Here is a 72,089-nt window from a genome sequence, read left to right as displayed (position 1 = left end):
CTTAATACTTTTACTTGAAGTAATAACTAACCTTTTATATACAAGCAGTATGGCATTCACTTTAACTTCAGAGCAGTAACTGTATTCTGAAAAATATTTTTTTTTGTCAAGATACTTTGTTTTTGGCAAGCTCAAAAGAGTTATATTTACAAAGTTTCATAATTTTTAAATTTACTCGTCTGTACAAAATGAGACTGTTTTTAATTTTTTTTTGTTTATAAAAAGAATCAAAATACTTTAAAATGCGCATCTATGCAATACTGTTATTTAACATCGCATAACACAAAGAAAACTATATTAAAATGTTTTGTTGTTTTTTTATATATCTTTTAAAAGCTATTTTTAGTAGTTCTTTGTAAGTCGAATGTATTGGTTAGCAGCCTATTATGAAAAATAAGGCAATCCAAAATTTAAAAAAGTCATTTACGGGTCTGATTTAATAATTATAAACTAATATATAGATATTTAAATTCTTAGAAACAGCAGTTATGTATTGAAATAAACAGGTCGGCTGCAAATAATGAAATTTTAAAACTTTTTCTTTTAAAAAGCTATGCAAATAGGGTAAATCGATAATACACTGTTACATAAATACCATCTAAACCTTAATTCCTAACCCTTTTAACTAAGTTTTAAATTTAAGCTCTTACGTACCTCTAACCTACCTTACCTAGCATAAAGCAAATAAATACAATAGTTTTGTTAGTACAAAAATAAATAGGAAGGAATTGATACCAGAAGAGACTATAATTTAAAGCTGAAATGAAGTAAGCATAAAACAGGTAGCATAGTTTATGATTATTTTGTAATTTTACATGCTATATGAACATAAACTTTTTTTACATTGTTTAATTATTAATCTTTTAATTAGAAAATAAAAACTGTACTTTATGCTTTTAGCTTTAAACATGGCAACACAGCAAAAACTCGCCTATTTAATTAAAATTTACTAGTTTTAACACTTTTAAAACCATAGATCTATAAAATTACTTCAAACAAATTAAAATGAACAAAATAAAATATTTTGCTATTAATAAAAACACAAACTAAATAGTTAAATAAAAGTTAAATACTTTTTCTTTTCAAATCCTAAAACTTTGTAAATAGAACACGTAACTTTAGTGAAGTAATATTTAAAGTAAGTAACCTTTAGTTGTGTTAAAATCCAATACAGTTAAACTGCTATGATGTGTTTGTTTTAAGTTTAAGTCTTCAATAATTTTATTCTTTACTTCAACAATAGGCATGCTTAAACCATCTAAAGTAATAGAATGCTTTGTATTGTCACCAGCAAACTTGTATTCAATTGTGTTAGACATTTTATTTATTTTAACTATAGCTGAAAAAAATAATATTTTTAAATAATTTATTTAACCTATATTTAACGTTAGAAAGTAAAAGTTGATTAGGAATATTGAATAATAAGTGTATTATATTTTACAAAAAAAAATTATAAAGCATGAAAAAATGTTTGTATTAAATATTAAGTTGTAATCGAAAAGTCTAGAAAGTTTAACCAAAAAGTAAAGCATTATGTTTTTCAATAATTTTATTCTTTACTTCAGCAATAAGCGTGCTTCGACTAAGTAATAAAGTGCTTTCTATTGCCACTAACAAACTAATATTCAATTGTGTTAAACATCAATATTTAGTTTCAATTTAAAAGAAAAAGTTCTTCAGCAAACCTTAATTATAATAGTATTACATTTTACAAACAAAAAAAAAATTAAATCTAGCACGAAGAAAATGTTTGTATTAAATACTGAATTGTTATCGAAAAATCTACAGTACTAAACGTAAAAATTAAGCTTTAAAATGGCCCCTACATTTCAGTTTTGACTGAAAGAGCGCTACTTGACTCATTTTAGAAAACTTTTCAGAGACAGAAGAAAGCCTTGGTTTACTTTTTTATGTTCCATTAATAATTCGATAAAAAGAATTATATTAAAACTTCTTTAAAACATAACAATTTTTGTGTATTTTAAATTAAAAATATTTGTTAAAATAATTGTAGTAGTTTAAAATTAGTTACTAGATTGTAAAAATATTTATTTTTGAAAATGCTAATTAAAAACTCTAAATTTTAAGACCTTTATTTTAATTACTGATATTAAAACCAACATTTATTTATTTTTTACTTTGCTGATTAAATTTTTAGGCAAGCAATTTATAAGTTGTAATGAAGAAAGAGCTTTATTATTTCGAAAACAAACAGCACATAATAATGCCTTGTTATCATAGCTTTTATTATAATCTAATAAAATACACATAGTTTTTTATTTAACTATGAAATTATAAAAGACCAAAATTTATAGCTATAAAAATATAATGATATCTTAAAAAATACTTTAAATAAGTAATGACATAAAATTATTATGTCAATCACTTAGCTGCGAAAAATAAAAGTTCTTTATACAATAGGATGTATTAAGAAAACTATTCCTATGATGGCGTACTTTGCAAATTTTAAACCTTTTCAACTACTATACTAACTTCTAGTGTCTTAAAGCCATATAAATTAGACAATATTGTTGTAAACCCTCTTTTTTCGATTATGTTTTTATGCCTGAAAATATTATTTTGTGTTTACCATTAAAACCTAATAAGCCTGACAAACTATCATAATAAAAATAGTTGAAAAAATTTCTTAAAACTGTGTAGAAACTCACGACCCTTTGAATAGAGATAAGTTGTTCATCCCTCGACAGAGCAAAACACCTACTGAAGATGTCATTTTTAGTTCTTTATTTTATAATAAAATAATAATATGATTAACAAATATGTACTTATTAAATAGTTCAGAGTATTAGTTATAATCAAATTATATATCTTACTTTTTTTATAATTAGATTAATGACCGTAGTTTGATACTACTTTAGGTCACTAACATGACAATTTTTAAGTGCATGTCAACAAATACAAAAGTATTAAAAATAAATAGGCTTAAATAATACTTTAATTAGATTAACACTAGTATTATTAAGAAATAAAGCACTGAGAAGTTTTCCACCAAAACCTACCGCGCAAAAGAGCTTAGTTTTTGAACTGATTAAGTGAAATTAAATAAGTAAAGTTTTACTAAAAAACAAGTAACTTCAAATATCGGTAAATATAACATTAAAATGAAAAACTTACAATTTTAAAAACTTCAAGTAAAATAGATAGTACTTTATAGTTTTTATTAGTCAATTGTTTGCTAAATCAGGGGTCGGTAAACTGCGGCCAATTGCGGTCCTCAAAGTCAAAATTCTCGGCCCGCGAGCTCCTATACAGCCAAAAATGTACATTTTAAAAAGAATACAAAATTTATACTTTTTATTAAAAACTCACAGCTAGGCTCTTAACTCAATAAATACTCTTTACTAGTGCTCTATTGTTACTTAATTTGACATATTTCGGTCTAAAATAATGTTTATCTGATTACTAAAAATTCATTTAAACAAATGCGGCTATCAAATATTTTTTTTCTAAATTATTAGGTCCGAGATTAAATTCACCAAAGAAAGCCCGCGAGCTACAACAGGCTGCCAATCCCTGGGCTAATTAAATATTATTAGAAAATTTATTTATTTAAGCTTATTTCTTACACGTAAGAAACAAGTTTTTCCTTTATTAAAACTAAGTGTTATCTTCTTTGATCTAATAAACATTTATAATTTGGTTTGAATTTTGATTTATATTTTATTCTGTTAAATACTATCTCAAAAATTTTTGGGCCTTTTTATTTTTTTTTGTAACCCTACAAACGACCATATTGTTATTAGTTTATATATAGACTGTTTCAAGTAATATTCATTTGTTTTGTTTGAATTAAAATATTTTAGCAGATAGCTAATAAACAGTTTATATTATTAATTTTGAAATAAATATGTGTGTTAGCTTGAGTATTAAACAAATTATTTTAAATTCAATAAATTTCTTTACTTAAGATTTTTTGTATAACTTATATAAATGTACTCAATTATGAACAAATAAGCAGTTTAGGATAAAAACTATTAACTAACCTTTTGCTTGAAGTTTTCAGAAAAATTTCTGTTAATGATTTGTTTTCTTTATAACGTGTATCTTAACTTCCTTCACATCTTAAATGAGATTCTTCATTATCTGATAAAAAAAAAACATTTAGGTAAATAAATTCTAGACTTCTTTGTTATTGATGAACTTTAATACAATACAGTTTTGTTTGTGCATTTATTTAGTACAATGCGACTTTGTCAATTTATATTATGTTTTAGCTACCTTTAAACATATTTCAAATTTAAAAATATTTTTAATATTTGGGTTAATTATACATAATTTTTTAATAAAGGTCAAACTTTCAAGTAAGATTTACTGTAGAAGGCTGTAAAATGAGTACTAAACTTGGTTTATTTATTAAAAACCACAGCTATAAACGCTTTCAAAAACTTAGGTATTTATGAAATAGTAAATGTGTTTAAGAAACCTTTAAACCTAAAAAAAATTTGTAACTTTTTTTTTACTTTTATAGCTCTATAAAGACTGATCAGGTTAGTTTTCAAAATCATTTTTTTTAAGTACTACTGTGACAAGTTATTTATATAACAGAATGTATTGAGAAAAATAATCGTACGATGACATATTTCACATACTTGAAACCTTTTGATATCATATTTTCTTTAAGAAGGACGAAGAAATATCTATAATCCCTCTAAGAACTTTTATATTATACACACTTGTATTGAATTGAATAAATTTTGTAATACGTAAATTGAATTTTTAAACTCTAACAAAATCAGCAAAAAAATACATACGTCTAATGTTTCAGTTTTATTAAAAAATAAAATTTGGATTTAATAGAATTTAAATCTAAAAAAAAAATCTTACACTAAACAAAAAATGTATTTAACGTAAAAATAAACAAAATATAAGTTTGTTTTAACTTAAATGAACATTAGTTTAGTTTGATTATATAAAATGTTATATAACTGATTCATTTACACAATTTCGCTAAAAAATTATTTGATAAAAATAAAGCCTAACTTTAAAAACAGGAAAATTAAAATAGTTATTAAACTAAATATTCATTTTGCTGTTTTGGAAATAAAACAAAAACTCAACATTAAGTTACTTAAATATTAAACTGTTATTAACAGTTTTTCTCCTTATGTATAATACAAAATGTATATTTTTAATTATAAAAAAACTAAAATTAAAGAAGACCTTTGTATTATAATGTTGTAATGATACAACTAACATCTTTTTTAAATACTTGCTCTAAAATTTGTTCAAAACATAAAATTATTAGCTAAACTTTTTCAATTCTGTGGATGGTTGTTTATATACAAAAATTAATATATTTTGTTATTTTTATTTTAATTACTATATCTAGTTTTTTTGGTTTAATATATTACTTAATATATAGTTTTTGAGATAAAAATTGTCTTATATGTTTAGTTTTTATTCAGTTTAAATTTTAGAAATAAATTCAGTTAATTAATTTTAATATTTGATTTATTTAGTTCGAACAAATAAATAAAATATAAGGTTTAATTAAAAAAAGTTTAACATAAGTTATATATACAATATCACAAACCTTACAACGGAGATAGTCCATTTTCACTCAGAAGTGCAAAACATCAACCTGAGCATTTATATTGTCAATTAAAAATTTAACTTTACATTTCTAATAAACTAAAAGTTAACTTTTACAATTATATAGTAATCAGTAGTTGCCATTTAATTACCAAAACTAGAATTAGAAATCGCTTCTTTTGAAAACAAAATAATTAGAAAGCTTCAAATCGCTATACACTAAATAAATTTTTATAACAGGTTTTACTAAGTAAATTTAATTCAATTAATTGTAGTTGTTTAATACAATATTTTGATTTTGTTAAATATATGACAAAAACTTAAACAAAATAAAATTGTAACACATGAACATTTTAGATCTACAACATAATAAATACAATGCAAGTATTAAAAAAAATAAGGCGATTTTAATAAATGCAGTTAGTATAAGTAAAAACGGTTACTATAAATATAATTGACTTTTTAGTTATTTCTATTGTCTTATAACTATCAGTATAAACTTTTTTTTATCTGTATAAAGAATTATCTATAACTTATTTAAAAGTTTTTTATAATAAACATTCATTTAAACTTTTGTTTACTAGTGTATCTACGCTTATTTAACTATCATTGAAGTCGAATATATCTTTTTAGTTCTAACAAACATGACTTAAACTTGGACTTCAAATGACAATTTATGTAAATAATTAATGCTTCTACACTCTTTAGAAAAACATTTTAAAACTTACACACTAGCTTTTAAAGAAAATTTTTACTATATAATAACTATTTATTTATGCTTTTTACTATATTAAAACATACTAAACGTATACTAAATATTTTCTTTTAATAATACATTTTATAGTTCACGCAAATGAAAGTGTAGGTAATACTATTCAAATTGAAAATTTTTAATCTTTTTGTATTGAAAATTTTCTAGTGACTTAAAGCCATATAAATTAGACAATACTGTTGTAAACCCTCTTATTTTTGAGTATGTTTTTATATCTGAAAATATTATTCTGTGGTTACCATTAAAATATAATAAGTCTAACAAACTTTCATAATAAAAATAGTTGAAAAAATTACTTAAAACTGTGTAGAAACTCACGACCCTTTGAATAGAGATAAGTTGTCCACCCCTCGACAGTGCAAAACACCTACTGAAGATGTCATTTTTAGTTCTTTATTTTATAATAAAATAATAATATGATTAACAAATATGTACTTATTAAATAGTTCAGAGTATTAGTTATAATCAAATTATATATCTTACTTTTTTTGTAATTAGATTAATGACCGTAATTTGATACTACTTTAGGTCACTAACATGACAATTTTTAAGTGCGTGTCAACAAATACAAAAGTATTAAAAATAAATAGGCTTAAATAATACTTTAATTTGGTTAACGCTAGTACTATCAAGAAATAAAGCAATGAGAAGTTATCCACCAAAACCTACCGTGCAAAAGATCTTAGTGTTTAATCTGATTAAGTGAAATTAAATAAGTCAAGTTTTAGTAAAAAACAAGTAACTTTAAATGTCGGTATACATTATATTAATATCAAATACTTATAGTTTTGAAAATTTCAATTTAAAAAGATAGTACATTATAGTTTTATTAGTCAATTGTTACTGTTTTATTCGCTAAATTAGGGGTCGGTAAACTGCGGCTCGCGGGCCAAATTCAGCCCTTAAAGTCCAAATTCTCGGCCCGCGAGCTACTTTACAGCCAAAAATGTACATTTTTAAAAGATTACAAAATTTATATTTTCTATTAAAAACTCACAGTTAGGCTCTTAACTCAATAAATACTCTTTACAAGTGCTCTATTGTTGTTTAATTTGACATATTTTGGTCTAAAGTAATATTTATCTACGGATTACTAAAACTTCATTTAAACAAATGCGGCCCTAAAATATTTTTTTTTAAATTATTAGGCCTGCTAGTGATTTTACCCAAGAAAATAGGGCCCACGAGCTACAACAGGCTGCCGACCCCTGGGCTAATTATATATTATTAGAAAATCTATCCCTTAAGCTTATTTCATAAACGTAAGAATTAAGTTTTTCCTTTGTTGAAACTAAGTGTTATCTTCTTTGATATAATAAATATTTATAATTTGGTTTGAATTTTGATTAATATTTTTTCTGTTAAATAGCAACTCAAAAATGTTAAGCTTTTTTTTTTTTTGTAACCCTACAAATGACCATGCTGTTATTATTTTATATATAACTGTTTCAAGTAATATTCATTTGTTTTGTAATTAAAACACTTTAGCAGGTGGCTAGTAAAACAGTTTGTATTATTAGCTTTAAAATAAATACAAGTGTTAGCCTGAGTGTTAAACAACTTATTATAAATTCAATAAATTTCTTTACTAAACATTTTTTGTATAACTTATAAAAATGTAATCAGTTATGAACAAATAAGCAGTTTAGGATAAAATTTAAAAACTAACATTTTGATTAAAGTTTTCAGAAGATTTTTGTATTGATGATTTGTTTTCTTTTTTACATGAATCTGAACTTCCTTCACATCTTGATTGAGATTCTTCATTATCTGATTAAAAAAAAAAACACATTTAGGTAAATAAATTCTAGACTTCTTTGTTATTGATTAATATTACTTACAAGACAGTTTTATTTGTGCATTTATATAGTACAATGCGACTTTGTCAAACTGTATTATGTTTTAGCTACTTTTAAACATGTTTCAAATTTAAAACTCTTTTTAATATTTGGGTGAATTATAAATAATTTTTTAATAAAGGTCAAACTTTCAAGTAAGATTTACTGTAGAAGGCTGTAAAATGACTACTCAACTTGGTTTATTTATTAAAAACCACAGCTATAAACACAATAAAAAACTTAGGTCTTCATGAAATAGTAAATGTGTTTAAGAAACCTTTAAACCTAAAAAAAATTTTAACTTTTTTTTACTTTTATAGCTCTATAAAGACTGATCAGGTTAATTTTCAAAATCTTTTTTTTTAAGTACTAATGTGACAAGTTATTTATATAACAGAATGTATTGAGAAAAATAATCGTACGATGACATATTTCACATACTTGAAACCTTTTGATATCATATTTTCTTTAAGAAGGACGAAGAAATATCTATAATCCCTCTAAGAACTTTTATATTATACACAGTTGTAGTGAATTGAATAAATTTTGTAATACGTAAATTGAATTTTTAAACTCTAACAAAATCAGCGAAAAAATACATACGTCTTATGTTTCAGTTTTATTAAAAAGAAAAACTTTATTTTAAAAGAATTTAAATCTAAAAAAAAATCTTACACTAAACAAAATATGTATTTAAGGTAAAAATAAACAAAATATAAGTTTTTTTTAACTTAAATGAAGATTAATTTAGTTCGATTATATAAAATGTTATATAACTGATTCATTTACACAATTTCGCGAAAAATATTTTTGATAAAAATAAAGCCTAACTTTAAAAACAGGAAATTAAAATAGTTAATAAACTAAATATCCATTTTGCTGTTTTGGAAATAAAATAAAAATTCAACATTAAGTTACTTAAATATTAAACTGTTATTAACAGTTTTTCTTCTTATGTATAATACAAAATATATATTTTTAATTATAAAAAAACTAGAATTAAACAAGACACTTGTATTATAATGTTGTAATGATACAACTAACTTCTTTTTTAAATACTTGCTCTTAAATTTGTTAAAAACATAAAATTATTAGCTAAACACTTTTCAATTCTGTGTATTGTTGTTTATATAAAAAATAATATATTTTGTTATTTTCAATTTAATTACTATATCTATTTTTTTGGTTTAATACAGGGGTCGGCAGGCAGTTGGTGCTCGCGGGCCAAAATTCAAGTTTTCAAAATCTTCGCGGGCCACAGTTTTAGTTTAAGTGATATTTGAGTAATCTTTTGGCTTTAGTTTTGGTCACACCAGAGATAGTTTTACTTTTATTAACTTTATTACTTTAAATTACTTTTAGCTTCACATAAAATGACTAATTAATATATAAATATCTCTTGGAATAGAATTTAAATTTATTAATATACTAAAGTCTTAATAAATTATGTACTTTCTTAAATACTTAGTAAGTTAAACTTAATAAAATATTTTATTATTCTACTTAAAACTTAAATCTCTATAAAAACAGAGCTTGAAAAACATTTATGGGTCACTTTTATATATTTTTTATATTATGGACCACCTTTTTATATTTAAAAAAAATGTAAACTTTTGAAAATAGTTTTTGCGTCTTAAATAGTTTTCATTTTTTAGAAAAATTATTAATTAGTTAATTAAATAAAATTAATACCTATTTATACTGTAGATAAGCTAAATCAAATTTTTTAATGCTGGAATACTTTAATAAAATACTTTATTACTAATTGATTAGTTTTTTACACTAGTGCCACTTTAAAAGCAAAAATGTTTGAGTTATTTAATAAGTTTATTAAAATTTAAATTAGCTAAAAACTTTCTGTTACTCAAGCTTAAATACATAACTAAAATATCGTTATTATAAAAAAAAACAATATGTAAATAGAAAAAAAATACAATTATTAAACTTCATTACAGTCATAAAAACTATTCTGAGAATTCGAAGATTTCTTCAAAGTTTTTGAAATAAAAGTTTCAGATACACCTGAGTTTTATAAAAAGTTCCTAAACAGCCTTAACCTAGTCTGAATTTAAAAAATAAAACTAGCCTGTTTGTTTTGCAACTCTGTTTAAAATAAAGTTCATACCGAAGTTTATAAACAGTGAATTAGTTATATAAGTAAAAAAATTACTATAATTCAGCTTGAATTGACAATTAAGTTTTTAAACATTTTTAACAAATTTATAGAAATTTATTAAGCTATTAATGAATTAGAAAAACCAATTTTTTATTTAGCATTATAGCAATCCTTTATCTGCAATAAAAATATTGCATATAAATAGAGCAAATGTGAACTATAAGAGGATCTATAAGAACTATATTACGTTAGTTTGGAGTTATTGAGAGAAACAAAAAAAAAACAAATCGCTTAAGTCAGTTTAAACAACGCACATGATTATTTTCAGTAACTACTGAGTGATCAGAAAAAACTGTTAAGGCAAGTTATAAAATGGCAAAAGTAAAAACTAAAAAATGATACCGTTAAGAGTTAAAGACTTATTCAAATAACTTGTGTTTGGGTTAGTAAAAAAAATTGTTTGTTTCTTAAATATAAACAAGAAGTCGTGTTTAAGAAATGTCTGAAGATTATAAAGCCGACTAAAACAAATTAGGACTTAAATCAGTCTGTCAAGATGTGAAAACTGATACGACAGATATTTCTCATTTTAGAATTTTTATTACAGGTGGTATTACTAATTTAGACATTTTACAAGAATTTGTAAGTTTAGTTCCAATGCAAATCACAACAATAGGTAAACACATTTTTAAAAGCAAAAGTGCAATGCACCAATATAAAGTTTTTAAAAGTACAATATTTTGCTTCTATTTTCAGTATAAAGTTAAGTTAAATTAAAAAAAACTGTGTTAGATAATATAAAAAAAATCAAAATATACTGTTAAGCTACTTTAAATGTGTTTTTTAATTAAGAATATTTATATGGTAGCGTTTTGGTGTCAAATCGAAGTTTCATTATAATACATGTATAAATTAATTAAAATTCCTGGTTTTATCGATAATTTTTAATTTTAAGGCTTTTACAGATTTTATAAGTATAAAATGTCAAATTCAAAGCTTTTCCGGGATTTTTTGGCAACTTTAATTGTTCACACTTATATGTATACATTTACTACAAATAATAATTCAAATTGTATCAGCTGCAAGACTTAAAAATTAAAATATATATTTTAATTCAAACCAACACTGTGCATTGAACAAAACATTGATCATAAATTTAATTTACCACTCTTTAAAGCAAAAAAGTCAGTCCGAGTGACCAAAACTAGCCTGATATTTTAGCATACAAAAAGCAATTCAAGCCAAAAACTAAAAAATTACTAAATTGGCCTGAGATTTGAAGTCTTCAAATAGTCTTAGTCTAAGTGTGGGAATTTTTATTTTTTTATTAGGTCGAATTTAAATTAAAAATGTACAAACTTAAGAAATTACCGTTTTTCAATCTAGTTTGTATTGAATAGGTAGTTCCAAAAAACAGAAACTGTTTATATTAGTATGCAACGTAAAAAAATTAACGTAATTTGCCAAAAAACATGGTTTGAAAAATCGAAAAGTATATCTAACAAAAACTTCTTTTAATTTATGTCATATATATTGCTTTAAATTTGTCTGTACACATTTAGATGTTACATGTAGAAACAAAATGTTAAAAAATTATGCATAAACTAAATTTTATCTAGTTAAGTATTAAATGAAAAGTGGTTTAAAATATGAGTATCTTTGTTCTTTGGTGTACATAGGAATTAATTTAAAACGCAAAGTAAACTTCTAAAAAATCAAAAGTGTCAAAACCAAAATAAAATTAACCTTATTTATTTTTCTTCTTTTATTTATTATTATAATTATTATTATAACTATCATCATGACTACTATTATTAATATTTTTTTCTTTATTATTATATGTTATTTTATATTATATTTTATAATATAACATTTAGTAATAGAACATCTTTAATAGAAACTTAGGTATAAAAAACGTGTGAAAAAAAAGTGAAAAAATGATATTTTAGTTAATTACCGTGCATTACTTTTGTACAAAATGGAAAACATTTGCATTTTGTTTTTCCCAAATAGGTGTTATATAACAATCTTACTAATTCAAAGCCCTATTACACTCTTTTTTCAGAAAATATTTTGCTGTTGTATGAAGAAAGTTATTATGGAATTGAGAAAAAAAAAACTTGTGGAATGCTAACCTGTCTTTTCCACATTTTTAAGCTAAATCAGTAGAGTTTTTTAATTGTTTAAAAATGTTATACAGGAACTTAAAACTATAATAATCAAACAAACTTAAGTTAAATTATATTTTTGCTCAGCGGGCCACATTTACATGCTCGCGGGCCGCAAAATTTTCTTTCGCGGGCCGCATTCCATTTAAAAAAATAACATGCTCGCGGGCCGCAGATTTAACCTTCGCGGGCCGCATTTGGCCCGCGGGCCGCAGTTTGCCGACCCCTGGTCTAGTGTAAGCTTCAAATTATGGCTCCTTAACTGCACGTGACCCCTCCATGCCCCCTTGGCTTACTTTGGGAAACCCTGATTTAAACTCAAAAGTTTAACAAACTGTTTTATTAAACTTCAATTGGTAATTACTTTCCACCAAAGATTTACATAAATTTTTTACTGATAAAAAAAAATTTTCGTTTACTTTTTTATTTAACAGTTAGTTCTACTTTTTTGTTTTTGTAGTTTTGTAAGTAAGTATTCTATCAAAGCTGGCTTAAGTTTAGATTTAAATTCACTACTCTTAAGTTTTAAGCTTAGATACAGAATGATTCTTTTAATAACAAACTTACTCAATTTAATCTTTAACAAGTTTAAATCTTTGATAATTGCTACTTAGTTTCAATATTTGTCTTAAAAATGCTTTCAAAATATTTTTAAAAGCAGCAAGTAAATATACTTTTTTTTTAAAACATTTTCATCTTTTGTTTAACAAATGAAATAATTTTTAAATATATCGTTTATTGAACGACAAAAAATAAGCTCAAAAGGTTTGTTCCAAGGAACTGGTGTACAAAGAACCTTTCGGTTATCGAGTCATACACCAAAACAGTTTAACGTCATGCCCAGAACAATTAAAATAGTTTACATTAAAAGATACTACTTATGGTTTTAGGTAAAGTACAAGTCAAGTAAAAACTTCTGGCGTGCGACAAAATCTTTACTCTGAAAAAAAGAACTTGCACAAAAAAAAATTTTCAGCTTTTTTTATTACTTAAAAATGTTCTTTTAATTTTTTCATGGCAAGGTAGATTACTTACCAAGTCTTTTATACTGCAATTCAGCTTTTATTTTAACCTCTTAAAGTAAACCTTTATAAATTGCGCAACCTGCAAAGACCTCTTTTTGACAAGTTCGGTCAAACGAAAAGCTTATCTATTAAATCTGCCACACCAAAAAACTCCACTTTAATTCGTGCTACAAGTAACTGAACAAAAAGCATGAAAATTAAGGACCATATTTTACAATTTTTTTTAATTTTAATAATCATTATAACAAATTGTGCATAAGAAAATTTTGTACTTTAAAGTATGTTTTTGTACAATCAGAATAAAATTTACTTCAGGTTAATATAAAGAAAATAAAAAGTAATTCGCGGTTTTTGTATAAATGTGTTATTAAATGTTGTTGCTATAATCTTTTAGAAAATTAATATATAAAAGAGTTTAGCCTACTTCTTTACACAAATTTAATTTAAAGGTTCATTAATAAAAGAATTCAAATAACGGTTTTTTTTTAATTGTTCCAATAACAAAACATAATATTAACATTAACATAAAAAACAATAAACTAATTAGAAAGTAAAGATTTAGTACAAAATCAAAAAAATAACAATTTTCGTAACAAACAAAATTGAAAACTTGTAGAACGTAAATAAATATACTAACTCCTATAAGTCAAAAGTTTCTATGGATGGTTTGTACACTCTATGTATAGAAAAAAATTAAAACCTAACTCGTTTAGAATTTCAAAATTACATAATAAAACTAAATATAACAAGTAATATACAAGTTACTTTAAAGCATATACTGTAATAGTTTCATATGAGTAAAAAGAGTATGAAATTCTTAAGCACACCATTAATTGAAACTAACTGTTAATTATATCAAAGTTACTTCCTAAAAGCTAACAAAACATTTATAGTTAAACTTTATTATAAAAACAGTTTTATTTTGTCAGTAATAGGTTTTAAAGTGTTGTAATCTATAATAAGAGCTTTGGTTGAGTTTTATTAACGCTGATAATTATTACGGAACTTTTTAGAAGATAAAAAATAATTAATAGATTTTTTCGTATTAGTTATTGTTTTACCCAAAGTTCTGTTGAAGAGGCTTTACTCTTTAAATTCTTGATAACTACTATGGGAAAAACACTTAAACATTTAAATAAGGTTCATATTTTCAATAATATTATATTTAATAATTAACACATAATAATTAAGAAATAATTACAATAATTAATAGTACTAATTTAATTATGGTTGCTAGTGTAAATTTTTTATAAAAGATACTATAACAAGCTAGCTTATAATTAACTTAGAAAGAAAATTAAAACCTTAGCTACCATAACAAAATTGTTTAGTATTGGATCAGTAAAATTGAAAAATAAATGGAGAGACTTTAACTTATATTCTCTTTGAAAATGATATCAATATAATAAACTATTTGATCTAATTAGAAATATAATCTCTTAATATATGCACAAAAGCAGTTCAACTAACTTATAAATGGTATAAACTTTAACTCAATGGTTTTTAACATTGTGAAAATCATTTGTATCGTTTGTAAACTTTCTCACATAACATTTAAATTAAATGTTGATAGAATTCTTTTGCTTAACATAAGTTATTTTGAATATCAAACAAATAAAACATTGACAATTTATATTATACAGTAAAGTATAACTTTGAGAATAGCTTATTATAAATTTTAGTATTCGGTTTAGTTAACAAGTTTTCAACAAATGAACTCATTAACAAACTTAATAACTAATAAACTTTTGTAAAGTGATTTTTTTATATTCGTATTTATGCATATTTAAAAAGGAACCCTAAAATCTATATTATTATAAAAGAAAAAATATTTTGTCATCACGATAAAATTTAACAAAAACTAAAAGTTTTTTTTCTAAGCTGGAGTAATGTTATTAGAATGTAAAAACATTTTATTTAAAAATAAGTTTGTAATCAATTGTTTTCTGAAACAATTTTGTAACTACATAACTGTTCAAAAATATAGGTTTAATCGTTTGCTAACAAAAGATCCTTGTGAAAAAACTTCCCTGGAATATAAATAAAAACAAATTTTACAGTAATCTTCCTTACAGACTTTTTACAGTACCAACATATGTTTCTGTGGGTTAACGAATCAACACACTTCAACTGGGTTCTTTACTCTATGATTCTATTCTTTCATTACAGTAATTATTTTTTCACAGAACCCAGTTGAAGTGTGTTGATTCGTTAATACACAGAAACATATGTTGGTACAATAAAGGAAGATTACTGTACAATTTGTTTTTAGTAACTACATAACTAAATCTTATCATTGATATATTTTTTTCATTTCAACATTACGTTATATTTTCATTTGGTTTTAACTTGAATTACTTAATCAAGTGAAAACTTTGATGTATAACTTGTTTTTGTAAAAGTTAAAAATAATGCAAAAAGTAACTTCTATAAAGGCTTGAGAAATACTTGGTATAAAAGTTCAATAAAGTAAAAAGTACTAAGTAAGTTGTTTTTAACATTATGTTTTTTTTTTTACTTTTACAAAAATAGTTCAAGTGATTATTATAATACATATTTCAATCTAAGTTTTATTTTAATTTTATTAATGTATTCAACTCTTTTCATTTTTATATGTATTGTTAAAATAACTTTATGGTAGAGATTAAGTTATCATTTAGTTAAACTTATCAGATAGTTAAATAATATAGTTATAAGATAGAGTAGAAACAGATTAAATTGATTTAAATTAGAGAGTAGTTTTTTTTTTCAAAAATTTTAATAATCTATATGTAAATTCATAACACCTAAATAAAAACAGCATTAAAAAACATAATTTATTATAAAAGACAAATAAAGATATTTTATTTTGTACAAATACTGAAGAAAACAGTCAAAAAATAGAAAAAATACAAAAAAAAATATTTAATATAAACTTCCATATGCAACTAAACGATTTTAAATAGAAAATTCCCTTTTAGTGAGAGAATATTTTTTTATAAACAGGAATGAATTTTTAAAGGCAACCACTGGAAAAAGTATTAAAACTTTAAAATATAAATTTAACTGAAGATTAAATTAACTTAAAAATATAGTTCAACAAAAATATTTTCGACTTTTTCAACTTTGCTAGAAGTTTTTTTTATGAAAACAGAACTTTATCAAAGTTATTAAATAAATGGAATAATAATTTCCACCATAAATTCATTTTGTTCATTTTTATAAAACACTTTTTTATAGTTTTTTAACTCATTTTAAACACATCTAATTTTTCTATTTATATTCAAATTTTACCTACGGAAAACGTCGCGTTGAAATCTTCACAGGAACTTTTGTATTTTCACAGGAAATAGTCTGGAAGTGGCTTCTTCACGGGAACACCGCGACTCTCCTGGGGCGCTGCTTCGAATATTATGAACTCGTGTTTCAGGTTTTCGTCTAATTCGAATATAGCAGCTACGTTGCCACATCTGAAGAAATTGTATTGTTAAGTACCAAATTTTATAGAATTAGATTGTAATTTATATGATTAGATACTAGGCTCTAGCATAATAGCTTAAAAGCATAATATTTAATTAACACAATTATAACACAAATTTTATAGAATTAGGTTTCATATGATTGTAAGGTAAAAAACTGTAAATTTATTTGTAAAATAGGTTAAGTATCATGGACTAAAGCGGAGTTTCCCAATTTTTTTTCAAAAGGCCTCTTTTAAAGAATTTAAAAAAGCTATGGCCCCTCCAACAAGATTACTCAAAAAACTACCATCTTGTTTAAAGAACCTCCTTGTTTTTAATCACTTATACCTCGAAATGCTTAAAAATACTTAAAAACCTTTAAATAATATAATTAAAATTGAAATGCCACTTATATTTAAGTAAAAAATAATTAATTAAATATAAATACCTGTAACAGTAGTTAGGTGCGGACCACACGGTCAGAACAGTGTCGTTGAAATGCCACTTGTAGCCTTCCATGACCAGCTGGTGGGCCCTGCAGATTGACGATATGGAGTTGTTCTGATTGAATCTGTTTACGACGTCCGAGCCGAACAGAAAGCCCGCCCCTCGTGGCGAAACGCCCCATCCAACTGTGTCTAATTTCGCTATTTTGTTTAAAAAAAGAAAATGGTAAGTTTTTTTGTTCAAATATTTGTTCTATATACAAATTATGCAGCTACTTAGCTAGACTGTTTCTCTATAGTCTTTTAATTTTTTTGTTTAAAAAAGAAAAATTAAATAAACTGTTTACAAAAAGAAACTAAGTTGTTTATTATTTTCTGGATCTGACCACACTAAATCGCATATTATAATATAAATATTTATATATTATTTTATTACATTAAACGTCTGACAATTTGATCGCAGATTTATACTCAATAATATTTTTTTATAACCTTCAGGGTCAGACCACAATAAATTGCACACTTAATAAAATTATCAATAGTAAATATTAACTAAACCTTAAGGATCAGACCATAATTAATCGCACATTTATTAATATTTATAGAAATTAAGTATTAAATTATACCTTCAGGATCTGACCACAATAAATCGCACATTTTATGTTTATTTATTTAATTTTTTATTACCTTCAGGATCAGACCACAATAAATCGCACATATTATGTTTATTTATTTAATTTTTTTATACACCTTCAGGATCAGACCACAATAATCACACAGTATATTATATAATAGAATAATAATTTTATACTAATTACTTTTATTATTACCTTCAGGATCAGACCACAATAAATCATATATTTTATAATATTGCATTTATTTATTTTTATTTACCTTCAGGATCTGACCACAATAAATCGCACATTGCTCCATCGTGCGGAACTTCTTGTTTCCTATCGATAGTGCGAATCTGTTAAATAAATATATAATAAATAAATTTACTAATAAATTCTTATTTTCTGTCAGTTCTCTTATTTGTTAACTACGACTATTATTACAAACAGTTATACAAAAATCTATTGTTGTAAAACGATGAAGCTGTTTTTTGAATAAATATAAGTTATTAAACAAAACTGGTAACTTATCATACTTTAAATGATTTTTTAAATAACTGATGATTGAAAAAGTTAATACAACTATGCTGATTTGCAAACTTATAAAAGTCATTTTGTACAAACATGTTGATTTGATATTCTCAAATCATGTATTTACTTTTATTTAATAAACTTTTTTGTTGGTAAGTTATCAATGATCCTATATTAACAGCCAATAGTATATCTCTAAAATTGTATAACAACGTTTTATAAGATTTAAAAAGTAATCGTATGTGAATAATGTGAGATAAATATAACATTTAGGATTACAAATATTAACCAGAGTTGCCACTTGGTTTTTAGAAATTTCTTCCAGGTTTTCTGAATTTCTTTAAAATTTTTGAAAGTATACATTATTAGGTCTATTTTAAGTTTGAAAATAAGCTTAAGTAAATAACTGTGTTAAATAGTGTAAAAACATTTAAAAAATACTGTAAAGCTGCTTTTAATGATTTTTTTATATAAAAAACTGATGATGCCAAAAAGAAAATTATTTTTATGATAGACTTTTCATGTAAAATCTAAATTTTACTACTTATCATGTAAAAATTGTTTAAAATTCCAGGTTTTTCTAGTTTTTTTTTACAAAATTTCTCAAACTCCAGGTTTTTCCAGGACTCCAGGTTTTGTTGCAACACTGATTAATTTTTTTTCTTTTGCATAAAATATTTGTTTGATAAAAATCTTAAACAACTATGAGTATGTTTAACAATTAAAACATAGTTATTAAATACAACTTTACATATATTAGCTAAACTAGTGTTTTTAATTTATATTGTGAATTTGTAAAATTTTCACACCAATTACAATGTTTCTTAGCTTTGACTATATAAAAACATACAAAACTTTTACAAAATAACTCCACAACAATAACATTAATGTTTTTTATTTTATTTATTAAATATAAAGATAATAATTAACGAACTAATAATGATTACATATTTTAAACAACTCGACTTATATTTTACAGCATTTAATTGTTCTAACTTCTCAAACGTTTTTAGAAACTTAGGCTATTTCCTTACTATATGCATTTTAAAACCACAGAAATAATAAATTCATATTTTTAATGAATCAAATGTTACTTCTATTATTTATAAGAAATTTAAAATATATAGGTAAATAAGAATATCAATTTTTTAAAGCATTAAAATTTTATACGTATACAAAATATTCGTGAGTACGCTTGAGATTTAAATATTTTTGCATAAACAAACGAAAACCTAATTTGAATATAATAATAACTGAGTTAAAGGTCATTTCTTGAAAATAAAATTCATTATGTTTATTAAAAAAAAACTTTGCAGTTCTATGAGCAAAAATTGTGCCCAAATATAAAAGCAAGTTAAATATCATGCACATTTTAATTTATTTTTATAAGGAAAAATCTTTAAAGTAAAACATTCAACCACTTTATTTTTTACTATCTAAAAGTGTTGAATATTTTTTCAAATTGCATTGTGTTGTGCAAGTTTAAAAAAGTTATTAAATTTTAATTTTTCAAAACAAACAAAAATAAAACTGAAAAAACATTCAAAGTGTAAAGATAAATCATTTTCAGGAAAAAACTTTCAAAACTTAATTAAAAATACATTTGTATAAGTAAAAGTTGTTAAAACACGTAAAAAGGTTATATTTGTTTGTTTAGTGTAAAAATTAATCCTTTAGTGTTTTATTTGTTCAAAATTTATGTTTGCACTTTTAAAAGCAAACATCATATTAAGTTATTCAGTATTTTTAATTGAATTAAAAAAATTAATCTTCTAATGTTTTTAAGTAAAACAGGTTTCAAAATAATTTAAAACTAACTATTTTTTAAACTATCTTTATAAAAATTCAAACGTTATGGTTACAATAAAGTGTACAACAACTAAAGGTCAATATAAGCGATACTAAAGTATTTAGCATTTCAATCACAATTTCGTGTTTTTGTGATTTCAAACAATAAAATTAAAACAAAGAAAAAACTAAGAATTCATTACATACTTACATACACAACTTATAGACACTAAATTTTGAACATTCATACAAAATCCTAATGTTTCTAACGTACTAATTACAATAAACTTTGACCTATATCACTGCATTGTTAGATAACATTGTTAATTGAAACATGTAGTACTACTATGTAGTAAACCACAAATATTTTATACAAACATGTAGTAAATATTCAATACAAACTTGTACAAAATTTTATGCAATGGTGTAGTACATGTTTTATGCATTCATGTAGTAAATATTTTATAACTCAAAACAAATGTTTTTATGTGCGTTTTTTACTTAAAGCAAAATAATAAAAACTTTTTTTAAATTTAATATTAAACTTTTCCATTATGGTGTAGCTCAAATCTTTTTAAAAAGAAAGTTCAGAAAAATACAATAAACATTGAATATTGTGTTGTAATTTACATGATTAAACTGAATACTTGGTTGCAATTTAGTGTTTGTTTAAAAAATTAATTTTATATATTAAACTTAAAGCTTATGAGCTCAATAGATATTTTATCGAAAAAACATGTATTACATTGAACATTGAAAAACATTCCTCAAGTTTTCTCAGAAATCTTTAATTTTTTTTTTTTACTAATGTTTTTCAGTTTAAAACATTTTCTGAATTTATTCTTAAACAAAAAAAGTTGGGTAATAAAGCTTTAATAAGCCTTTTGAATGTGTAGTAAACCACAAACATTTTATGCAAACATGTTTTATGAGATTGTGTAGTAAATATTTATGCAAATTTGTAGTAAATATTTTATGCCTTAATGTAGTAAATATTTTATTCATTCATGTGATAAAATTTTATGCAATCATGTAGTAAATATTTTATGCATTCATGTAGTAAATATTTTATTCATTCATGTGATAAAATTTTATGCAATCATGTAGTAAATATTTTATGCAATTAGAAAATATTCTACATTTCAAAACAAATGTGTTAGTGCGTTTTTACCATTGCGACATAAAAAATAATTTACTACTTTTTTTACTTAATAATTAGTAAATCAAAACTTATAAGTAAAAGTTTAACTGATTTGTTACATAGGACTATAATAATTATATAAATAATGCTATAGTAAATAGTGTTTTTTTGTTTGTTTACAAATAAAAACATGTTGTACAAAGTTTTCAAGTTTGCCAACTATACGGTACATGCGTGAAAATTTTCTTTAAATTTTCAGATTTTAGTAAACTTACTTTTAACAGCAAAATATTTGTATGGTTTTTTATACTTAATATCTTTAAATTTACGTGTAGGAACGTTTTTTTAAATAATTTGTGAACTTAAAAGTTGCAATTTTTTCTTATTTACAAGAAAATTTCACCCAAAAGTTTAATCATACAGTATTTATCAGAAATTATAACTAATGATGCTATACCTCTTAAATTAAATACAAATGTTCTTTTTAACCAAGTTATTATTCCTAAACGACTACCATATAGAAGTGACTTTATTTCAAAAGCTAATAAGAGTAGATAAGAAACTTATATGACAGCAACTAGTAATTTTTTTTAATTCAGACATTTTTAATTTTTTAACTGATTTTGTTCTTTAACTGATCTATCAAGGTAATAGTTCTCTCAGGAAATGTGCAAAAATATAAACTTCCAACATAAATTTAAGAAATAATATAAAAGTATATATTGTTTATATAAGCCTACAGTTTTATTTAATTTATTACCTAACCTTAAGAAGAAAAAAAATAGGTTGAAACAGCCCATCACAAAATCAAATACTTAGGTTGGAATGTAGGTTGAAGAATATTTATATGGTAATTAAATTAATTTAAGTTTTAAGTTTATCTAATAAGCATAAAAATTAAAACACCCTACCATGGACAGTGGACAAAAAACTACCTAGTTAAATTTTTAACAATAAATAATTTAAGTTTAAACCTGATCTTACAAAGGATTAGATGAAGAAAGCCTACCGTGAACACAAAATTTGTAAAAATTTATACTTTAACCTGACCTAATGATGATAAAATTTAAACTTCCTTCCCTAATTAAAAGACTTGATATAAAAAGAGATGGTCCACCATAAACACAGAATAACTTAAGGGCATAGGGGGGTCTACCTTGATTTTTACGAGTTGATCTTATTTTATAGTTTTATCTGAGCTATCAGACAAATTTTAACCGCTTGAAAAAAGTATTTTTTGAGATATGAGCAGTCAAAGTCGGTGACCTCAATAGGTTCCTAATGGATGGCGCAAACTAAAAACGCCAAAAAACCTTATTTCATTAAAAATCTATCTCCTCCTTCATTTTTTAAGCAATCTTCTGGAAATTTTCTCAGAAAGTGTATTATTAAATTTTAAAAAAATTGAATGCATAATTTTGTTTAATTTTGAAAAATAAAAATTTTATTAAAAAAAAACACCTTTTTTTTTGTTTTTTTATCTAAAACTTTTATTTTTTAATATTTTTAATATTCCAACATTCAAAGTCTTTTAAACTATAAAAGGAACGTTTCCTGAAAACTTGAGGTCTTAAGTTCAAAAAATGAAGGAGGAGATAGATTTTTAGTGATATTTTAAATTTCCAATAAAATTGACCCCAAAAAAATTGTGGTCCATACGTTTGTATCGGAAACTTTTTATAAAAATTACAATACCTCAAAAGTTAAATAATGTTTTTTAATTCTATAAAAACTAGCTTGTAGTTTGTACTTAAAGCTTTTATATAAGATCCAATGTTATTTTTAGTAAAAAAAATGTCAGATTCCCCCTATGCCCTTAACTAAATATATCAATAATTTATTATAATTCAAACTTTATCAAGAAATAACTATATATATGACAAATATTTAAGTATAAACTATTTAAATTCAAACATAATCGAGACTTGATATTAATAGTTATTGTGAAAACAAATTACTAAATTTAACTATATAATATAATCTATTAAATAATTTAATTAATTTAAACCTGATCAAGGGATGAAATAGATGGAGAAAGTCCACCGTGAACGCAGAATATTTTGCCGTCGATGATCGCTGATAAGCTCAAATAATCGAATATTTCCGTGCAATGGCGCCACACAGTGATCGAACCGTACTTTCTCAAACACTCATCGTAGAAACCGTATACCTAGAAAGTGGTTAGGTTATTACTTGATTGATTAATTTAAATTGTATTGTATTTTATAACAACTGGTGAAAAAATACATTGTTCAACATTATTAAATTGAAAATAAATTATTGTCCTCGATAAAGATTTTATTTGCATTTAACAGGTAAATTGAAAGAAACTACAATTTAATTAATATAAAAGTATGGTATTTTTGAGACAAATGTAATCTACAACTTTTATACCATATTCCAATAAATAAACTTACTGTTTATATTGTTTAAATTAAAGGAAGTATGCTCAACTAGTCACACATGAAATTGAAACAAGAATAATCAAATTTTGTTAGTAAACATGAATATAAAACAAACAAACTTGTGTGATCTGCCTGCTTTCGTGGTTGCCTCTGATCAAATATATTCTGTCAGGGTATCTGACCTGTGAATAAAAAACTCTTTTAAAATTATTATTATATAATGATGTTTTATATCATCTCTTTTTATTAATTTTTTATTTAATTGTTCAAAATTTAGTGTAATGTATCTGTGAAAATTAGAAGATTTTACAAATAGTTTATTTAGGTGATGTCAAAAAACAAAGTTTTATTTTACTTTACATAAACATTGTTTTAAAGCTTTACCTTTAACTAGTAAAAAAATATATTTGTTTACAAATAATTGACACACTTTAGCACAACTTTATTGAAAAATGTTTATAACAACTAAACTTTTATATGAAAACAATCTATATAGTTATAAGATATTTTTAACTTGTCATTAAACATTAATTTAAATACCTGAAGCAGCTATAAGATACAATTAAGTTAATATTAGGTCATAAGCAATTTAAATACTATTTTTTAAAGTTACAACAAAAAAAATTAATATAGGGTTTAAACTATATTCACAAATAGGTATACAACTAATTTCAAAACTAATATTACATATGAAATACAATTTACAACTTAAGTCAATATAGATAAGATCATTTAAAATTTACTGCATGTTTACCTTCAAAGCAAGTAGTAAAATGAATGTTTCAACTGAGTAGAAGCCTCTGTCAACGAAATCGCCAAGAAATAAATAATTTCTATCGGGTAATTTTCCACCCACTTTGAACAGTTCTGCTAAATCGTAGAATTGACCGTGAATGTCTCCGCATACCTGAGAATTAATATACAAAATATACTTTAATTACAATATTTAAAGCCTAATATCAATACATAAAGTAAGCAATTATTATGGAGGTTGGCAGCTTTTAATAAATTACCGGCCAATTTTCCAAAAAAAATCCACAGTTTCAATTATTTTATGTAATTTAAGGGCATAGGGGGGTAAAATCACTTTTTCATAACTTGATAACATTTTGTTGAGTAAGCTACAAGTTGCTTTTCACAGATTTATTATACTCAAAAATTTTTATGCCTTATATTAAGTTAAAGTCGGAGAGTATAACAGGTTCCTAATGGGAGGCGCAACTAAAAGATCAAATAAATAGAAATCACTTAAAATTTAAGATATCCTATATTTTTTGAGATTCCCTCAAATTTTCAGGGAATGTTACAAAATTTAAAAAAAAAACAAATACTTTATGACAAAAAAACAGCTTTTTTTTTCAAAAGTTGTAGGATATAGATTTTTAGTTTTTTTTTTGGGTAGGAATCTAATATGCATTAACTTTTGCACAAAGGGAAATTTTTACATGGGTTGAAAAACTTCAATTTTTTTATATATTCTTTTTACTATTACCCCTAACCATTACCCTTGGTCGTTAATTTTTTTCTTTTTATTATATTTTATAATTTTCTTTATTAAGTTTTTTTACTTTGTTGTTTTTTCTTTTGATTAATTATTTTAATTAGTTTTTTTTTTTCTATCACTAGGTTGGTAAAGTTTTTTTTTAATACTTTCATTTTGCTATTTTTTGTTATTTGTTTTTTTACTCTTGTGCACAACTGACCCCATGTGCAAAAGTGTCTGCGTACAAAATGTCCCTTTGTGCAAAAAGTTCTGTGTGTAAAATGTCTCTTCCAGCACATTTGATCCTTCATGCAAAAGTGTCTTTGTGGATATTTGACCCCTTCCCTTATTGTTCACGTTTTTAATTTGCGCGTCTCATAAGGAACCTATTGTTAACTCAGACTTGTATCTCAAAAATTATTTTGAATATTAAAGAACTGTGAAAAGAAACTTGTAAAACTCTACAAAATGATATCAAGTGGTAAAAAAATAAAATTTGTCTTTCAGTAAACTTTTGTGTTTGTAAAACTGGTTGTTTCATGTTGTTCATTATAAAGAGAATTTTGTGAAAAATTTAAATAACCTTATTTAAAATGATGGCATGATTTTTTTAATCTTTAAATACTCAAAAAAAATCAGCTTAAAAAAAATTATTTTTTAAATATGAATTGTTATACTATGTGAAAAGTATCTTAAAACTTGTATTAAATGTTTTTAAACAAAAGTCAATATTAACTTTTGTAAAAATGCTGGATTCCCTATGGCATCAGCATCAAATTACTTATTAACAAAATAACAATTTCTAAAGCTATTTAAACTTATTTAAGCTCACAATGACTGGAGATTTAACTCTTTGTACATTGCTTGTAAAATATATACAATTAATTAAATTATACTTACAACTGTTGTAATACAATGACTGATGAGTCAAGCCTTTTTACATTTTTTATAATATTTTATACTTAAAGTAGGTAAAAATAATGAAAACCAAACTCACAATGACTGGCGAGTCGACCCTTTGCACATTGCTTTCCTCAATCAGTATTTCCCTGGCCTTGGCGCAAAGAGCTTTAACTTCGCTCTCTTTGATGATTTCACATCTCTTCAGCTGCTCAATTTGTCTGTCTAAGTCACTTGTGTCAGACATTCTACTTAATTAAATTGCTGTGGAAATTTGTAGATTTAGTTTTTAAGTTTTTTAAAATTAAGTTGTATATAACTCAGTAAACCAACCTTAATTAACACATAACTAAAAATAATTTCCTTCAATTATTATATTATATTTAACTTTTTAGAGGTTTTGTTACATTATTTGTGGGTAGAATCAAATATATCACTAAATAATTATCAGAAAAAATACTTATACTTACTACAAATGTAAAAGAATTTAGCATTCAAAGTAATAAAACTTGTGTTTATCGACAGCAAAAACAAAATTAAAACTTTGTATGTGCAATTTAAACTAATTTAGTTTTCTTAGTAAATGAACTTTATAAAAACAAACAACACATAAAAAAACTTCAAAAAAATTCAACTAAACTTTTACTAAATATACAAAAGCTTAAATATAAAAATGATTGATATAAAAACTTGAACTTATGATTATTTATACTGCATTGTAGTAAAGTTTACATATAAAAAAATTTAAGGAAGATATTTACAAAAGTTTTTTAATTTTTAAAAAGACTTCTATAATTATTTATTACAGTGGTTTGATAAAATTGTCATATCAAACATATTTTACTTATTTCAATAACCTAAAAACAATTAAAAGTTGTATTATACTATATATACTAAAACAAACAAGTTATGTTACAGAAGTTAACAACAAATTTAAAACATTCTACTGTCAAACGAAGAACTAAAATATAAATTTATAATATTTTAAAACAAAAGTTTGTAAAATCAATTTACACAAAATATGTACAAAACTTTACCAAAAAAAAAACTTTAACTAAACTATTGCCTATATAACTGTTAATCTATAATTAAGTTTATTTATAAACGTTACACTATTTTGTTACCCATTTAAAGAAACTACAATTAGCTTCTTTATTGGTAGCATGACCGGTGGGTCTGGCACAGCAGTAAAACTTCTTGCCATAATTACCACCCGCCTTCTTAACTGTTCTCAATACAGACGGTTCCTTATGACCTGTGCATAAGGGAGTTTTAATTGGTTTAAATAAACTCTTCCACTGTTCGATATTGTTTTTATTATTTGAAGCACAACTACTTGGAACGGGGTTTAAACTTATTTCTTCTTTTTTAAAAACCTCTTTAGGCTTCTGTACTGGTTTGGAACTTTTTACAGTAAAAAATGAATTGATTTTTTGTTGCTTAGGTTTTATTTTAGGCTTTTTACATTTATTTCCTTGATCAACATTTAAAATGCTTCTTTTTTGTGCAAACTGCAAAATGTTCTGTTGCTTACCAGCAAACTTCACATAAAAACAAGAACACTCTTTAGGTCTTTTCAAAGACTTTTCTATTTGTAAGTCAAAAGTTGCATACAAAGGACAGTGATCTGAGCCCATAAATTCTGGCATGATATCAGCTTCAGTTAGTATTGAAGACAACTTATAATCAGATAAAATGTAGTCTATTCTAGTACCATAATTAGTTTCTCTTGCCCTTATTGAAGTGTTCCAACAAGTAAAGGCTTGCTTTCTTGATTGGTTTAATTTTCTAAACGTGTCCACAAACAACAAATTGTTATCATTTGAGCAAGATTCAGAACAAAATTGTTCATCAAACAAAAAACTATCCATCCATTTTCTAGATGGGTGAGCTTTGAAACTAATTAGTTCTTCAGGGTCACAATGATCTATTGGCTTGTGGGAAACATTCAGATCACCAACTATTAAGACGTGGTTCCCTATTGACACTAGTGCTTGTGCCCTGGTTTGCAAGAGTTTGTAAAAATCCAGTTTAAACTCCATCCTTTCTACATTGTCAAGTTGTGCCATTGGGCAATACACATTTATTATGCTCAGCACACAAGTACTGTTACTTATTGGAGAATTTTTGATGATATGCTGCGTTATCACACATCTTCCTTCACTGTCTAGCTGCTTCATTCTCTCAGCAGAGCAGCAATTTTCAATTGCTTCATATTCTTTTGAAGACTTGTCAGTGAAGATGGTTTCATTTGTCAACCCCAGGCTGGTTTGTGCATTAAATGGGGTAAATTCATCTTTGCAGAAAGTTGCCACACCTGAGTAACCAGACTTGCTTTCAGAGAAACTGAAGTACGAGTTGTAATGAGGCACTAGTGCTAGTTCTTCTTCCAACATGTCTTTTGTTGTTTTTGTTTCTTGGAAGCAAAATATGTCTGCATCTAGTTGCTTGAATAATTCTTTCAGTGGGTTTTCCAGTGATCTTATTCCGTTTATGTTCCAGCTGAGTAGCTTCATGGTTTGTTATTTTTAAATAAATTCTATTAAAAAAATGACAAGTTATTTTGATTTGTATTTAAAAAAAAACTGGAGTATTGAGGTAAAAATGTAAACTACTAATTGTTTTATGCTTTGCAAATTTTAGTACTGAGACAAATTATTACAAAAAAAATATCAAATTCTATTTTAGCTGTAAAATAGAAGTTTAATTTAAACTAATAACAACTTCTATGATTTGTATAAAACTTGTATCATTTGTATACAAAATATACTGCTTGGAATAGGGTTTAAATTAATTTCTTCATTTTTTTATCTTTCTTTATGTTTTTTATACAATTTATTTAAAAATTACGTTATAAAAGTTATAGAAATAAAATACTTAACTACTAATTAATTAATTACTTAACATTATTGTGAAAAGAAAAAGAAGCATCTGCTTATAAACTCAAGTTTTTTTTTTAATTTTTGAAAACTTTTATTAAATACGCTTTTTGTTAAGGTATTTTTGTAATTATGTAAAGGATGACAATAATTTATCTAGTTTTTAGATTGTGCTTAGTATATTTAAAGCTGCTGTGTGAATAAAAAATTATTACCTAGTCTTATTTTGTAGACTTTTCACATTACCAATTTTTATTTGATTTTAACTCAAGTTTTAAAAGAAAATTTGTAGTACTTAAATTTATGTTTTTAATTCATTGGTTAATTTAATTTTAGCAAATGATTAAAAAAGCAAGCTATAAAACTATAAGTTGTGACTTTCAGCTTAAACTTGATTGATAAAAAAATTTATTTATACATCAACAGACCTTATTTTTATAAGTTAAGGCCATGGGAGGTGAATGCATCTATTTTACAAAAATCAACATTAGGAATTATATGACAGCTTCAAGTGTAAACTATAAAAAATTCAATACAAAGGCTGTTATAACTTTTTCACTGTTATTTTCATTAATTTGAAATTTTAAAGATTCCATCTACTTTTTATCTTAAGCTAAACTCACATTTTTAGGAAACAACCTTAAAATAACAGTAAAGAAATGAAAACTTAATTTTTTAATGTTATCAAATAAAAATTAATACCACTCTTTGAAAAAAAACCAGCATGAATGACCAAAAAACTAGCTCAATTTGGTTCAAGTTTTATGAGATATATATTTATAAGAATTTATATCATAAATTCTTATGAACAAAAATTTCAAAATTTCTCTTACCAGGCTTAGAAAATTAAAGATAATAAAATATAAACAAAAGGAATAAATAAGAACAAATCTGTTAAGTAAAAAAAAACTTAGGTCAAGTGGTCTGATATTTAAGAATAATATCCATAAAAACAAGGTTTAAAAAGTTTCAAAAAATCCAAAACAACCCTGAGTTAGCTTTGCTTAAAACAATGTTAAATTTAATTTGTTTTCAAAACTTTGAAGCTAGCCAGAGTTACCCTGAAGGTGTGGCAAAGCAAAAATTTTTTTAACCTGAAATAGGTGTTTGTTTTAACTTTTTCTCTAAATTAGAAAAGTTACTTTATTCAAAAATATTAAATATTAAAAACAAAATTATGATATATCAGAAGAACACTGGTTATAAACTGAAAGAGGTACAATCTTTAATGAAATAGACATTTTTCAACATTTTGGTTTGTGCTTTCAATAAGCATCTTATCTAAATCACCAACTTTGTCTGCTTATATCTCAAAGATTACTTTAATTTTGTTGAGCAATAAAAATTGTCTGATATTTGTTAAAAATCTCTACAAAGCATTTCAGCTTGTAAAATATAAGGTAGACTTCCCATATGGTCTTTTTTTCAGCTTTCTTACAGCTTTTTATATATTTCAAAACAGATTTATTATATATAATGGATCTGGGTTTTCAAGCTCAACAAGCTCAGTATTATATGTGAAAATTTAAGAGGTTAAAAAAATTTAAATAAATATTTTTGCCTACACTTTTTTAGCAGTTTACTTAGCAGGGTTACCACTATTTGAAAGGAAAAAATCAGCCTAGGTAAAAAAACCAAGTCAGAGTTAGTCTGTGTTCATTAGAAAACTGAAAAAATAATTTTTAATGAAGCTTAAACACCTTAAATTACAAAAAAATAATGAAAGAACTTAAAAAAATAGAAAAGTTATAACAAACTGCCTGACATTTGGATAAATTTCCAACTTACCCTTAGTTTTGCATAAAAAATAATCAAACCTCTGTTTTTCAAGAGTTCAAACTGGCAGCCTCTATTTAATGTTGTTCATGATTACTTTTGTCAATTTTTTAACATTTTGTAGTTTTATTTATTTAGAACTCAATTTGATTATTGCTTGTTAGATTAAGTTCTACCAGAAAAAAAAGTTCTAAAGTTTCAAATCCCCAAAGGCTGATTTATATTACAAATGCTTGAACATTAAAATTTATTTTTAAATTTTAACTTTAAAACTTTGTTGACAAAAATTGTTTATTCTAGTTTAAAAAAAAAGCATACAGGAACAGCATATCTTGGTGAGATGAAATTAAATTATTAGTAAATTTATTAAGTTTTTATATTTATATTTTAAAAACAGGATTTAAAAAGGGTTGTAACTGTGTATAAATAATTTAATAAATGTTTAAAAAGTTACAAAACAGGGTTGTCATAGATTTTTTGGGTTTTTTTTTCAGATTTTCTGAATTTATCTTTCAGAATTTTGAAAGTTCAAATTTTTGAAATTCTGTTTTTAGTTTAAAAATAAATTCAAGGTAAAAAAAAATCTCTTAAATAGTTTTAAAAAATTGAAAATATACTATAATAATATTTTAATTGTATCCTATAATAAATCTGAATGTTTAAAAAAATATTTTATGTGATGGATCTTTTGTATCAAATCTAGATTGCATTATTTTAGATGAAAACTTGTTTTCAACTTCAATATTTTTAGTGATTTTGTACTAAATCCCAAGTTTTTCCAAGATTTTTATAGAATTTTTCAAATAGTGTGGCCAGATGGCGTATGGGTCCTAATGATGGCTTTGAAAACTCTCTGAGTTGAATAATGTTGCAAGATCAAAACCTATGGCTGACAAATAAAAAATCCAGCTTTTTGCAGCCTAAAATTTCAAATTCCAAGTTTTATGGTAACCCTGAGAAAAAACGCTAAACTATTGTAGGTTATTAACCAGCAACAAACTTTGATTTTGTTGCAAAACTAGTAGCAAAATTTGATTTTAGTTTTTTAAATTTAGTTTCCAAAAAGTTGATATCATAAAGTATTCAGAGAATAGCACAATAACAATTTGGTGTTATAATTTAATTCTAGCCTGTAGAATATTTAAACAACAATAGTTTCAAAATTTGAAAGAACAAATCATTTGTTTGTCTACCATAATTTTTAGGTATCTAAAACTGTACTATTTTTATATATAATTTTAAAATAATGATCTTTTTAGAATACATGTCAACTATTTAAGCTATATAAAATTTAAAACCAAAAAATGTTTACAGTTATTACAGTGGACACATTTCTAATTTTTAGTAAATTATTTTAAATTTTCATATAGCAGATATACAAACCTTTTGGTGAAATATGAGTTTAAAAAATAAAACTAAATAATTTTAGTATTCTTCCAAATTTAATATTTACACAAATTAGTGCTCCTTGTTTTAACTTTTTAAATTTCAAGCTAAATTGTAGTAAAAGTTTATTTTTTACAAATTGCAACTTCGCCCGAAATTCTAGTTTTTGAAGTAGGGTCTTAAATTTGTTTTATAGTGGAATTTAATAAACAATTTGAGTAAGTTTACTAAAAATGATGACGAAGTTGAGCTCAAAAGTATGGTAAGGTTTTTTTTTTACGAAAAACCAAGAAATAATACAAAAGAATTTTTTCAAAACTGAAAAGTAGCTCGATGAAATGAAAAAATATTTATTATTCAAAATTTCGATGGTTACATATAGTTTATTTATAGACATAAAGTATGTTCAAAATATTTGGCCTTAGGACCTAGTGAACGAAAAAACCTTTCGGTTATCGAGTCGCACACCACGGATACCTTTTGACGTATTGTCCAGGACTAGTTATACTTTTACTTCTAAGAACATAATTAAACTTCTAACATTTATTGTTTATATATTTTTAGTTTTTATAAATAACTATTCTTACTAATTTGAAAAAAAAGAAGTTTAATAAAAAAAAAATTAATTTTTTATCATTTAAAGAAACGTTTAGATTTATAGTTAAGTTTTGATGTAAAAACTAAATACTTATACCAAAAATTTTAATTAAACTTTTTATTACAACTTTAATAAGTTTATACCATTTTTCATAAAATTTATACCGAATTCGCAATAATAAGCAATAATATCATTTTTAAGTACCAAAAAATTATAATGACTAGTTTTTCTAGAATTTAATTGTCCGATAAGAAAAATAAAATAAAATGTTACTGAAGACAAAAAAACAAGCTATATTAGAATATAGCACTTCATTGATAACATTTTTTAGCCTGTTTAATTGTTATCTACCAGATCGGCTTATTAATAAACCAGCTTTAGCAAAACATAAATTTAATTTTTTTTGAATCGCTCAAAATATTTTTTATCAAACAACAAAATTAAATTGCTAAAACTATTTGGCCCTAGGACCTGGTGCACGAAAACCCTTTCTGTTATCGAGTTGCACACCACTTGGATACCTTTTAGCGTCATATCTAACAAAATTGTACAATTTTTTTGAACAATGAGATGATACAATTTTTTGTATGTTAAAAATGTAAAATTCTTTTTTTTCAATGAAGCACATTATAGAATAAAAACAAAACTTGTATAAAACAACTATTGCAGATTTAGAAACTACAATTGAAATTATCACAAACAATTAACGGATATTTTGCTTTTAACTAAAACCTTGAATTAGAAAGAGAAATATTGGAAAAGTATAAGCTACATTTGTTATAAATAAGTTTGTAGGAGAAGTATACTTTAAAGACAGTCGGAGCATTTTTGTTTACACTTCATTAATTTGTATTATAATACTTTATACGACAGGTCTGTTTGAAATAAATTGAGTAAATATATAACTATTTCAAAACTAGTTGTACTAGTTACATTTAAAATATATAACAAAAACTACAGTCTAAATTCAAAACAGTTTTGTGTAAAAAACTGACAGTTTATGCAAAAGAGGTGACAACTAAACATAATACTTTTATTTTAATTAAAAACAAAAGAAAAAAAAAGTTTTCAAATAATATACTACTAGATGTTTGTTTTTGTAGAAACGAAATTTTCCAAGTCGAAAGTATGTAGTCTAATATTTAGATTGCAAAAATTTATTTGATAAATAAAACCAAGAAACGATGTTTCCGTTCAATTTTAATATTGGAAATAGATTTTCAAAAGCATATGGTTACTTATATCTTTAAGCTTTAAACTTTAAGTAAAATAAATTTACGATAAACCTGTAAAAAATCATAATAATTATCAAATAACAAATAAATTAGGTTTTAGTAGAAAACTATACAATTCTTTTTTGGTTACTGAGTTTTGCTAAAAATCTTATATTTAGCATCAAAAATATGCGCTCAAAACAGTTGGTATTAGGATCTGGAGCATAAAAAGCATTCAAAACAGTATTCAGTTATCAACTACTTAAACCTAATTTGATGTCTTGTCCAAAAGCGTTATTTCAATGGTTAAGCATTTATTGAACACTGCTAACTCAATATTAAAACTCACTTGCTAACTACTCCAAAAAAGGTTACTAGTTAAACATTTCTAATGCAAGGAAAATATAAAATAAAGTTGTAATAAATGAAAAAATTAGTACTCACAAAAAAATATGCTGTATTAGTACTCATTAACAAAAAGTTTGCGTGCTAAAGGTAATATTTGTTTTCTCTAAGTTTACTTTTTAAATATTTCTAACGCCATAAATTAATAAAATAAGCTTAAAATTGGTAAGGGATGCTACAGTAACATTCATTAACAAAAGGTTTGCGTATTGAAGAAATACTTAATACAAAAGTTTTTGAATCAACAAAAAAAGTCGATTTTTTAAAATATAAAATATCTTTGTAAAATTTTTACGGATAGAAGGTACAAAGGTTTTTTTATGAATTTTTTTACTTTATGAGTTTGAGTAAACAAATTAGCCAGATTGTAAAAAAATTGACAGTTAGTAAAAAAAATTATAGCCGTTAATTCACATATTAATAAGCAGATTTGAAAAACATATATTACAATTTTTTTTTACTAAAACTCATAAAATAAAAAATTCATAAAAAAACCCAATACTTTCTAAGGGGCCCCACACTAAAATGCAAACCCCAATTCAATCGATTTTTCAATTAAAGACAAAGAACCGTTCTATAGGAGAAAAAAAAATTATTTAGCTATTAAGATAAGGAAAATAATTAAGTCAAGTTTGGACATTTTATAAAAATTCTTGAAAAACGCGGTCAAACTAACTTCACACTCGTAGCCGCAGATTTATAAAAACTCAAAATTATGGCACCGATTAAAAATTAATGTCACCATCTGAAATACCTTTTTTTTTCAAAAAGAGATGTAAAACTAGTTTTTAAAACGGTTAAAAGTAGTGATGTTTAATTTATCAAAAGAATATATCATTAGATTTTTTAGCTACCTTTTTAAACAAAGAGTATTTAACTAATTGATCTATATCCATTGACTAAATCAAAACTGACTGTTTTAGTAGTTAATATTAGGATTTTTATACATATTAGCATTCAAAGACTAAATATTAAATAAAATAATTTTAAGGTTTTAACTTTTAGTTTTAAAAGATATTTCTTTATCAACAATAATACCCACTCAGCAAGTTAAATTAATAATTTTTAGCAGTATTATCAAAAGTAAAATTGAGTATTATACAGATAAACGTTATTCCATTCGCTTGCAATTAATACTTTAGTTGATAAAACTTGTGTAGACTGTCTTTAATAAATAAGTGGCTAAATTAAATTCAAAAAAAAAAAGTTAATTTCAGACAAGTTTGTTTACTACAGGTTGGTGTAAAGTTCTTAAACTAAATTAATTTTAGTAACTAACAATGAAGAATTTTTAAAGCGAAATTGCGATGAATCTAAATATCAATACTAGCCACTTAAAGACAGTATATTAATAAATTTTAATTATGAAATACTTAAATTTAGATGTTTTGTACAAATTTGTTTCTAAACTTTAATATATTTGAGATTTCTATTCCTAATATATGATTTTTAATTACTTCCATTTGATTATTTGCTTTACAACTGTTTGCTGACCTTTGATTTAAGTAATTTTAAACATATATTGTCGTTATTCTCAATAAAAAAAGAAACTTTAGTTTTAGTTTCCGAAAAATTCTCAACTATACAGTGTACGTGAAATATATAAACAAAATCTTTTTAGGTTACCAATACAACAAACATACATTATTTAATTTAATTTAAGCAGACTGGTTGTAATAAATAGAGATATAAATCATAATTGTTACTTATAAAACTAAATAATTGAAGCAGTGCAAAAACATACATTTGTTTGTAACAACTTAAATATTCTTTAAAATATGATAAATATTCTAATACTCTTTTAGTAAGCTAGTTATATTTCAACCCTTTTTAACAAAACCATTATTTTTAGCTTAATATGTTAAAATAATATATTATTAGAGAAAAGTGTTACAGTTAATTTTTTTTAATGCATTGGCATAACTATTTGCTATTAAGCATTGTACTAATTTACCCAACAAAACCAGTTTTTGACAAAACAAAAGAATTAGCTACAAAATTTGTGTGTTAAAAATTATTTAAAACTGAACAAATCTATTTTAATAGACAAGACAAGTACATAAAAAAATATCTTTATCTGTTTTAAACAGTAATGAAGTCTAATATTTTAGTTAATACAACATTTAACTAACATATAACACAACTAACACATTTTACAAACATAAAGTAACATAAGCTATAATTAAAACTTGTTACCAACAAGCTACGCTACGTATAGAAAGTAAAAATACCGAAGTATGAAACTTCTCCTTTAACAAAAACACCTTTTCTACTTTTTTTATTTTACTAACTTCAAACAGTAGTAAAAGATTTTTTAGTGCAGATTATTATAAATAGTAAAAGATTAGAAAAAAGATTACGGAATTTTTAAAAGAACAATTAAAACAAATGATTTGAAGTTTAAAAGTAAAAGTTATCAAATTAGTTCCATTGCTTACTTACAATTTAATTCGATTTATAACTATAAACAATTTCTATAAAGATATTATAATTCGTTTATAGTAGCCGATTTTTATTTTAAAAATACTTTGGGGGTCGTATTTTTTGACCCTTTTTTAATAAATACGAAAAAAGTAACTATTCTAATACTTGAGTTCGTTTTTCACCCTAAAAAATATTTCGACTTTATCACAAACATTATTTTTAAGAAAACAATTTATCAGGATCAAACTACAAAATACTATGCTGTCTTTTGTTACAAGTGTTTATATAAGCTTTTTTTAGGAGTGTAAGTATTTTTAAGTATTCTATTACGATAATATGCAAATGTTTGCTATACTATATTACATTCGTTTTTTTCTCGTTTTATTAGTTTAACATACTTATTATACATAATAGTACAGGACTCGGCAGATTTTTTTAAATAACGGGCCGTAATAGATTAAAACTAAATTTAAAAAGCTTACGTAAGTGTATAATTAAAAAAACTGTCTAGAAGTTTAAATGTTATCGTTATCAAATTAGTTCCATTGCTTACTTACAATTAAACTCGATTTATAATTACTATTTACATCTATAAAGATGGTGTAATTTAATTGCAGTAGATATTTTCTATTTAAAAGATACTTTAGAGGCCGTAATGTTTGACCTTTTTTTAATAAATAAGAAACAAGTTACTACTTCAACAATTGAACTCGATTTTAAACTTAAAAACATTTTGGACTATCAATAGCGCTTATCACAAAAATTAGAATGTCTGTTTAAGAAAAAAATTTATCAAGTTCAAAAAACTGTTTTCTACAAGTATTTGCATAAATATTTTTCCGGAGTGAGAGTTTTTTAAGTATTCTACAATAAGCATAAGGATAAACTTGTACATAAATTTGGTAACTAGTTTTTCACTTTTGTTCCTTTGTAGTTTTTTTATTTTTTATTACTTAGTTTTTTTCGATTCTTTTTAAGTCGCAAATAACCTTATATAACATTTTTTAGATATTTTACAGATTTATTAAGCATTGCTTGCTGTTTGTAAACCTTATATTATGAATAGTTTGTAAATTCACTGAAAAATTTTTTTATAAGATATATTCTGCTAACTTTTTACAATTTTTTGGTCGTACAATATGACACACGTATCTTAATTTCAAGTATTAATGTAAAAAATTATCTTAAATTTATTTTAAATAGCTGAATAAGCAATTATTATCATAAAGTATTAGTTTTACTTACGTTTTATTATAATTTTCAAAGGTATGTAAAATCAGCATTAAGTTTGCAGTTAATTTTCTACTTTTTATAAGTTTTTTAATAAATTACTAACTAATAAAAAAAAATAATCTAGTACTTACGACCAAAAATAACAAAATAAAAGTTATTGAAAGTAAATGAACAAATTATACTTTTGAAGTGTATAATGAGATTGTGTAATAAATTTAATTATGCGAACATTTTCCATTTATCTTAATTTTCAAAATAACTTCATTTGAAAAAAAACTCCAATGTGTATCTTATCGACTTATAAACTTTTTAAATGATAAAAATGTATAAAGAAAATTAAAAGCAACGTAGTTTTTGTATTTTTTTAGTACTATGCATTTGGTTTTTAAGAGATTTAGTTGAACTAAATCTGATTAAATTTTACATAAATAAATTAAGTTAAGAAAAATCATATACCAGTTTCTGCGTTCTTTGGTCTATATTTAATTTAAAAATGTTGGTAAGATATTGTGATGATACAATGCTTTCTTAAATCTTCTAGCAACATAAGATCGTAAAGTTTTTGGTTTCTGCTTCTAATTTATCATATTCATATTTTATGCCTATCAGAGAGCTCCACAGAAAAGAATGTTCCTTCTACAAGAATTAGCTAGATTGGCATGTTTTGGTTAAAACAGCAAGTTAGTTAATATATAATTGTTCTGGACATTTTTTATTTCGACCTTACAGACTTGGGAAGATTAAATAAAACTAATAAACACCCATTAATATTGATAAATGATTTCAATTTTTAAACAGTTTGAGTTTTATACAACTTTTAGTTTATTTGAAACTTTAATGTGTTTTTTAGAACAAGTTCTATCAACCGACAATTGTTTTCTAATAGCTTTTTGAACAAACATTTAAAATTTTATATTATTTTATTATTTTTAGCTAAACTGTCCGTAATAATTTCAACAAAATAACTAATGCTTCAACGTATAGTCACTGGATGCTGTATACGTTAAAAAATAATTGTTATTTACAAAATTAAACGAACTAGCTTCAAATCTAGAATTTTGTTTATTAATGTTTTAGAGAAAAAAAAACGTTTAGAAAAATTATTAAACTTAAACCAGACAAAAGTAGCCTTACACAAGTCGTATTAAAAAGCTAGTAAAACAAAACATTTTAAAGAAATTTCAAAATATCTTTTAATTACTAAATAAAACTAAATGAAAACTAAATTACTTACTAAATTAAAATTACTTTGAAACTTAGTTGTCGCTTAAGGACAACTTGAAAAACTAGCGAAATAAAAATTAAGTACTTTATTAAACTATAGTTGATGTTTTAAGACCAGCACAAATGTTGAGTTTGTTTTCAAAAAAATCTTTATTTGTTGTTATAAACTAAAACGTCATTATCAAAATACTTTAAATTATAAATGTTTTTTAGTAAAGTTTTAGTGAACTTTATTTGTGTAAGGCGAACAAAAGAGCTAAGTTAAAATTTAGTTGTTGTGTTTTTTCTAGTACACTGGTATTTTTGTTTAGGAAAACTTCAGATTTAAACTAATATTTTCAAACACTTAGTTGGACTAAGCTTTCTAAAAAACATTTAAAAAACTAACTTATTATGTTAGAATTTTGGTGAACATCAGTTTACAAAAAAAAAAACATTTTTATTTTATCAGGAGAAGAAAGTCTTCTAATATTTGCCCCAAACTTTTAAATACTTTTTGCTGGAAAATTAAGATTTTTAGATTGTAACAACACTAAGCCTAAACATAATAGACTAAAAACTTTTAGTGTTTTTAATAGTTAAATATAGTAGACATGAAAACTAAATCAATTAATAAATATAAATTTACAATTCACACTGTGCTACTTGTGTGACTTATTAACAGCACAGAAACTATATTGAGGTTGTACTTTACTTGATTGAACCAAATCAAAATTTAACATTTTCATTAATGAATTTTTAAATATATTTTTATGCAAACATATATTTTATTTAAATCTTTCCGAAGAGCTCTAAAGCAATTTTAGCTTGCTTTCTATACCTATGCAAAATATTAATAATTTTAAAACTATAATATCAACTCAGTTTTGTTTTAGTCAAAAGTGTCAATAAGTCTTTAATTGTAATAATTCTTAATACTGAAGTATATTAGTAACATCCATGCGTATATCGAAAAGTACACTTTGGAACTATCTTTAAATATTATTAATAGTTTCTTTTTTTTGCAGTCAACAACATTAGTATTAAAATTTTTCTAAAAGCTTTTATTGATGCAGAAGAAAAAAAAATAATTTGTATTCAACAATTTTTAAAGTCGTTTTATTTTATGTCCTAAAGTTTTTTTCAAGACTTAGTGTTTGCACAATTGAAATTTCTATAAATTAGGGGTGGCAACTTTTCTGGTAAACGGCCAGACTCAACAAAAATAAATCTTAGCGAGCTGTGAAAAACTATGCTATAAAGCAAAAAATGTTATAACAAGAGACTCAATAAAAATTATCGTGTAATAAAAATTGTATTAGGACCACAATTCAACCTAATTGTTCTTAATGTGCTCACTTTTATTTGTTTTGATAAGTCGTTGTAACTAGATATACGTTGCGGACCAGATGTTTTTGTTGGCAGGTCTGATCCGGGCTTCACTATTCGTCAATTGAGACCAACAATACTCTTAAAATTAATAAAATAAACACCACATTATTGATATAACATTTGTTGTATATGATTGTTGGGCTTCTTTTATATCGAGGACGTAAAAGCCAAATGATAAAGTTCAGCTAAGATTAATTGTAAAGGCATGGTTAATAGGTACTCTAAATAAGTTTATAAGCACAAAGTTACAATAAGTTTGGTTATATTTAAGCTTAAATGACGGAGCTGAACACTGTGGTAGAATAGTTAAAATAAAAAAGCAATGATCAAGTTGTAAAAAGAACTAATGTATTTATTTCAGGTCCTGCAAGTTAAAAGAACGTTTATCTAAAACAGTGGTCGTCAAGGTGTACACGAAACATTTTTAGGGGTGCACAAAATTTTGAGATTACAAAAAAAATACATAGAGTTAGATTAAGTATGTAGTTAATATTTAAAAAAGTATTTAAAGAATACTGAACTGGGGATTTTGTAGTATTTGCGGAGAAGTGTTCAATTAATAAGTATGTAAGACAAAGCCATATAATTAAATAATCATTGTGAAACTTAGGTAAAACAAATAAAGAGGTCACTTAATACAAGGATCAAATATAAAGTTTCAGCTTCAGTTGTTAAATGGTTTGCATGTAAATACAAACTGGGTTATGACTTTTAAGGAGAAATGCACTAATAAAAGTATTTACGTAGTCCCACCACTAGCAACACTTATTAAAATTAGATCTTGGGGTGCACCAATTTTATTTTTCGCAGCTTGGTGTACAAAGAATTTAATTAGCTTGACGACCACCGATCTAAAAGACTTACTTATCAAAAAAAAGTAGTATAATTTTAACTTGTTCTATATTATTGTTCATGTTATATTTTCTACTACTTCATTACCTGTTGTGAACTCTTGTTGGCGGATCGAACCACTTAGTAGTTAACAGGTTGGGCTCTTTCTGCAGACATTTACGGGCCGCTCAACTTTATATACTTTCTATTATTTCCTTAGATCAAACTATACCATTGACAATCTCAACTTAGTTTATACGACTCTTTTTAAAGGGTTGCCACACACTCAGGGAATTTTCAAGTTAAAGAAATTATCAGGGAGCTTTGATTCATTATTTAAACTCAGGGCAATTTTGATTTTACTAAAAATTTCAGGATTAATTTAAGATTTTTTAAAAATCTCAGGGAAATTTTTTTCTAGATCTATAATGAGATTTACTTGATCCAGTTTCATATTTTTGTTCAAAACAGTTAACATTATTTATAATTTAGAATTAGCCTTGCGGCTAGTTCTTAAAATTAACATTGTAATATTTTGATAAATATTAAAAATTTCAAGGATTTGAATAAACTCAGAAAGGTTTAAGGTTACTCAGAGAAGATTTTTAGACACCAAAAGTGGCAACCCTAAATTTATTATTCAATTTTGTTATGAAGCCTGAAGGTTGTACAGTTAACATAACTATTATTTTACTACTTATATTTTTGGCTGTTTAAACCAGGGTTCCCCAAAGATGTACATACGACCCCTTCGGGTCCATAAGTTGCATATTTTCAGTGCTGGGACTAGTTAAATGACCATAATTTGAGACTTACACTAGATACTCTGAAGCTGATGGGTAAAAAAAAGTTTTTAAGGATAGTTTTCTGAGAAATCTTATTGAATGAGTTTATACTTTTTTTCAGAGGGCTTTATGAAACAAAGTTTGGAAAACCCTGGTTTAAACTGAAACTCCCTTTATTACTTATGGAATTTAAATTTATTTAATATAACAATCTTTATTCAGGAGTTAAATTTTAATGATGTAACTACCTTTTCAAACTACCCTTTTTTATATAATACGTGAATCATTTAGTTTCTTTGTAGGTAATGGTTAGTGAGAAAAATTGTCTAAACCTTATCCAACGTATTATAACAACAACATTTTGATTCATAAATTAGTGTTTTATTTACAATTAACAAGCACGAATAACATAACAATTTACAACGAATAAAATATTTTGTTTTTATTAATAACATGACTGCATAAATCCCGTATGTTAACACAAATTCAACTTTTTGTATAAATAGGCAACAAAATTTTCCCCCCTTTTTGTTGGAATACAATCAATACAACTCCCGCTAAAAAATCTTAGTTATTAGTTTGTGAAAACTAATTTATTTTTAGCAGGAATTTTTAATTAACGCGTTATCGGTGTCAAAAATTGAGCTCAACAAAAATAATTTTTATAGTAAATATTTTTTTATAAGGTAGATAAGACAAGCCAAGCTTCAAAGTTATAAAAAATATTTTAGAAACTCTTAGAAAGTTTATAAAATGAAAATCCAGACAATTGACTGAAAGAAAAACTTTCAGGCAAAAAAAAGTTTTTAATACCATGACTTTGTATAAAAACACAATTGATTTTTTTTGTGTTCTTATTTTTTGGTAATTAATGATAAAAAACTCCTACTTTACTGAAACTTGAATAATGTTGACTTGCCCCTAGTTGATGTATATGTTTAAACAAAATCAATCCAAATAATTCCAAAATTATTCAAACACAATTGATTAAACAACACATGTAAAATGCACAGTGAAATTCTATAGGCGTGGAATTTAAAAAAAAGTCCAAAAATGTTCATTTTTCTTAATAAAAACATTTTTATTTATATTAATCACATTAATGACAAAATTGAAACGCTCTTAGCGAAAAGACATGATTTATGTTGAACACATTTTTTGTTTGGAGGTAGCTTTCTATATGTGCTCTCTTATTCTGGAGTGAGATATTCAATAAAAACACTCTGTAGTAGAAGATAGAAATTTTCAGCAAAAAATTTATAGGTAAATTTGAATAAAAAAGCAAAAATACTTCTCTTTTTTTGCTGAAAATGTTGGAAAAAAGCACAATCGTTTGAAATAGAAAAACGCACCTTACTTAATTAGAAGCGACTTTAAAAATAAAATCGCAAGAATTATGTCTTTATGATGTAGGCTAAGAGCATTTCAAAATGCAATAACATGATTGTTTATTTATTATATATATATACTTGTATAGCAGGTAAATATCAAGTGCAAATTATTCATTCGTATGATATTCATACACATATATTTGTTTCTTTTAAATAAACAAATAATTTAACTTAAATATGTATTGCCCACGCCATTTGATTTCACTATGCACACAATTAAGATTTTTGTGAAATTTAAAATAAAATTTAAGAGAGAGATGATTGTCAAGCTCAATTTTGTTTAATGGTTTTTAATTTCAATAACGCAGACCTTCGCGAAAATTGCCTAAAAAATTGAATTTTTTTTTTTAATAATAAAGTGGTCCACCGCAAATGTTTTTATAGAGGTTTTTTGTCAGGAATATTTTTTTTTTCACTTTTTTAATCGATTTACAGCGGAGTTTGATCTAATTATAGTTTCAAATGCAGTCATGTGTAAGAAAGAGGATATTATTTCGAAATAAAAGAACATTGTTTAAATGAAGAATGTATAAATATATATATAAGGTATTTTCGAGCTGTAAGCAAAGAAGCATGCCGTATGAACAAAAAGCTCAAAAAAATAAAAATAAAATAATTTTCTTGTTAATATGTGTGTGTGTTAAAACGAACTTAGTAACTAATAAACGAAACAAGTTTTAAAGGGGACCCAGGCAACCGCTAAAGATGGTTGCCTAGTAACCCAAGGGGCCCTAGTGAATGGTAACCATGTAATACGGTTGCCTGGTTACCATAATGTTACGGTCGCCTAGTTACCGAACCAGTCGGGGCCGCTGTTGTTCTGGTTGCCATAGGAACCGCCGTAATCCTGACTTTTGAAATACTGAGGCATCGCCGCTCCCCACTGTTGCATGCCGCCTCTGTTGGGAAGTTTTATTTGTTTTAATCATTGCTTTAATTAAACAACTAGAAAAACCTACAAAAAGTTTGGTAAAAATTTTTACACCATAATAACCAGCCGACTTAAGCCCAGTGTGTGCTAACCACACAACTTAACAGATATATTAAACATATATCATTAATTTTTACCTTCCAACACCACCCATGTTCCTGTTTCCGCCCGACTGCATGTTTCCCCTCCTGTTCTGATTGGAGTTGCTCATCATGCCGCCCTGCTGCTGGCGGTAATCACGTGATCCGAATCCTGTTGATTGGTAATAATGGTTGGTAATAAGAAAAACATTCAGGAAAACGTAAATTTTAGAGAAAAACTTATGACCAAGTCTAACATTTAGCTTGATTTTTCAGCTTTATATTATGTTGCAAGCTTTAACTTTTCACTAACTTTAATATCCTGTTGATTTCACTGGTTTAAAATAATTACGATGAGAAGTAACTTAAAACTGCAACCATGTGCAGGGTTCCCTCTAAAATTCGAAAACAAAGTTTACAGGAAAATTCGTAAAATATGGTTAGTTGATAGGGGATCGTAATTTCTAGGTATTTTTCAGATTATTGCAAATTTATAGGGAAGTGGGAACCCTGCATACAGTTCATTCATTGGTTGCTTGGTTGGATGGTGAAAATTTATAACAGAGTCTAACATTTAACTTGAATTTTCAACACGGAACTACAAATGTTGCAGACATTAACTTTTCTATAGCTTCAACATTAGAGGAGTTTCCAAAAACACATTTATTTTTTGAACGTTTTAACTTATTCTACAGTTGTAAATAATTTCTGCTCACAATTAGGGTAAGTCAAACAGGGATTAAAAAAATTATTTGAATACCTTCCTACTATCTTTACAGGAAAAATTGCGACATTTATTCAGTAAATCAATATTTTAAAAAAATATTAAGAATAAATTTATAAATTGCGTTGGCAATTTTCAAAAATATAAGTCAGAAATAAAAATAATCAAACAAACCTCCGTTGAATTTCCTGGCGCCGGTCCTCGGTTTTCCCTTCTGGTGGGTCAATGCGATGTTTTCGAGCCACTGCGGCACCTCCTGCCTGGCTTCTGAAAGCAAATCGACAAGATCCTTCACTATGTTGCGATTGTTATCGTTGAAAAACGATGTTGCAAGTCCTGAAGGATAATAATACAATAAATTATGTAAATATAATATTTATTATTTCACTATGTTGCGAAGTTTGTAATGCAAATACTAAGTAAAATATTATTCAAAATTTTAATTTAGATTTGCAACATAAAATTGTTGTCCTAAAAATTAAAATATTAATATTAAATTAATTATATTTCTTTATGTTGTCGTTGAAAAACGATGTTGCGAGTCCTGTGTGATAAGTAAATTGATAATTTCCTTAAATAAGTTATGTTGAACTAATCAAGCACACATAGTTAAGTTTCAAAATCTATCTTATAAACCTTTCATTTTTAAATTTCTCAACTGAACTTGATATCATTTCTTCTTTTTTGAACTAAGTGAGTTTTTCAACCAGTTTTAGGAATAAATCTATTCTCACATAATACTTTTATTTTAAATTCTATGTTTTTGAAAATTATCAAAACTATGAGGTTGTTAATTCGAATTACATGTTTTAAAAAGATATTTTATTCATGACAGACATATGAGAAAAACAACGTCTAGTAGACGAATGATAGGTAAAAACATTAGTCATCATTTTTCCATTCTTAAGTTTGATGTTTAACAGTTCGTTAACATACAGTATTACCCCAAAACTATAAATCAAAAATTTTAATGATGTTAATCAAAAAAACATATATTGATTTTTTATATTGAAATTATGTGGCTTTGTTGTGTAAACATGATTAAGTAAGGATGTAACTGACGTAATTAACAGATCAAACTGCACTTGAAAGCATTACGAGTGCAAAACACTTTATTGCGTTGATTTATGTGAGTATTGCGTTCTGTGGTGGAAAACTTAATTTTGCTTTTTAGGATTTTATTGCGTTTATACGTAAAATAGCGTTCATGTGTTGGTATGCCCCCTATTTACAAAATGAAGAATTTTTTATAAGTTACCAGTGGAAAATTTTAATTGAAATAAACAACACTGTTTGTTTTTATTTATTATTAATATTATTTGTTTTTAAACCAGTCTTTTTTGAAAATGGTATCAACTAACATTTGATCAACTAACATTGTATGTGAATACTTGTGATTTTGTTATTTCAAATGAAAATTCAAGCTCCTCAGCTGTGCATTTCAAAGGTCTCTTATTTGGAAAAGAGAAATTTAACACAATACTCTATTACCAGAGCTTAACAATTTATTACATTAAGATGAGAAACATGTTTAAAACAAGACATAAATTTTGTAAACATTTGTCTAGACATAATACAATTCATATTTTACAGCATTCATTAGTAATTAGCTTAAACAATGAGAAAATTATATTTTGCATTGTTTATTTTTCTTTGTAATGCTAATAATAAACATAAGAACAACAAAAGCCTGTAGAAAAATGATTTAACTTTTTGTTCATATATATTTTATTGCAAGCATTTTAATTTTAATTAAAGGTTTTATACAGAGGCATAAGTGCTTAATTATGTTATTATCTCATATTAGTCACATGTAATTGCCACAATTAGCATACAAACAAATTAAATTACACATTATGTAATTAAGATGATTTTTAAAGCTTAATTGGTTCGGCATTAAAACCTACTGTTTATTTTAGTATTTAATGCATATAAAAATCAATTAGTCGTTATTAAAATATAAAACAGTCGTTCATAATTTAATGTGTCATAGAATAATACTTGTACCCACTGCTTTAAATTATAGATTTAAGTTTTTTTTCTATTGAACACTTTATTGTCTTGAAACATATCTTTCATTCAATCATAATTAAAATTTAATTTTAAACAGCTCATTTAACTTACATAAGCCGTATGAAACACACACAACAAAGATATAACACCAATGTCAAGTATTGTTAATTGAATTTTAGTGGTTTTGGCGTATAAATATGATTAAGGATGTAAATGAAGTACTTGAACCATTAAGTTGCACTTCAACTTTTCTATTAAAGTGTGTTGCATTAACTAACGTAACACAGTTAAACAAAACACTTATTTTATTTATACATGGTTGCCACTCATCAAGCTGAGAAAAATTTCCTGACTTTTCCTGACTTTTTCATGACTTTTTACCAAAATTTTCCTGACTTTTCTAAATCAGTTTTACTTATATAAGTGTTCACTTAGTTTAATAAAATACTACCCAAACTATTTAATATTAAATCCTTAAATTAAAAATCATTTAAAAAAGAATATACTTAAGTAACTGTAAAAAAAAGACATAAAAAAGTAAACTATATATTTTGGGTAGTATTTTATTAAACTAAGTGAACAATTTATATAAGTAAAACTGATTTAGAAAAGCTTTACTTTGTAAAACTGATTTAGAAAACTGATTTAGAAAATATTGATTTAGAATTTACTGATTTAGAAAAGTTGATTTTACTTTGACATAAAAAGTCTATACACATGTGTTCCATTAGAGGAAACGATAAACATGGTAGCAAACGATGTATACTCAAAAGAAAATCTTTCAGTATTGACAAAATCAAAAATTAACAAAAAAGGTATTCAAGAACATACTGAAAACTTGCTCACAGAGCATCTTCTGTTTTAATAATCAAGTATTCAAACAAATAGATAGACTATCTATAGGATCGCCATTGGCCCCCCTTTTGGCCAATTGATTCGTTAGCAAATTAGAAACAGGTCTTCTAAATGAAATTCAACCTAAAATGTACACGAGATATGTGGACAACATTTTTACTATCTTCTCAAATGAAGAAATGGCAAATGAATTCAATCAAAAATTAAGTACTCTACATCAAGATCTTGTTTTCACAATGGAAACAAGTACATCAAATAAACTTCCTTTTTTTGACATAAGTGTTAAGCTGGAAGAGAACAGATTTACTACCTCAATTTACAAGAAACCATCAAACACAGATGTTCTATAAAATTTTCACTCTTGTACCCCGCAATCATGGAAGAAAAACTTGATCAGAAAATTGTTCATCAGAAACAAAAGATTAGTGTCAGAAGAACTACAGAACCTAGAAACAAATAGAATAAAGAATCTTCTTTTGAGAAACGGTTATCCGATTAATTTCATAAACAATGAAATAGAAAAACTTCAAAAATTAGAAGCTAAGCCACAAATTTCTAAACAACAGTATTTAACAGTTCCTTATATAAAAAAGGTTTCAGAAAAATTGAGCAGAAATATAACAAAAAATTTGGAAACAATTGGAATTAATATCAAAGTAGCTTTCAGAACATCTAAAGTTGGAAACTATTTTTCATTGATAAAAAAGATCAACAAACTCTACAGAAATTGCATCGTTTATAAGTTTCAATGTCCAGGTGACCTGGATACCCAATATATTGGAGAAACGGAGCGACAACTGTTCGTCAGAATTAAAGAACATACAAAACCTACAAATAGTGCAGTTTTTTCACATATAGAACAATGTAGAATCTGTCAGAATCATAATGATATTTTTAATTGCTTTGAGGTAATAAAATTTTGTAGAAATAGAAATGTTTTACTTACAGTAAAGGCTATCATGATTAAAAAAATTAAACCTAAACTTAACCACCAACTAGGTCCTGATAAAGGATCTAGAATTACTTTTAACATTTATAAATAGTCCATTTTTGTTCTAATTATCTATTTTAGTTTTTATGATTAGTCTGATTAGTTTTATATTGATTGCTTCTATAATTTACTCGTATTTTGTTTGACTAATTAATTTTTGTGAGTATTTATTTTGTTTTGACAAGAAAATTAGTTAAATTTTGAAAGCATTGCTCAATAAACCGTTTAAATGAAAAAAAAATTTGTTATTAGCAATTAATTGGCAGATAAAATCATGTAAACACCTTTCGCTATAAACTATATATCTGTTGTATAAAATATTTCCTATTATCATTTAGTATAAAATTTGTAACAAATAAATATACTTTAAAAACTTAAGTTACTCTACAAAAAATACACATAATAAGTAAATTTAATCTTGGCATATACCTCTCTTATAACTTAATTTATAAATTTAAATAACTTTGAAAAAATTATAAACAGGTAAAGTATACACATTAACTTGTTACATAAAATACTAAACTAACTGCTTAGTTATAAAGAACTCAATTATTTAAACAAAAAACACTTTGATTCTAAAATTATGCTTGATAAACTTTTGTGTATATATCACTGTTTCACTATGGAAATGTCCTTGCTACAGATCATCAATACTAAAAAGCTTACAAAATCTGCTTTTTCAAGCAGGGTACTTGTTCAATAAGTTAATAGAAAATTTTTGCAGTTTTGTAAAGGATATTTTACTAATTGTGAAGGCATTTATACCAGGTGAAGGCATTGGAAACAAAACTAAATACTTTTGTAAATTTATGGAAAATTTTGTAATTTTTTTCTGACTTTAAAGGACTTTTAATTAATTTTTACCATTTGAAGGCTTTGGAAAACAAGGAATTTTGTAAATTTAAACTGACATCAAATTTCCTGACTTTTCCTGACTTTTTTTCAAAACCTCCCATTTTTTCCTGACTTTTCCTGACTTTTGTCTTTTTTTTTAATTTTTCCTGACTTTTCCTGACCGAGTGGCAACCCTGTTTATATTTTAACATTTCAACACTTAATTCACATAAGCTGTCCGTTTAAGAAAGAGTTCAGTTAGTTTTATTATTATTAATTGAACTTTAGTGGTTTAGTGTGTAAACATGACCAAGAATGTAGTTTACGTTATTAGCTTAAATTGTTCTTAAAACATTTTGAGCGCAGAATAAATTATTGCGTTGATTTTTGCAAACATTATGTGAACAGGCAGGCTCTGTAGAGAGCACGATAATGAGTAAAATAGTTATATTCGTCAATGAAAAGCAACTATTTTGTTGCTAATTAAACTTTATGGTGTGTAAACATGATTAAGGATGTAGCCTACGTACTCAAAACAATAGTTGCACTTTAACTTTTTCAAATTGTGTTGCAATACTTACTGTAAATAATATGTCATCTACTCAAGTTCGTTGTTAAGCATATTTAACCAAGACCAATTTTTATATCCTTCTGTGAAGTACCTTATTTTTTGTTTTCAAGTTTAAATTTGTTAAAATCATAAGGTATAAAAAGTTTTGTTACGTGTGGCAGACAGATCAATCAATATACCAACTCAGTATTTATTATGTATGCGTCTGTATTAAATGCGTTGCAATTTATAATTATGATTAAAACTAAATCTATAAGTAATTTAAATCGTTGCGTAATCCTTTTTGCCTCTAACATAAATACACATAATTAACTCAACAACATTTACCCATAACCATTGTCGATTCTTCCGATTCTGTGAACTCTAATATCTATCCCCATTTTACTACCATATATATACATATAATCTTTAACACACCAATCCGAATTGTAATGTATCCAAATATTGTTATTATATTTATTTAATAAACTTATAACAGCCCCCAACTTACTTTTACTTTCATATAAAAAAGTACACCAATAAATTCTCTCCTCGACATAATACACTTTAAATCTTGTACTGTATACCTATTTATACATGTACTTAAAAAAACTTCTTCAAACTCACCAACTTTATCAACTCTTGTTCACCCGCCATCAGAAATTCGAATTGTAATGTAATTCATTCTTATTAACAAACATATATATTAAAACTTTCAACTAACCGACATTACCCACTCTACCGGTTCTTCCGATCCTGTGCACGTACTCGTCAATGTCCGACGGTAAATCGAAGTTGATCACGTGACGCACGTTGGGAATGTCCAACCCTCTAGCGGCTACAGCGGTTGCTACCAGGATGGGGTAGTCCCCTGATCTGAAAGCTGTTAAAGCGTCCTCGCGTTCGCGTTGCGATCTGTTTGGAAGATTGTTGTATTTAGTTGTTAATTTCTTCATTTTTCAGTTATATTTTTATAGTTCATTTAATTTTTGTATAAATTTTGACCTTTAAGGATTGATGTTTCAACTTAAGGATATTTTAATTTAGCCCCGACTACACTTATAAAGAGTTTACTTACACTTAAATGCTACATGATTAATGTAGTCAGGGATATGAATTAATTTTTTTAGCAATTTATATATCAATAGACTGATTATGTTAAAAACAGTTAAGTTATTCACTTATTCGATAAGTCAAGCCAATAGGTAACACTTAATGTTTCTTTTGAAGTGGGGAAAATGAGATTATTTTTTATTCTTAAAATTACATCCTTACTTGTAATTTTTTTCACTAATTTGTCTACACTTAAGCAAATAATTACCAAATACATTTTTTCCATCTTCTTATTTTTTAATAAATCCCCAAATTAATTTAATAATCTCAGGTATTACAAAATCTAGTATTTTACCAAGTTAGTTATTAACTTGTCACCGTCGATAGAAGAACTTCTATATTTTATTACAATAATAAATACTCAAGTAATAACCTGTCACCGTGAATAGAAGTACTCCTGTACTTTCTTGAGTACAAATAATCATCCAAAGCATCAGCGCCTTTCTTCGTTTCAGTGAAGATCAAAGTCAAAGATGATGAATCTGCAGAAATTAAAAAAATCAGGTAAAAATAATATAACGATGATGAATGTAATAGGTTACAGATTATCACAACTGGGATAACTAATACTTAATATTTATTAAAATAGGTAACCTTATCTTTTTTTAATGTAATTTTGTGTGAATATTTGGTTATAGGACAGAAGTTGCATTTGATAACAACTATTAGTCTAAATATTCAGTTAGTTTAAAATATTAAAATTAAATTAACATTATTAAAATACAAACCAGTAGCATTGATGAGATCAAGAAGGAACTTGTGTTTTTCTTTCTCGTCCACCCAGATGACCTTCTGCGTGATGTTAGTTGAAGTACTACCGACCCTTCCGACTGCCAGGAAAATGTAGTTCTCCAGGAAATCCCTGGCGAGCATCTGAATGTCTTTGGGGAAGGTGGCGCTGAACATCAGCATTTGGCGTTTGCCTGAAAATACATTCAATAACATAAATAGTTCAGATAATATGATATAAGTGATTAAGTTAACATTTAAATATACGTGTAGAAAAATTAACTCAAAATAATTAATTTTTAGGAAAAAACTTTTTATGTAATGAATACTGTATAAGGAAGTGTTTTTTTTTTTTGAGGCAAAATTTTAAATTAGGTAATAAAAATAAGCGACTAAGACTTTAAAGCTAACAATGATCTAAATTAACATTTACTTTGGCAATGTTACAATGTAGAATTCATCAAAAGTATTTCAGTACCAAATAAAAATTTCAACTTATACGGACAAAACTTTCAGATTTTAGCTTACTTTAACACTACTAGCTTTAATCTAAGAAAATATGTAGAAGCTATATTCTGATGACAACTCACCTTTTCCGGGCATATCACTCTTTTCAACGATGTCTCTGATCTGGGGTTCGAAACCCATGTCGAGCATACGATCAGCTTCGTCAAGAACAACATACCTATTGAAGTATAGATAGTTAATATCAAATCACCATAGCGTATCATATTAAGTTTTGTCATTTCAAATAAGAAATGTTCAAAACTTTATTTGAGGCAACTTTGCAAACGAGCTACTAAAACTAGCATTTCCTCAAACGCTTAGTCTATATACTAAATATCAATACTGAGTCATATCAAGTTTTTTAAATTGCCTTTTAAAGAATTACTGATCTAGTTTTAATTTAACAATACTTGCAATTGAGCTACTCAAATTAATACTTTTTAAACGTTGTTGTCTTCCAAAGATTTTACTTTGTTTATTAAAATATATTTCAAAGAATAAAACATTCCTTACACAAAAACGTTCATTCAAACCTGATAAACTGGAATCCGATCTTGCCCCTCTTGAGGAAATCGGCCAGCCTTCCGGGTGTGGCGACGAGCAAATGGCAACCTCTGTCCAAATCTCTCATCTGAGCTCCGACGTCAGCTCCTCCGTACACCACGCAGGGTCTGACGTTTGATCTGAAGGCGAACTTGCGCGCCTCATCGTAGATCTGTGATGAAATAATACTTGATAATACTTGTTTGGTTTTATTAAAATTCATTGTTTGAGGAATCGTTTAAGGAATATACTATATTTATAATTCATTGTTGGGGCGCAACTCATTAGATTTAAAGGTCAGTTAAACTAGATCATTATTAGCCTAACTCCAAGATAAACTTCATTGAGAAATATACTCATTATTAACGTGTCGGGATCTTACATAATTAAATTTAGACCCTTTAACTTAATAAGTACTTACTTAACACTTTATACTGGTATTGTACATGTAATAATTACCTGACTAGCCAACTCTCTCGTTGGCGACAGAATAACAGCCAGGGGGAACAACTCTAATTAAATTCAATTTACTTAGTACACATGTAAATATTTACCTGACTAGCCAACTCTCTTGTTGGTGAAAGAATGACAGCCAAGGGGAACAACTTCTTCCTGCCACGCTGGAAGCTCTGGGTTGCCTTCCTGCTTTCTCCAGGTCCTTCCAAGTACAACCTCGAAAGAATCGGCAGCAAGAACGCGGCCGTCTTTCCAGAACCTGTGGTGAGAAGAAAGTTTGGGAAATGATGACTTAATTAGCTTTTAAAACTATATTGAACTTTTATTTTATAGACCAATGTTGAAAATTTACTTGAAAAACTCATAAACATTTTTTTTTAATTGATAGTTTGTAAATATCAATTATTAATCAGCATTTATTACGGCATTAAAAAAATGAATATCTACTTAGTTCAATTTATATTTTATTCTAAACTATATTAATTACAGTTGTCTTTTCTTACCGGTCTGAGCGCAAGCCATGAGGTCTCTCTTTCCAGTGATGATTGGAATGGCGTACTTCTGCACCGGGGTGGGAATCGTGTAGTTGCAGTTGGACAAGTTCAAATCGACGATCTCGCCAAGCTTGCCTTCTTCGAACTGTATGAAGATATTATTATGTGTCAAGGTATCAACAATTATAATAAAGGTAGCAAAGTGGACTATTCTTTATTACGTTTATATTCATTTTGATAAAAGAATTTATTTTTGAGAATAACTTTTAAATCATTCGTTGTAGTACATTAAACATTAACTCGCTCTTACAAATTTCAAGTTATAACTAGGTAATAAAATATACTGCTTCCATCAAATTGCTAACAAATTGAGATAATGATTTTGTTCCAATTGCTTAAATATTAACTGTAGTCGGTAATTACTTATAAGTTGTAGCTTACAATATTGATATGGTCTGATACTTTTACCAGTAAAATGTTTAATACTTATAAATTTAACTCAACAAATAATTCCAAACTTACAGTATTGATGTGATCGGGAACATTTTCACCAGTAGCTTCAACTGGAATGTCTTCATACTTGTCAAAGTTAATACCAGTGTTGCTGAAAAGTATTTAATTTTTATAGTACTAACAAAAAACTTAACCTTTTTGCAAAGTATTTAAAATAAAAAAACGGTCTCTTAAATTTTATAGAAAAACTCTCAAAAAGAAATTAAATATTGAACCTAAGCTTATCAAGTCCTCACTGATCAATGCATTAGGCTTTGGAGTGGTTTCTAAAACTAACTAAAAACAAGTTCTCAAAATGTCAATTAACCTTCCACTGATTAACTTCAGCAGTAAATTTTTGTATAATTTGTATAAAATGTGTTTAAAAAATAAATATTTCAACTTACCTTCCGCTGAACAACTTTTGCTTCATGTTCTCGTCCTCAGCGGTCGGCTTGCTCCAGTCGACGTTGTCACCGTTGAAATCACCGCTTCCTTGTCTCTCGTCCCATTTCTTACTGAGTCTGTCGTCGTGACTGTTGCCGTCGCGCTGGTGGCGAGAGTTCGAGTAACCACCGCCGAAATCTGGGGGGGGGGGGGGCAAAGTTCGAGTTTAGGTGAGGTTATATTATTTAATTATAATTAAAAATTATATATTATCTAAAGGTAATTATTATATAAATCTGGATATGAGGGTTGATTTAAAATGAGTTCTGAATTTAAAACTGTTTAATTTAACTCATAACGAATGAATTTATTTAAAGCTGTTATTTATAACTTTATTCTAACTAAAAAACTTAACATTTAAACATTATTATAATGTCTATATATTACAGAACTTTATCCGGTGGTGAGAATTTGAGTAACTACCGCCGAAATCTGAGGGTGCAAAGTTTAATTTAGGTGAGGTTGTTAGCTTGAAGCCTTAATTTTTAAACTGTTAATGTTAATTTGAAATCTGGATAAAAGGGATTGTAAAAATAAGTTAATATTTTTATTAAAAAAGTTGATTCAAGTTTTTGGTTTTTTTGACTGTGATTTCTAATTTTGTTTAGTCTTCTAGTAATTTGTATTAAATATATGTTTTTATGACTTAAAAAGTTGTGCTAGCCTAATCTGAGGAAATGATAGGTTTAGTGACTGGTTTAGAAATTAAAAATTATCTATTATAATTATCTATCATATCTATAAATTTGTTGTATGTTGAGCTTGCAGCTTCTCAGGTTAAAAATGTGTATGAAAAATACTCAAAAACAGCACTAAAATAACTCAAAAATTTAAATACTGCTATAAGTTTTTATCATCAAGTGTAATGTATATCATGAATCCTGTGTTTGTTATTTATATTTGGTCAGTGTTCAACTTTTCAAGTAAAACAACACTAAATTATACTTTGATAGATTATACTGAAATAATAATAACCTTGAAATTCATTGACTTCATTTTCAAGTATCTATGTACTAATACTAAAGCCTAACACTAGCTGAATCTAATTTAAGTCTAAATATACTTTTCAAAGGTAAATAGGAAAAAATGTTTAATCAACTATTTATATGAATAAATTTTCATTAACTAAAAATCGTAAACTAAAAAAATATCAAGTTTTTAACAATGCAGATTTTAAACAATAAATTTAAACCTAAGTTATTTATAAGTTTTTAGCCAACCAAAATTCAAATAATAGTATAAACTATTTTAGCCTAAAAAAAATTCACATGCTGAGACAATTAAATTAAACCATAACTTAGTTGTGCAAATTTGTAGTAAAATAATAATCATATTATTTATTATTGAATAATAAACTTACGCTTATTATCATCATTAAGCCTTGCCCAGCGATCGGGAACGTTTCCTTGGTCTTGATCTAACAATAAATAAAAGAAATATATATATGGCAGTCTCATATAAACAGTAATTAACTCGTGTAATCAAGCAAATACTCATTTAAATGACTGAGAATCAAGCATAGCATGCAATGCACAGTGGACCTACGAAATAGTAAATATTTAATTTTGATAAATACAAGGTTGCCACTCATTTTTTTCCAAACTTTCTCCAGGTTTTCCAAGTTTTCTCCATGCTTTGAGAAGTACACATTTTTAGATCTATTTTGCCTAAATAGTCAAATTTTAAGTTTTTCTAGGTTTCCAGGTTAAGTGGTAACTATGCAAATAGTTATTCTTATGAACTTACAGCTACAAATTTAGAAAACTATGTCTGTGTAATATGAAATTATCAAATTATTATTTCTACAGGGTTGCCAAATTTTTTGAATTTTCTTCCAGGTTTTTAAAGTACACGTTTTTGGGTCTACTTTTGGTTAAGTCAAGTTTAAGGTTTAAAACTGTACCAAGTAGTATAACAACATTTTAAAGATACTGTAAAGCCACTTTAAATGTGTTTTTTTATTGAAAAAAAAATTTTGACAATAACTAAATTATTTATCATATTTTAAATTTTTGGTTTCAGATCAAAACTTAACTGCTTAATATGTAAAAACTGTTTTAAACTCCAGGTTTTTGGTGATTTATGTTGAAAATTCCAGGTTTTTCCAAATTTTCTCAAATTCCGAGTTTTTTTACCCTAAATTTTCAAATTCCATGTGCTTACAGGATTTTCCAGGTTTTTTCCCTGTTAAAGTTGTGGGCCCACTGTGCCAAACAAATAATCATGCATTATAAATTAAATTGTTATAGATAGACAAAATTACCAGAATATCGAAGTTTACCATGGTAGATGGGTTGACGGTGGTATGTGACACCGAAGGTTAGTTTGGAAGCTACAAAACAAATTGTTGAAGTTCAATGTCAATTGTAATTTTTATTTAGGTGTTTTCACCTTTGTTAGGTGTCATAGTGTATATATATATATATATATAAATTTGCACATTGCAATCAATTATCAGGTCGAAATGTTTACACTGAGTTTTTACGTTAGTTCAGTACAAAACAAATTATTGTATAAAATTCATTGTCAATTGTAATTTTTTAATAAGCTTCATAAGGTCATACTAAAAATATATTTACTCCCACATTGCAATCAAAATCAGAACAACCTTTTATACTAGTTCACTGTAGAAACATTACCAGCAGTATGATGCAATATATTTACTTTTAATAAGTATAAAGGTGTTATTCTATTTGCAAGAATTTATTATTTAACTGAGGATCTTGTTTGATTTATTTCAGACGAGTGAAACATTGTTTTGAAAAAAAAAAACTAATTTTGAGTTGATTATTCTCCTTATTTTTAAGTTAACTTTTATTGTGATCTCAAGTAAAAAGCATAAAGGTATCACTGATATATTTTAGTTTATTTTTGATCTCAGAAAGCCAAACTACAAGGTATGTTTGGTGTGCAAACTTGTGTTTATCACTGAAAACTTTGTAAATTTTAAATTTATGAGAAGTTACATAACAGGTGGTAATAAAAACTTGGTCTGATATGTGTTGTGTGCAACTTTTGGCTTACACCCAAGAACTTTAATCAGAAACACAATAATAAAATTTTTGCTGGGTTGCCATACATCTTGTTTGTCGTGCTTGGAAAGAGTTAAGGAATTTGTTATCAACGTATTTACCTATGGTTTTACCCATGGTTTATTTATTCGTGTATTTACTCATGGTTTACAACTTTTTGGTGAAATTTTGACTATAAAGGTTATATAAAGCTATTTTAAGTTTAACTTTAAATCATTTAAAATAGTCACTCTTTAAATACTGTTAATCAGAATATTTGTTAGGAAACCTCTTTTTCTTTTGATTAGATTGTTTTGAGCCTGAAAAAATGTCTGCTAGGTAGAAGGTATGTTGGAATTTGTTGTTAACAAAATACGCTTTATTGATTGATTACCTTCACATAAAAAAGCATGCTGAATGTTATGAGAATAGTTTGCTACAAAACTTTTTAACCTTTTTTTAAGTTTTGCAAAGTTAATGCTTTAAGCTGTTTTTAAGTTAATTGCCTATTTTGTTAGCTTTGAGAATTGATAGCTTTGAAAAAAAATTATTTAGTTTGTAGCAAACAGTACCTTCACAGAATAAGTTATTTAAATAAAACAAAGTTTTAGCATGCAAAAATACTTATACTAAATTCAAGCTTTCACTAGGTAATTCAATATTCTTTTAAGCCGGTGAGCTATCCAATACAAAACTCTCGATTATTTTGAACATTGAATCACAATTATTTCATGCAGCTTTTAAGCAATAAGTAAAAAATTGAACACACATTACTTAATATTTATGAAAATCAACAAACCTACAAACTACTTTTTTAATGCAAAAAACAATATTAACTCTAAATCTTTATGAACACCATTCTAATAAATTAATATACTTTTTTTAAACATGCAGAAAACAATACAAACTCCAAGTTTTGAATCATAAACACCACACTAAATTTGATATACTTACAGTTGGGACCACTGTTCCAGTTATTCCTGTTGTTATAATTGTTCCTGTTGTTATAACCACGGTTGTTGTAGTCATTGTAGCCACCACCGTTGTTGTAAGGGTTGAAGCTCCTGTTTCCATAATCTGTGCAGTGGTGTTCATTTAGAATGATTGTTTTTGTAGTGTGAATTGCACTATGTTCTTGTAGCTTATCATTGGCTCAAAGGTTCTTTTTTACTTTTTATCAATACAGATAAAAGTAGAAATAAAATTTGCTCACATTTTTTCAGCAAATATTTAAATTTTACCAAGAAAAAGTTTAAGCAAATTAATTCTTATTATACTGTTTGTTTGGTGGATATTTAAACTTGAACTAAAAAACTAACTACGTGTTTGTTTAGAATAGTCACAAAATTTTAAGTTGTTGTTCTTTAGTTATGCCAAGCAAATGCTTAAAGTTAGGCTTTAAAATACATTATTTACATATAACATTTAAACATCTAAATACAAATTATGATTGTGAGTTTACTGTATTGCATGTTTTTTGTTTTGAATAATTAAGCATTTATTTGAAATAAATATGAATGGTACAAGTTTAATAGAACTGATATAGATAAGTTGATGAATTTTAGATTTCTTTTGGTAGATATTATATTTATAATAAAAAAAAATAAAAAAAATTTGACATAATATTTATTTTCAATTCAAAATTTATTAATCACTGGTTTGGGAAGTTTTTAAATTTAAATAATTAAAAACCTAAATATTTTTTAGCAAATATTTTATATTTCCAATTATTTTAAAAACAGACTATTTCTTGGTGGTCCACCATATCCGCCCATCTGCTGTGGTGGCATTCCACCCATGTTGTTGTACCTAAAAAAATAAAAAAAAATTAAATTAATTTTATTTAGCACTAATATTGTTGTACCAAGACAATTTAAAAGTTAAGGGTATATTATATAAAAGTATAGTATATTATATAAAAGTATAATATTATATAAAAAATAAACAAAAAAAACAGTTTTTTTTTTGTTTTTTTGTTAAAAAGTTTTTATTTATTTTTTAAAATTCTGTTCCAACAGAATCTTCTAAATACTGCAAGGAACATTTCCTGAAAATTTAAGGTAGTTATCTCAAAAAACGTAGGAGATAGATTTTCAGTGATTTCTAGTTATTTGCTGTTTTAGTTTGCGCCTCCTATAAGGATCCTATTGTTGGCTCCAACTTTGACCGGCTATAACTCAAAAAATATTTTGAATTTTTTAAATCTGTAAAAAGCATCTTGTAGCTTAGTAAATATTTTATAAAATAAGATCAAAAACCAAAAAAGGGTGTTTACCCCCCCCTATGCCCTTAATTAAATAAATTTCAATCAGAACTAATATTGTTGTACCTAGATAATTTTAAAAATTAATTAAATAAATTTTAATTTGCACTAATATTGTTATACCTAGGTAGATTTTAAAATAATTAGATATATTTTAATCAGAACAAGTGTTGTTGAACATAGATAAATTTAAAAATTAATGAAATAGTTAATTTGTATTATTAATAATGTTATACATATAAAGTATCATTTTTATGTTTTTATAGCTACAAATTTTTAAAATATTTAAATAATTATTTTGTTTAAAAAAATTATTGATTAGTTAATATGTATAATGTTGATAAATTAATCAACTAGCAAGTTGTTGTACAATAAAAATAAAAATGTTGACACTTTAAGTGAAAAAAACAAGCACTCATGATGATATACTCTTATTTTGATGTAAAAATTAAAAATCAAACTTTAAAAAATAACTAAAAATGTACCAGTTCAATATTTCTATACACCTAATACCATTTCTTAAAAATAAAAATTGATCCATGGATATTTTTTCAAGGATATTGTTTTCACAAACCTGAATCCTCCATTGCTATCCTGCATGGGTCCGCCTCCGTAACCACCCATTTGGTTGCCAGGACGACCACCACCCATCTGGTTCCTCATGTGGGGAGGTTGGTACCCTCCAGATGACGTCATTCCTCCTCGGTTGCCTAGAGAAAAATAGTTAACTGTTTGTTTTGTTAACTGGAGGAAAAAATTAAACATTCATTCAATAAATAAAATTATTTTCTGAGATTTAAGAATTTTTTTTACCTGTAAATAATAATAAATTAAATTATAAGTTTTTTTGACCTCTTAAGTTACTTGGAATGAAAGATAAATTTTTATAAATTGTTTGTTATATAGTAAAAAGATTCAACAATTTGTTATTAAATTTCTTTTATACAAAATTCAGAATGATTGTAACTTGTCTCTATTTAACATTGAGCAGCCAAAATGAAAATAAAAATTTTTGATATATTTAGCTGACAGGGAATATGTTGGGCTCACTTAACAATGAGTACTTTTAATCAATATTTTTATTTTCAATTTATTCAAATCAAAGCAACATACTACAAGGTAACTAAATTATTTTACTAATTTTATTTAAATTTTCAACTTATAAATCAACTTACCACTACCCTGCTGTCTAGAGTTGATATCAAGACCAGACATTTGCTGTTCAAGACCCGAAGCTTGGTTGTTGGTTGGTTGAGCCATTATTAATATTTAAATAATAACCTAAACAAATATTAATTATAAACAAAGATATCAAAAATTTAGTTTTGATTTTAAGTATGTTATTTATTCTCACACGTAGAACAATTATTACAAGTACACTATGTATTGACTATAAATTTCATGCTGCAATTATTGTGTAGCAATATATTCATAGCAAGTTTGGCAACTATGCTTTCTGGTGGGTAAGTTTATATGCATATATATATATCATATTTGCCATTAACTTTAGGGTGGAATAATTCTAGCGGTTAGGTGTCTAGTTTTAACTAAAAAGAAATTTTATGAAAGTTCACTAAAACTTCATTTAAAACAGCTCTGCATTGAAAACTGAGTCAGGAAACACTTTAGAGCAAAAAAAATCAAGATTTATGTTACTAAAATATCAGCCTAATTCTAGTATATTACGACCCAAATGTTTTACATGTTGATATAACTATTGTATGAACTTATTTAGTATATTGATGGGTCATTTCTAAAAACAATAGACTATGTAGAAAAGTTTCAACTGATAAATCAGTGAAAATCTAGTGATTATAAATGAAATGGCTTTTGCACTTAAATCATAATTAAGCATTAAATATAAACAGCAAAAAGGACAAATTTAAGAACCGCTAGATTTAGAGTAGCTTCATTTATAAAAACTCTAGATTTTTACATTTATAACAACTTGAACATTTATAAAATCTCTATAAAAGAAATTTCAATAATCAAGTTACATTTGGCAGTGAAATTTTAACATAACTATGATGTGTAAGTGTGGTGTTAAGACTATTAGTGTAAGTCTTAATCCTCATAACTTGATTACTTGTAGCCTGTATTGTAATAAAGTGGTTCATTAAAGTGATAGAAATTTCAAGCTATCAAGGCCATAGGGGGGCAACACTTTTTTTTACAAAAATTAACTTTGGCTTTTATATGAATGCTATAAATACAAGCTACAAGCCAGTTTTTATAGAATTCAAAAATATCATTTAACTTTTGAGATATTTTTTTTTAAGTTTTTGATACAAATGTATAAACCACAAATTTTTTGGGGTAGGTTTTCTCAGAAATTTTAAAATTCACTAAAAATCTATCTCTTTCATTTTTCAAGCATTCTTCTTCAAATTTTCAGGAAATGTTCCTTATATTAAAAGAAAAAATGCTACTCATGAATTTTAACAATTTGAAAAAATAAAAATTTTTGCACAAAAATTAATAAAAAAAGTGTTTTTTTTTCAAAAAAATAATATTTTTACAAAAAAATTTTTTGATTCCAAAGTAATGTTTTTTGTTATTGTATAAAGATTAGACTGTGAAAGTTTGAAGAAGATTGCTTGAAAAATATAAGAGATAGATTTTTAGTTTTCCCTTCCCATAGGGAGCCTGTTATGCTGCTTAACTTTGACTGGTCATATGTAAAATAATAATTCAAATTTTTTAAAACGATAACAAGCATCTTGAAGCTTAGAAAAGACTCTATGAAATAAGATGAACTTGTAAAAACATGGCTTACCCCTCCTTTTATGGCCTTAATACTATATAAACATAGTGAGTTTAAAAGCGTAAGTGTTAATCAAGTTTTTTTTTTCAAGTTAGTCTACTTAGGGCATAGGGAGGTCCTTGATTTTTACAATTTGATCTTATTTTGTAGAGTTTTATTAAATTTTAAAAACAGTAAAACTAACCAATAGCTTGATTGTTATAGAAAAATTTAGATTATTTCTTAAAAAGTAATTTGCCCCTTGACCTATATCAAACAAATAAGATTATATTTATCATATTTAAGTAGACTCCAATACATTTGTTATGCTCATTCTTTTTATTGAATGAAACTTATTCTTTTGTAGTTCATTCAAAACTGATCATACCATTTTAACTAGTAAGACTCTTTTGGTCATGCAATTACTATATTGTCATTTTAATCTTAATGAATACAATATTTTCAATTTTTAAAAATTAACTTTTAGTTCTCAGTATAAGGTTTATATAAAAGTAAATGTTAAATCTGTTTCAAGTTTTATGAAAGGTTGGCAGTTTTTTTTTTTTGGTGAAAAGGTATCACTTAAAAAGTTTTACAGATTAAAAAAGAAAAGTCCTTTGAAGGTTCAAGTATTTCTAATACTTATAATTTTTTTAATGCTTTAAAAGTTAAAAATTATAACAAAATAAACATGAAATAAGCAGGATTTTTTTAAATAATTAAATAAGCAGGATCAAAAAAGATCATATTAGTAAGAATTAAGTAGAAAAATATTTCTACTATTTCTGCAGTAAAAAAAATTTGGGTAAAAATTTCCCACTAGCTACAGCCATTTCTAGCCATCAGAATTAAGGCTACCTCTAGCCTCTACCTCGTACAAAATTAAGAAAAATATCTGTCCTGCAATTATCAGGGCTGCCACTCGTTTTTGCAAAAAATTTTCCAGGTTTTCCAAATTTCTTCCAGGTTTTTCTAAGTACACATTTTTGGGTCTATTTTTAGTTTCAAGTTAATTTCTATATAAGAAACTGTTTTAAAAGTATAAAAACATTGAAAAGATACTGTAAAGTAACTTTAAATGTGTTTTTTAATAAAAACATTTTTTGATGATGACAAAAAAATTTTATTTATATCAGGGTCAATCTTCTCTGAGTAACCTTCAACCTTTAACCTGAGTTTCCTAGAGTTTTTTCAAATCCTTAAAAATATTAATATATATTAAAAAATTATAATATTAATTTTAAGAATATTGAAGAACTAGCCACAAGGATAAAAAATTTCTAAATAAGCATTTAAAAATAAATAAAATCAACTTTTTTGAACAAAATATTGAAACTGAATCAAAATAATCTCGTTCTAGAACTAGAAAAAAATTCCCTGAGATTTTTTAAAAATCTTAAAACTTCCCTGAAATTTTTAGAAATAACCAAAACTGCCCTGAGTTTCCCAGAGTTAAAAAAAAAGAATCAAAATTCCCGGAGTTCCATGAGTTCGTGGCAACCCTATTATATGATAGAATTTTTGTGTCAAATCAAAATGTTACTACTGAAAAAGTTAAAATTATTAAAAATTCACTTAAAAATTGTTACTTAAAATGCTTTTTTTCAAAATTTCTCAAATTCCAGGTTTTACCAGGTAAAATGGCAACCCTGTGTTTTTCATAGAAAACTTAAGTATTCTGAGCCAGCCTGAGTTTAAAAATGGAAATATCTTGAGTTGTCCTGAGTGTGTGGCAACCTTAATTATGCTTATGAAGTGATTTAATCATTTCAATTATTGATAATTATTAACCACAAAATCATTGCAGTCCTTATAGTTCAACTGTTCAGGGTTGCCACTTGTTTTTTCAAAAATTTTTTCCAGGTTTTCCAAATTTATTCCAGGTTATTAAAAGTACACATTTTTGGGTCTATTTTTAGTTTTAAGTTAATTTCTATTTAAGAAACTGTGTTAAATAGTTTCAAAATACTGAAAAGATACTGTCAAGTTACTTCAAATGTGTTTTTTAATAAAATTAATTTTTGATGATGACAAAAAATCTTAATTATATGATAGAGTTTTTGTGTAAAATTAAAAGTTTAAATTGAAAATGTTAAAATTATGAAAAATTCCAGGTTTTTCCAGGTTTCTTAATCAAAATTCCAGGTTATTTTAGCCTAAATTGTCAAATTCCAGGTTTTTCAAGGTTTTTCCAGGTTTACAGGTAAAGTGGCAACCCCGCATATAGCTTCTAATTATTTCTAAACACTTGTAGATACATTAACAATTGAATAACTGTTTATAAACATATTAATTTCACCATTTTTGTGGTTTAATTTGTTTAAATAACTTATGTAAAATGTATAGCCACAGCCTATTATATCTTTAACAATAGTTAAATTAAATTAGGGAACTATAAATAGGTCAACATAAATTTACTTTAAACATTTTCGAAAACGATCTCTTAATGTTGGTAAAACACCTCAATTGTAGATATCATCTCAGTTAAAGTTAAAATGACACAACTAAAAACCCCTAGCTATTGAAAACCCATTAACAACATGATTAACAACATGATTTTGAAATATTTATGTAACATATTTTAAAAAATTATCTAAACAGTGCAGGCCACAATAATATAAATAATTAATATCACAACAGTGAATATACAGATTTAAACATTGCACTAATGTTATGTAACTTTCAGAATTTTAGAATTAATTATGAACAACAACAAGTGTTAATTTACTTTAAACTAATACCATTAACATTCAAAACTTTATAAATATTTTTCAACTCATTTAGGTTCTGTTTTTTTATTTTCAAGTTAATTAGCTTTTTATTTGTATGCGTAAAAATTCATTTACTTAATCTTAAATAAATTTAAGTTAAATTAATTAATTAACTATATGCTTTTTCACCTACTTATTAAACTCACAAATTGCAGTGAAACTGATTTGGTCCAAACAGATTATGATGAAATTTTCAGAAAGACTGTTATTGGCGCATGCGCATTGAAGATAAGGATATCAAAATGAAAATTCAACTGACAATGCAAAAGGGCGTTTTTTAGTAAAAAGACATTTTAGTTTTAGCTTAAAAAGCATAAACCAGTGATTAAATCACATGAAATCAAATTGATATTTAGAAAAAAAAATTGACTAATACATAATCTAAAAATAAAATTCAGTCAATTTTTATAAACAAAGCTTAGTGGATTTTGATTTCAAAAAGACTTTGGTCAATTAAATTTTACTAGAAATAGTCACTATAAATTATTATTTTAAACCTAGCGGGAGCAATAAATACTGCGAATTTTAAAACTTCTATTTCGATATTACTAGATAACTACATACAAATTTTCCTTTAGAAGCACCAACTATAAGAAAAGTTTTTGTATACATTATATTGTAGCTGTAACTTAATATATATTAAAATTCTTAAACAGAACTACTTGATTTGAAATGTAAATTAATTTTTTATACATAGAGACTTACAATAACCTTTATTTTCTTAATTAACAAAACACTTTTAAATAAACGATAGGATTTTTGATTTTTTTTAGTATTACTTATAAATACTGTTAAGGCATAGAGAAGCTTATCCTCATTAAAATGACTTTAGATTTTTTTAAAGTTTTATTAGATAAATTTGAAAATTTTATATTTTTTTTTTTTACTTTTCAGTAGATGAAAAGTTTTAAGTTATTCTAAAATAGCTTATATACTTTTGATTTCTCAAAATCTTATGAAGCAAATTAAGTTTCGCTTAAAAAGCTTATTCGATAAAATATTTCGAAAAATATTTCTTTGAAACAAAAGCTAAAATCTTAATATTTAATAAAAATTCTAGATATTTGATACTTATTTATGACTCAAGGCTTTTTTAGACAAAAAAATTAAACTTTTTTCAATATTTTATTTTTAATTTGATATTCGGTAAGTGCGTGTTTAATTTAAGGTGCTAATGCTAACTGTTTTATAAATTGAAAAAATTAAGACATAAGATTTTTAAATAAATAACAAAAGCTATAGACAAAATATAATCAATCTTTGTTGAACTTGCATTTTACCGTTTAATTCGTATCGTCTATCTAAATTAACACCTATATCAGCTTTAAAAATCGCAATTTACTAAAGGATGCATACGCTACATATACTAGGTGGGTTTTTTATTTCTCCAATGTGATGAACTACTTTTTATTTAATCTCTATTATCTTTTAGTGTCTTTATGTATTTTGATAGTTTTGCAGTCCAGAGTTATCAAAATGCTAGTTTCTGCTATACCAATTGCGCAATGAAGTGAGAAGAACCCTGTTTATATAAAGTTAAGTTTTCATGCTCTAGTAGTTTAAGAAATTCGATTTCACAAGTTTTTATCCACTATTTTCCTTATAAATTATGAAGTCAGTGTTGTGTTAAAGTAAAACCATCTTTGTCTGAACTTGTTTGTGCCAATTATTTAACGAGTCGAAGCTACAATAATTAATTAGTATTATTATCAATGAATGCAAATTAAATCCAGGATTCTAAAATGGAGTTTTTGATTTGTTTGCTGAGCTGTCTGTTGCTTAATTACATTTTCAATCAAGCATTTGTTATTGAATTGGTATTTATTCTTTGTGGGAAAATTGCTAAGAACCTGGTTTAACAACCAAGTTTAGAGGTAAAGTAAGTTATATTAAATCTAACTATATTAAATTCAATTTTGTGTTAAGTTTAAGACATTTAGAATGCCGGTAAAAATATAGTATTGTATAAAAAAAAGTATTAATGGAAGCTAAAACATTGGTTCAACATTTTATTTAATAGAATCGTTATTTAAGATCTTTTACTATTGATTTTTTGTTTTTAGAAATTTTAAATTTTTTAAAACGCTTTGGTAACTGATATTTTGAAGTTATAATTTGTTGATATACAAAGTTCTTATTCTGTATTTTATGTAACTTTTAACTTATAATTCTTATTTTCTTTTAAATTTTTTATTTACGTCTTTTTTTTTTGTGTTTTCCAGTTTAATTTTATACCAAAGTTTTGATGGTCAACTGTGGGACAATTACAAATAATAACACAAAATCGTGAATTTAAATTTATTTGTATATGTAGTAATAACTGACGAGTGTGATTATTTATTACATTTTGATTTGTTACTTCCTAAATTGACATATGTTACAGCCTCAGTTACTACAAACAGCCAAAATAATTATTACCTTTAATTATATGTTAAACAAACATAAGAAAATAGAAAATAAAAAAGTATGACTATATGACTAAAAAATTTCGAAGCTTAACTTGGAATAAAATAATTTATTTAGGTTTTTTTTTCTATAGCTTTACGTTTTAATAGGTAAGGTGATTATATCATAATTAAGTTAAGAATAAAACGTCAAAACTTCATTTAACATAAAAATTTTCAGTTACAACTTATCATATCCGTTATCTATTTGTATAAAAAAAAATTTATCACAAAGTAAAGTACAAATTTAAATAAAAAATCAAAATACCTTGTTTAAACCTGCTATCATTTTATGTGCACTTTTGATACAAGCTAGCAAATTTACTTGGGGCATAATGTAACTTCTTTAATAAAAAAATAAAACTGCTTTATCAAACTGCTTAAAGTTGTGAATTTTTAAAATTTACTAATCTTCAAATACGGGAGTTAACCAAAAATATCTTAAGACTAACTACTAACATAGTAGTTTTAAGATCCAATTTAAAATTATCAAAATCTAAATAAGTAAACAAACACCAGTTTATGTCATTTATGTTAGTTAATTTTAAATATATATAGATAAACTTTTTAAATTTTTCATTACAATGTTAACTAATGCTCAATGAAGTGTTAAATGTCTGACTTGTTTTAAAGTACACTTTGTTTACTTTGTATATATTGAAAAGAATCTTTTAATTCTTAATGTATAAGCTCATCATACAAGATTTTTTGTTATAAAATGATTAACTTTAAATATTAAAAGCAAGACAATACTTTTAAGTTGTTCACCGATCTTAAAATTCTAAAATTAATTGATTTAATGCTACAAGAGAGGGTTCCAAATTTTTTTTCTATTTTTACCTTTAAGCAGCCCTGGAAATCTAAGCTTGATGTATAAGTGAGAATTGTTAAATAAATAATACAAACATTTTAAATTATAATTACCTTTTTTTAGCTAGAGACTACAGGCAAAAAAAAATACAAATACTCACTTACTAAAATAAGAAAATTATTCTGTTTTGTTTGTAAAAAATGAAAGTTTTATATACCTAAAGGAGATTTATTTAATATATTATAAACATTAAAAAAAAAAATTGTAAACGATTCCTAAGGAGTTATAGGTAAGTACATAAACTTTTAGTGACAAAGTCTAATTTTGCTTTTTCAAATTGCATCTTTCTTTAAGCATATATAAAAGTATGAAATTTAGATCACTTTTATCTATAAGTTACTATTAACTAGAAATATAGACTATATGTTATGAATAAATGTAAAAGTTAATATAGAAAAAATTAGAACTTTTTTTTATTTTTACCTTGCTTCTTTTATTGAACTTAATTTTTGAAATTCACTTTTGATGGTTGTATTTGTTATTATCTCTTGAATCAAAGTCGTTTATGTTTTCAAATTTCTTAATTTTTGTACTTTGTGCTCGGCTTAATAATTTTATTGCTTTTTCTGACAAAATCAAATTTAAAGATTATGGTTCTAAATAAATGGTTTATTTTTATAAAGTAGAATATACTTTCTTTCAATCGCAAATCTTTCTTAACATTTTCCTCCCAAGAACTCATTAACAACTTTTATTGAAAATATTATTCATTCTAAAACAGTTTACATTTTTTCTAACTATTTAATGTGACAATTTGGTTTCTTGTTGTTTTTAGATTTACTCTGTTGCTTTGAGTCATTGCTCTATCTATATTAACATTTCTAAAACAAAAAAGAAATATTAGTATTTAAAATGATTTTATAAATAAACAAACGTCTATAATACAGTTAAGCAGGAGTTGGTAGGTTTTTATAATAATAATATATAATAATATAACAAAAAAACAATTTTCTTCAAAAAAAATTTGGCCGCATTTATAAAAAAAAGTCTTCAGTGAATGGCAAGAAATAAGTGTAGTAATTATTAAAAGTTTTGTTCTAAACCAAAAATATGATAAAATACGAAGTTTTAAAGCATTTATAAGTGTTAAATACTTAAGTAACACCATTAGTTAGTTTTTAAAAAAAAAAAAATATTAAAAGAGAATTATTTTATTATAATTTCATTATAATAGAATATTAAAAATTACATAATATTTTGGGTCAGTTAAGTAATAACCCTGTAATTAAGTCAAATACTTATATATTTATTTATAGTTTGCTAGAAACTATTTTCTATTTTTTGTTGAATTTTAAAAAGTAGATTACTAAAAATACTAAAATGAGGTTAAAGAAGTATTCAAAATGGCAAACAAGTTTTAAGTAAGGAAATTAATCAATTATCAAGTGTACTATTTTTTTCAAATATGATTTGAACTAGTTAACACAGTTGTCACTTTTTAGGAATAAAAATCTGTGTGAGCAAAAATTAGCCTGAGTTGCCTGAAGTTAATAAACACAAAATAAATTGGTCAAAGTTTGAAAATAAATTAAAGTTAATCGAGCTTTGATTTCTTTAAATTACGAAACTGTCAAAAAAACGGCTTTTAAAAAACAAAATTATAAAGAAAAATAAGTTTTTTAAGTAATCATTAATACTAGCCTGAGTTGGCCTAAGTTAGTATGAATAATAAAAAAAATTTATTATAGGATAATTTAAAAAAAAATTAATAGTTTTAAAATGCATTAAGTTATATTTAATCTAAAAAAAAACAGACCTAGACAATTACGTTTATATTTGAAAAAATATTTTTAAAATGCTATCAAGCAAAACAAATATATATTTTTTTTAATTGTTATGATCTTAATTAAGTCAAGAAACATAGGGAAAAGGGAGTTTAAAGAACTTAGAGTTGCATTACTATTTAAAAATTTAATAAATGTATGTATTTGGTTCAAAAAAATTTTTATTTCTTATAGTATATGCATAAAAATGTTATATTGATCTTGTGCAAAATAAATGCTTTATCTCATAAAGTCTTTTAAAATTGTACTATTTTTAACACAATGTAGCAGCTATTAGTGTTTATTTTAAGTTTAGTTATTTTTAATCAGAATTCCACATATTTTGTTGAAAATATATACTTTAAACAATTGAAAAAAGTGTTGAATTAGGTTGTTAAAAAAACATGTAATTGTTGTTAAAAATTGTACTTTAATTACTATAAAAATTTAAGTAGCTTAAAAGAGTATTTATAGGCAAATGGTTTGTAACCTGATTACATGAAATCTTTCTATACAATTTTATTGACCACAGTTAGGAGATTGAAACTTTTCTTTCCTGTAGTTATAAAGTACTAGCCAAAGTTTAAGTTAAAGATTACTAGATACCTAGTTTAAAATAAAAATTTTAAGACGAGTTGATTTTTTTTTCTTTTTTTATAATGCAAATAAAAATGTACAAAACTTATATATATTTTTGTTCCTTTAACTGAATAAGTTAAAAAAAAAG

The 72,089-nt window shown here is 25.3% G+C and overlaps 3 protein-coding genes across 5 annotated transcripts; all 3 read right to left on the bottom strand.

The window, feature by feature from the left end:
• Positions 1–16,399: 16,399 nt before the first annotated feature.
• LOC145828607 (serine/threonine-protein phosphatase 4 catalytic subunit) lies at positions 16,400–26,479 on the bottom strand. Of its 2 annotated transcripts, none has more exons than XM_082936363.1 (7): positions 26,318–26,479; positions 24,592–24,744; positions 23,957–24,019; positions 23,441–23,602; positions 18,253–18,328; positions 17,361–17,559; positions 16,400–16,921 (listed from the first exon to the last, which is right to left on the bottom strand). In XM_082936363.1, exons 1-7 carry the CDS (start codon positions 26,465–26,467, stop codon positions 16,792–16,794), a joined length of 933 nt encoding a protein of 310 aa, XP_082792489.1. In that variant the 5' UTR covers positions 26,468–26,479; the 3' UTR covers positions 16,400–16,791. The 2 variants fall into 2 exon arrangements, with proteins under 2 accessions (XP_082792489.1, XP_082792490.1); XM_082936364.1 differs by having other exon boundaries at positions 16,404–16,921; positions 17,361–17,550.
• An 853-nt stretch (positions 26,480–27,332) lies between these two features.
• LOC145829555 (DNA-(apurinic or apyrimidinic site) endonuclease 2-like) lies at positions 27,333–28,736 on the bottom strand. Its single transcript, XM_082937394.1, has one exon. It carries the CDS (start codon positions 28,734–28,736, stop codon positions 27,333–27,335), a length of 1,404 nt encoding a protein of 467 aa, XP_082793520.1.
• Positions 28,737–42,722: 13,986 nt separating this feature from the next.
• On the bottom strand, positions 42,723–62,053 carry LOC145830077 (putative ATP-dependent RNA helicase an3). 2 transcript variants are annotated; one of them, XM_082937965.1, is made up of 17 exons: positions 61,946–62,053; positions 61,345–61,480; positions 60,252–60,316; positions 59,462–59,584; positions 56,857–56,913; positions 55,457–55,634; positions 55,080–55,161; positions 54,567–54,702; positions 54,162–54,322; positions 53,598–53,779; positions 53,148–53,242; positions 52,557–52,751; positions 52,202–52,310; positions 51,440–51,630; positions 45,647–45,808; positions 44,806–44,920; positions 42,723–44,636 (listed from the first exon to the last, which is right to left on the bottom strand). In XM_082937965.1, the coding sequence occupies exons 1-17, from the start codon at positions 62,028–62,030 to the stop codon at positions 44,525–44,527; spliced, it is 2,184 nt and encodes a 727-aa protein (XP_082794091.1). In that variant the 5' UTR covers positions 62,031–62,053; the 3' UTR covers positions 42,723–44,524. The 2 variants fall into 2 exon arrangements, with proteins under 2 accessions (XP_082794091.1, XP_082794092.1); XM_082937966.1 differs by lacking the exon at positions 56,857–56,913.
• Between the last annotated feature and the right edge of the window lie 10,036 nt (positions 62,054–72,089).

Source organism: Thalia democratica, chromosome 2 (assembly GCF_965202585.1).
Source record: "Thalia democratica chromosome 2, ktThaDemo2.hap1.1, whole genome shotgun sequence".
NCBI lineage: Eukaryota > Metazoa > Chordata > Thaliacea > Salpida > Salpidae > Thalia > Thalia democratica.
This window is presented reverse-complemented; position numbering and strand designations above follow the sequence as displayed.

What these genes read in the sequence shown, in the direction of transcription:
- LOC145828607 (XM_082936363.1), bottom strand. Translation starts at nt 26,467, where the DNA reads ATGTCTGACACAAGTGACTTAGACAGACAAATTGAGCAGCTGAAGAGA. An exon ending in GGGTCGACTCGCCAGTCATT is followed by an intron (nt 24,745 to 26,317) that starts GTGAGTTTGGTT and finishes ATTAATTCTCAG; the next exon opens with GTATGCGGAGACATTCACGG. An exon ending in GCACCTAACTACTGTTACAG is followed by an intron (nt 16,922 to 17,360) that starts GTATTTATATTT and finishes CAATTTCTTCAG; the next exon opens with ATGTGGCAACGTAGCTGCTA.
- LOC145829555 (XM_082937394.1), bottom strand. Translation starts at nt 28,736, where the DNA reads ATGAAGCTACTCAGCTGGAACATAAACGGAATAAGATCACTGGAAAAC.
- LOC145830077 (XM_082937965.1), bottom strand. Translation starts at nt 62,030, where the DNA reads ATGGCTCAACCAACCAACAACCAAGCTTCGGGTCTTGAACAGCAAATG. An exon ending in CTCTAGACAGCAGGGTAGTG is followed by an intron (nt 61,481 to 61,945) that starts GTAAGTTGATTT and finishes ATTTTTCTCTAG; the next exon opens with GCAACCGAGGAGGAATGACG. An exon ending in TTCCCGATCACATCAATACT is followed by an intron (nt 54,703 to 55,079) that starts GTAAGTTTGGAA and finishes ATCTTCATACAG; the next exon opens with TTCGAAGAAGGCAAGCTTGG.